Here is a 60948-nt window from a genome sequence, read left to right as displayed (position 1 = left end):
TTGTGGAGTTTGCAGGCTCTGCCATTGACTCTTTGGCACGATGGTGTATTGAAGGCAAGGTGAGAGAGCAAGACAGGGAATGAGTGGAGACAGGCAAGGAGGAAAGGTGGCAGGAAAAGACTCAGGATGAAAGGATGACCATCGATCGCTGTGAGCTCTCCCAGAGCCTCCCTGGCTTTGAAACTTGGTTCAGTCACTTACTACCTAGGTGGCCTTGAGCAAGGTCCTCCTCCCTCCCCCCGTCTCTATTTCCTCTTCCAGGAAATGTGAATAAGAAGATATTAAGAGTACCTACCCCAAAGGGGTTATTTTGAGGATTCAGTGAATTCACCCACAGGAAAACACTTCAAATTGTGTTGGCGCATAGTACACTCTCAATACATGTTGGTTACAATCATTATTTTTTATTATTTATCTTTATATCCTCAGTGTTGGCAGAGTTTCTGGTGCTTAACAACCATTTGATCAGATCAGATAGGTGGAAAAAATTATCATTTGCTTATTCAGGCCGTGCTTTTCTGTGATATTCTGATCCTAGTTGAACATACAGAAATACATGTCTAAAACAGCACCCCGATTCTGGTCTACAACTGGACAAAGTTCACTGTGATCTCAGATAAGCTTGCTAAAATAGGACTTGAGTGGAGATAGTCTCACCAGGAGATTCAACCTTAATATTCTGCATGGAAGGGATAGTCCTCCAAATGAGAGAATCTACAGAGAGAGAGAGAAAAAAAAGAAACTGTGTTCCATGAAAGCAACAACTCTGGTTGAGAAGGTATTCTTCTCTGGTGGACTCTGCGGTATTTGTGGTCTCTCAGCCTCCTCCCTGCAAAAACACAATAAGGGTGCTCACACCTTGACCTTCCCTCAAATCGATATGAGGGCTTTGCTAGGAAGGAGGGCAGACAGTGACCAGGGCACTGGAATAAACTCGGAATGACAACTCATGGTAAGCCTGGTGTCAGGCGAGGCGACTGACGAGTCTTGTCCCAATCCACTCTCACGACATCATGAGGTATGAAACAACAGCAGAATTGACAGCTTGGGGATTGTCATGAGTATTAAATGAGATAATACCACCGGAAAAGGGCTCAGGACCCTGGCACATTCTAAGGTAAGGTTCAATGGATGTTAGCTGCGATTAGTATTATCATCCTACTTTATAGGTAAAGAAACCAGCTTAGAAAAACTAGGAAATTTGCCCAATGTCACACTGTGAAGAAACCAGTGGTAGAGTTGGATTTGAGGCCACGTGGATTTACTCCTGAGCCCATCAACCCATTGCCTACACCGGAAATGATGCTCATAGGAAGGTAAGCGTTTTAGTTTCGGGGAGAGTCCCATTTTATGTTCACCCTTCCTTTTTACCCTAAGTAGCTGCTACTTTGTTAAGCACGGATAAAACTAAGCCATTGGAAGATGAGGAAAGGCTGCTATGATACTAAAGGTGGGCAGGATAGATATGGAATATCATGACATGCAAGCAACGCTTGAGATACTGAAACCATTTTTAAAAGATGAAAAATCATTTTTGGGTATACAAATATTGGAAGAAATTCAAATTGCCATAGAATTGCAGACCTCGCAGTAATAAATGCCAGACAACTCTCTTTGATATATGTAATTAGACACATTAATCAGAAAGTATTGATTGTAAAGAGATAATTTAGAATTCCCACCTAGCCAGAGTGAAAGATTTTTTTCAACCACTTATCTGAGATTTAAAGTAAAGTTAGCACCACCTCCTTTAAGAGGCATTTGGAGATTATTTAATCCAGCCTCCCTGGCCTTCTTGCTTGAATGCTCTAAACACAATCCCACCTCAGGGACTTTGCACCTGCTGTTATCACTGCCAAGAATGCTCTTCCCCCAAATATACATATGGCATATCCCTCACAGCAAGGCTTCCCTTGACACAACCCTTATAAAGGATCAGTCCCACTACCACCCACCACTTCCTATCCACTTTGCCCTACTTTATTTTTCTGTCTAGCATTTGTTGCTGTCTGACATCTATATTTTGAGTTGATTTATTTCTGTTGTCTCTTCTTCCCTCCCTCCCTAAGCCTGTGGAGGCAGCAACTTTGTACAGTATGATAATCTAAGCACCTAGAAAATGCCTGGCACATAGATGACCACTAGATACTGATTGAGTGAATGAATCAATGAATGTTCTGCCTCCTGCCTATTGATAACACACCTTCTCTTACAATTCTAGCTCTACATCCAGAAGTTCAGACAATGGGCAGCAATTAGAGATGTGTCTCCCACAGTGATTCCAAGGTACCCAAATTTTAACTTTCAAAACTGCCCCAAAATAGTATTTGAAGACACAAGTAGTCCCAGCAGCCTTCTAATCCTTCCAACTAACCCTCTACCAGTTTAGAAAAACTCCTGGCAATGCTTCTAGTTAACTCCATGCCACTTACTCCTCGAGGGCCAAGGCCCTCCAGTTTCTGTTGAAGCTGAGTATGGTTGTCATCTCTTCATCACTCAATTTAAAGTCAAAGACCTAGAAAGGAAAGAGTTCCAATACATTATCGGTAAGGTTGTTACTGCTGTGGCTGGAGACTGCCGGCCATTCTAGCAGGGCAGGAGCTCACAGTCACAGCACAAACTGGCCACAGGAGTTTTTCCCATTCTGTCCAAGGGATACAAATTTTTCTCCAAATTAGGTCTCACACAAAGACCACAGTATTTGTAGTGTTCAATGATCTGGGGAGAGGGAGACCAGGTTCAAAGGCACTAAACCCCAGGTGTGCACAGGCCCTGTGCTCCATGACAGGCCCTTCTAGAGGACACTTCTCCAAGGACAGTTGACACCTCCTCTGCTGCCGGGAAGTGAGCAGGGAGGCCAGGACAGTCTGCTCTTGTGCGTGGCCCAGGACCTAGCTGCTCAGGGGGAACTGAGGGTCTTCTCAGTGGTGTGAGGCACAGCTGTGCTCAGACCTGACAGGGCTTCACCAGGCACTGCCCCCAGGATGTCCTTAGCCCATGGGTCATTCATCTCAGCTCTACGGAGCCTAGCTCTCTGGGCTGGAAAATGATAGGGTGGTGGGAAGGGAGGGGGCAAAAGGCAGTGCAGGGATGAGGTGAGAAGCCTAGTGAGAGGGTCTGCCTGTCCCCCACTCTACTGAGGAATACCAAGGCAGACCAGCTGGAATCTTACTTGAATGTTCTCAACAATGCGTGCTGGTGTCTCAGACTTGGGGATAACAATCACATTCCTCTGGATATGGAAACGGATCAGAACCTGTGCGGAAAGGGGACATCATGTTTCCACTCAGCTACAAGGACCCCTTCTTTTATGGAAAGGAAGAATAAAACATCTCCGCAGCTTGCTGTGGCTTCAGGTACAATCACTAATAATTACTGAGCCCTTCACAGCTATTAGACTTGTGCCAGCCCCCCACCTCATCCTCTCCCTTCGTCTTAGAGACAACCCTGTGATCTTCATTTTTTAGGAATAAAGAAAATAGCTTGGGGGTCATAAGGCTGATCAGAGGTAGAGTTGGCATCTGCATCCATATCCCTAGACTCCAAAGGCATGCTTTGCGACTGGGCTGTAGGGCTTGACAGGAAGCTGTGAGACAGAAGCTATCTTTGCTTCAGTGACAGCTCTTGTGTTTCCTAGAGGTTCCAACAGACTTCGAAGGAAACACTTTAGAGGGCTTCAGCTCCTGTGTTCTTCCCCTTTAAGGAGTCAGTTGAGGATAACACAAGAAATGAAACATGAGACTGGAAGAATGAGTGGTTGGATAACAAGAAAAATAAAAATGTGGTACCTGGGCTGCGTTTTTTTTGTGCTTTGCAGCAATCTCCTTAATCCTGGGATCCTCCAGCAGGGAAGGATCCCCTGGCTTGGCCCTAGGGGCAGAAAGATGCTGATGTGAATAATCACCATGGCTACCATGTACAGATGGACACCACTCCAATGAGGGTCTCAAGACTGATCATTAGAGCCTCTCCGTCTGGGAGACAGGCAGGAGGACCTGGAAACTTGGGTCCTTCCCCCGGGCTCTGAAGCCTTAGCATTTTGCAAAGCCTGGTTCACCCTTGGGTGGCTGAACTGGAAATATTCCCAGAGGGTCAAGCATGTTGCCCTTGTTGTTGTTGTTGTTGTTGTTATTGTTATTGTTGTTTTTTGATTACTATTTTTTCCCACTGTCATCCCATTTGGGTATACCAAATGCGTTACCTTACCCACATTTTTCTTTCCAGTAACTTATGGACTCACACCAACATTTGCCAATTATAAAATGATGTTTTTAAGATTTGCAAGAGAAAGATCCACCACTTGGAAGCCTCACCAAGGTCTATCCGGAGAGCCCAGGGGGCTGTAGGCCGTAACGGTGATGCCCTTGGAGTGGCAGTACTGGATCAGTTTCTCCTGCGTGAGGTATGGGTGACACTCAACCTGCAACAGCAAACAATCCTCATCACGGGAAAGCTGGCTCTGTTTTGCATTCTTCATAGGGAGTTATACACACAAAAAGAGACCCCCAAGCAAAGGCCAAACAAGTGCACACTAAGATTCTTACTAAATCACCCATGAGATCAGCCTCACACCTCCCCAGAGTGTCCTGATCACTGACCCCTGAGATGACACTCAGGGCATAGCATTGAACGTTCCCCTCCAATGTTTAAGAAGTAATAGGGCAAGACCCTTACCCTTATACTGAACAGAATTTACCTGGTTAGTCACTGGCTTATATTTCAGTCCAGGTTTGTTTAAGAGCTTCTCGATCTGGAAGTGGCTGAAATTGGAGACCCCAAGGGCTTTCACCAGCCCCTCGTCCACCAGCTCCTCCATGGCCTGTCATAGAAAGGAATACCTTATGGGCAGCTCCAGAGGGACTACAGGGACCCTGGCTTGCTTTAGTCCTCCCTGGGGAAGAAATTGCTAAAGGATCCACCGCAACAGGGTTAGCAGAAGCATTCACAGGAAATTTCAGTCCAGGGCCTGGGTGCCCATCAGTAATTGGTTCCAGCCCTACTGCCTCTCCCCAGCCCAAAAAAATCTAAGAGTAACAGGTAAAGATTTTATGTTCTTGCCACTCTCACCTTACATGTAAAGAAACACAGAAACACATAAAATATTATACTTCTGTACACCATGGAAATATGAAAGTTTTATAATGAAAACATAAAAAATAAAAAAAACATCACTTGCAAGCTTATGAGATGATTTTATTTTTAATGAATCCAAATGATAGCACGGAGCTACTGTTGTGTGTGTGCATTGCACATCCAAACCTGGGCAAGCTGTGTTAGTCAGGAAGAGGCTGCAGCATATGAAGAAGCCTCACTTGTGGGTCCTGAGTCAGTCTCCCACACCAACCATGGCTTGGTTTTCAAAAAAGTCCTGCATATAAACAACGCCCTAGCAGGGGCACCCAGCCAAGGAGTTGTGTGGGGCTGAAACCTGACCCACTGTTTGTATATCCAGCTGTGCTTCCTGGTACGGAAACTACATAGACCCCCAAGGAAGGGAATCTTTGTATAATTTTTAGCCTATGTTGGGCATTTTCCAAACTTGCCCAAAGATACCATATATGTTAGCAGCAGCCCCCAATGCAACATGTATTTAGCAGCCATCTATTACATGTTCCAGACCCTGCTCAGAAGTTGTCAGGATGTAAAAGTATACAATGTCCTTCCTTCTTCTGGGATTCTTCATAATCCAATTAAAGTGCTAGGTTTCCCTTCTATGGAGCCATCGACCATGACACTGAGGCTGCCTCAGATAATGTGACAGTGGCATAGACAGAGTCAGAAAGGGCAGAGAAGGAAGAGATTCACACAGCCTGCAGTTGTCAGGTGAGTCCTTCAGGTAGAGTACAAGCTGGGCCTCAAAAAAAAAAAAAAAAAAAACTGAGAGAGTGAGAGAGAAAAGATGGGAAAAACATGAGAATATGAGACAGGAAGGCAGGAAGGCAGGAGCAAAGCTCAGAGGCAGGGATGAGCCTGACATGTTCAGGGAACACTTTATCCAGCCCTTCTCAACTTTGGCTGCAATTTGGAATCACTAGCGAGCTTTAAAACATACTGGCTGGATGCAGTGGCTCATGACTAATCTCAGCACTTTGGGAGGCTGAGACAGGAGGATTGCTTAAGGCCAGATGTTCGAGTCTATCCTGAGCAACATAGCAAGACTCTGTCTCTACCAAAATAAATTTGTTTTAATTAGCTGGATGTGGTGACGTGTGCCTCTGATCCCAGCTACTTGGGAGGATTACTTGAGCCCAGGAGTCCAAGGCTGCACTGAGCTATGATCATGCTGTTGTACTCTACCCTGGGCAACAGAGCAAGACTCTCTCTAAATTAAAAAAAAAAAAGATTGATTCCTGGATTTCATCCCCCCAGAGTTTCTTACTGATTTTGTCTGAGTTGTAGCCTAGACATTGGGATTTTTAAACTCCTCAGGTGATTCTAATGCCCAGCCAATGTTGAGAACCACTAGCATAGATGAAGTTATTCAAATTGGGAAGTAGAGTTTAGAAGCTATGAAATCATAAGGTTCCCGAAAACTTCTGATTGAGCAATTAGATAATTTAAAAGCTTTTGTGCATCATAGGTCAGGTTAGTTTTCCTGTATTAGAACTTGACTTCTTCATAATTTTTTCCTCCCCTCTGCTTCAGGGTGGTCAGTGAGGTTTCTACTGAACTGGTTGTGGGTCTACATAAACATCCAATGCTTATGTATTCAAGCATGCTCATTTCAAATCAGAGCCTCTGACCTTGATCAATGATATCTTTTCATGCCTTTCAAATGTTTTCTTTAGCAGTCATCCTCATATTCATTAAGAAAACATAGCACTGTGAGAAGCAGGCTACATTGACATACTTGCCATACTTAATATCATCATAGGAGCTAAGGCAAAAACACAGATCAAATGTAATGCAAACAGCCTGGTGCTATAGCTCACGCCTGTAATCTGAACACTTTCGGAGGCTGACACAGGTGGATCCCTTGAGGTCAGGAGTTTGAGACCAGCCTGGCCAACATGGTGAAACCTCATCTCTACTAAAAATATAAAAATTATCCATGTGTGGTGGCATGCACATGTAGTCCCAGCTACTTGGGAGGCCAAGGCAGGAGAATGGCTTTTACTTGGTAGAGGGAAGTTGTAGTGAGCCAAGATCGTGCCACTGCACTCTAGCTTGTGTGACAGAGTGAGAATCTGTATCAAAGAAAGAATACTGTGCTTGTGGATTAATGCTTTTGAACAAATAATACACAGAAAAATCTACATTTAATTGAATCATGTCAATTCTAAGCATTTCAGAAAGGTGAGGCTTAATATATTTTCCCGTGTAAAACACAATACAAACTCACAACTACATGCACCGCTACACAGACAGCTGCCAAGATAACATGATTAACTCTTGGAGTCATATGCCACTGTTCATTTACATCTTATTCCTCCAATTCACTCTCTATTAGCATTTGCAAAAGGACATAATGGTATAATAAAAAATGACCAGAGAAAACGTTCATCCCTTAATTCATTTTCAATACGAATGATGTGAAACAGGTCATGGTTTGATCTGAGAAGCAGGGCACTCAGGCTCCCTGATTCCTTTTTTCTTTTTTTTTTTTTCTTCAAGATAGTGTCTTGCACTGATGCCTGGGCTGGAGTGCAATGGTGCAATCTTGGCTCAATGCAACCTCTGCCTCCCAAGTTCACACAATTCTCCTGCCTCAGCCTCCATAGTAGCTGACATTCCAGGCAGACACCACCACACCCGTCTAATTTTTTGTATTTTTAGTAGAGACAGGGTTTTACTCTGCTAGCCAGACTGGTCTCGAACATCTGACCTCGTGATCCTCCCACCTCGGCTTCCCAAATTGCTGGGATTACAAGTTTCCCTGATTTCCAGATGTGTGTTCACTGCCTGCCAAGCACCATGCTGATGGTTTTGGTGGCTGGACTTGTGATTCAGATGAGTCTGGGTGCAATCCCAGCTCTGCCACACACATTGTGACGTGACCTGGGCAAGTCACCAACCAATCTAGGTTTCAAATGTCATTATTTATAAATGGGGATATTAACCCTCTCTCATAGGGTTAGATGATTAAATGGGCTTTATGACTGATGTTCCTGGCATGTAAACCATCTTAAGCTTTATCACACCCTGAAAGATATATATTAGTAATATGTATTATAAGACTTTTTTTTTTTTTTAAAGAGAAAACTGAGCTCTACAAGAGTTACAAAACTGACTCTAGGTTACTCAGCTGCTATGAGCAAACCCAGGCCCAAACCCTTTGTTCCAAATGCCTCACCCTGGTTTGAGAACAGCATGTGTATTCCCCAAAGTGGGGTACATTGTATTTCCAGTCTTATTTGAAGACTCAGTACTAGCCTTGAAATATAAATAGTATGAGATGCACCCAAAAGCCAAAGGTGATGAGGAATATATTAGAAGAGCTAGAGAATCACAATGATGAAATTAGAAAGCATCAGGCACATGGCCTTTTTCATATCAATGGGAATCTCATGGATAACTGAGGATTTCTCTCCCAGCACACTTAAAGGAAGCTGGAACCTACCTCCCAGGCATCCAAGAATGTTGCTTTTCCACCGATCACAATACCTTTATCATCTTTGGGGAAAAAGTCATCCCCAGTCTGTAAATACAGAATGAAAAGTTTACTGGAATCTGCATCAGGACACTTGGTTCTGTTCAACAAGGTTTCGGGATCCTGACTCTTGCGAAATTCCACATCTGCATACCACTTTTTCAAGCTCTGGAGTACATACTACAAGAATGTGAATTTAAATAAAATCTTTATATCTACTGTAGCATATTAATCCTTATATTTTTAGAAACTACTGGATTGACTTTAAGATCCTCTGTTAGTACATTCCAGAAGCCACCATTATCACCACGGACATTAACCTCATACACCTAGATCCTATATACACCCAAGGGCAAACTTTCATTTCAATATCACTGGATAAAGATTAGATCTCCAGGGTGTGGTTTTCTGGGGAAGATACTGGCCAACTTCTATCCTTGCAGCCTCTAGAAGAGGCGTGGAATTAGGGATGGCAGGCCATCATCACTCCAGTTGGTCAGGAGGGGAGAGAGCTGGAAATTTGTCTCTCCCACCCCTCAAGAGCAGGTAAGAGCAGAGCCCCAGGACATGGCTGCTAGGATCACTACTGGCTTCCTTCCAGCATCATCGTACTTGGGCTTTTCTCCAAGATGCCGCTCCTGAGTGTGCTTTGCTTAATAAAATAATTAAGCCCTGGAATATAGTTAAGGAAGAATAACCCAAGAGGTTTCCTGGGAGGGCAACCCCAGGGGGTGGAATCAAGACAAAGGTGATATGGCAGTTACAACTTGTCTGGGCTGCCAGAAATCATGGCTTCTCTCAGACATAACTGCAAGAAACCCAGGCATCTGAGCACCTCAGCAGCGCACATGGCCTTAGCCTCCCTTCCATGCCAGCATCTTTCTGCTCCAAGGTCTCTTCCTGACCACCTGCCACTCCCAATTATGAAGTACAAGGTCTCCTGCGCCAGTCCACACCACTCTGCAGCCCTGGTGCAGCTACTATTTTCTGGCACCTGCTCAGTATCGGGTGAATCCGCCCCTGATAATTCATCGTTATTTCATGTAGGTTCTTTTCTATTTCCCTAAGTGTTGGCCGGTCTGAGAAATAAAGGGAAAGATTACAAAGAGAGAAATTTTTAAAGCTGGGTGTCCAGGGGAGACATCACATGTCGGCAGGTTCCATGATTCCCTCAAGCTGCAAAACCAGCAAGTTTTTATTAGTGATTTTCAAAAGGGGAGGGAGTATACAAATAGGGTGTGGGTCACAGAGATGACATGCTTCACAAGGTAATAAAATATCACAAGGCAAATGGAGGCAGGGCAAGATCACAGGACTGGGGCAAAATTAAAATTGCTAATGAAGTTTCGGGCATACATTGTCATTGATAACATCTTATCGGGAGACAGGGTTTGAAAGCAGACAACCGGTCTGACCAAAATTTATTAGGCAGGAATTTCATCGTCCTAATAAGCCTGGGAGTGCAACGGGAGACTGGGGCTTATTTCATCCCTTATCTACAACTGTAAAAGACAGACATCCCCAGAGCAGCCATTTTAGAGGCCTACCCCTAGGAACACATTCTTTTTCTCAGGGTTGTTCCTTGCTGAGAAAAAGAATTCAGCGATATTTCTCCTATTTGCTTTTGAAAGAAGAGAAACATGGCTTTGTTCTGCCTGGCCCACAGGCAGCCAGACTTTAAGATTATCTCCCTTGTTCCCTGAACATCACTGTTATCCTGTTCTTAAGGTGCCCAGATTTGATATTGTTCAAACACACATGCTCTACAAAAAATTTGTGCAGTTAACGCAATCATCACAGGGTCCTGAGGCGACATTCATCCTCAGCTTACGAAGATGACGGGATTAAGAGATTTAAGTAAAGACAGGCATAGGAAATCACAAGAGTATTGATTGGGGAAGTGATAAATGTCCATGAAATCTTCACAATTTATGTTCAGTGACTGCAGTAAAGACAGGTGAAAGAAATTATAAAAATATTAATGTGGGGAATTAATAAATGTCCACAAAATCTTCACAATTTATGTTCTTCTGCCATGGCTTCAGCCGGTCCCTCCGTTCGGGGTCCCTGACTTACTGCAACAGCTCAGAAACTAGAGGCTGAGAAAGGGAGTCACTCAAACCTTCAATCCCTGTGGCCAGTGAATAAGATAGACGTCCAGATAGCTCAGCTTCAGGTCCTTGAGGGTCTTCTCAAAGGCTTTCCTCACAAGGGGTCTCTCAAAGAAAGTGGGCCACAACTGCAAAGAGTGTAGCAATGAGCTATTAATACTGGGAAAAGGAAGGGCCACATCATACTCATTGTCCCTGCTTTTTGATTTGCATCCTGATCTAACCCGGCTCAGGCCATCTATAACAAAGCTGATTAAGATCCATGATGCAGTGTGGAAGATCGCCAGGCTCAGCACCTCAATGACATGTCTCAAGTGTTAAAAGCAATTGACTTTTTCAACTCTCCTAGTACTCTATATGTGTCTCAGATCATTGAAGTAAATGTGGCCACAGATTTGAAATTTGTTTACCTGTCTCAGTCTCTTCCTCAGCTGTGGGCTCTCTGAGAGCAGGAATTGTGTGTAGCTTTTAAATGTCAAGCATTCTTAGGCCTTTGTTGAAAAAGATGGTCCTTTATCTGACCTATCTGATAGGTCCCTTATCAAGCCTATCAGGACCCAAGTGATAACTTTACAAGGGCTTTATCCAGATTTGGCTGCTACACAGTGGGGTCTATTTCTCCCACCAGATGTATGCATTTTCCAAGTATGTAGAACTAGTGTTGTTTTTTTTTTTTTTTCAGTAAGTTGCATATAATGTAGATCCAGTGATTCTCAACCCCCTCACACCCAACATCCTCTTCTTTTTTTATAACATTGTATACCTCAACTTTTACTAGACTGAATAAAGAAAATCACATGTGATAATAGAAAAATGCCCCTACTGTTTTCCAAAATGCCCCCTGGCTGAGAACCTCAGGGGCACAGTCACTGAGACGACAGTGCTGAGAGGGAGGCTGCATATCAAGCCCTGCCTGCACCCTTGGCCTGTGACTGCCTCAGGGCAGATGGTAGATCCCTCTGATGGGGAACAGGGAGGTCCAGGGAGAACCAAGCCCACTATGGGAAATCCAACCTACAGGCAGGTGGGGCAGCAACAACGTGTTCAAATATCAATAACAGCTTGGAGTATGGATAGTATTGTATCCACGGATGTTATCAAGGCAGAGATGAAAAGGGGTACATGTAGAAAATGCTGACAGAGTTCTTGCTGCCAACCCGACCCAGATACTTCTGCCTGCCTTGAAGTGAAGGCCTCCCACCAAATGCACCATTGCACCTTGCTGACGATGAACAGGTCCTCCCGCTTCACAGCCTTCTCTTGGATCTTCTCTTGGATGGCTTCCCCCACCTCATGTTGATTCTGATAGAAATAGGCACAGTCAATGTGGCGATATCCTGCATCAATGGCCGCCTTCACCGCTTCTTTCACTTTGCCGAGAGGAGACTGAAAGGCAAAAGAAAAGCCCATCACATACGTATTTTTTTTTTTAAGAGATGAGACCTTGCCATGTTGCCCAGGCTGGCCTCACACTCCCAGGTTCAAACAATCCTCCCACCTCCCGAGTAGCTGGAATTACACCACACTCAGCAACCTTCATATTCTCTCATCCCCAGACCACATTCACCTGCCCCACACGGCCCAGTTTCTCCAAACCAAGGCTTCACTGGGGTCTTCTTTGCCAGGGGATATTTGGGAGGATACACAGTTTAGAAAAGTTGTCAAAAGAAAAGAAGGAAAGTCAATGAATTTTATGATTATGCCCTTTTGTCCTATCCTAGCTAAAAGTCAGTTCCCTTTTCATCCAGGTTAGTTCTGAAATGTCCTCAGGTGTGTGGTGGTGCAGATGGCTCCACTACAACTTTCTGAAGACCCAGATGAAAGCTTGACTCTAAATAACCCAGAGAGATTTTCAGACAATTTCCCCAAATGGTGATAAGGATCTGGATAATGGTCATTACAGCATCAATCCGGATTCCAGCACTTACTGGGTGTGTGGGTCTAAGCAGGTGATTCAATCTCTCTAAACCTTGTCTGCAAAATGGAAAAAAAAATAGCACCAGCTGCATGAGGCCTTTGTGGTGATGACATGCTATAAGTTAACCACATTACCTGACACACAGGCTCAGTAGAGGCCATCCATTATACAATTATCATTTCAGAAAAAAAGGAGAAATAGAGAAGCTTATAGGAATAGAGTTTGTTTTCCATTCCTATAAAAAGAAAGAGAGAGGGAGGGAGAACAACAGAGAGGGAGAGAAAGAAGGGAAGGAAAGAAAAGAAAAAAAGGAAATACAATTATAACATTTTGTTCTAACCAAGCCAAGCCAATGATGGGGGCAAAAAGCACTTAAAACTTGATCTCTCACAAAATAGTCTTTTAAACCTCTTCTGTTGAGAGATAACAAACATGGAAAAGTACACAAAACAGAGATGCACAGCTACCCTACCACCTGGACAAGAAACGGGCTGCCACCTGGCATCTAGAAGCACCCCTGTGACCCCAAACGCTATGCTACACCCCTCTTCACCTCTACTGCTAAGTTCATAATCCTTTAATCTATCATCCTCTCATGTTGAAGGCAGCTCCCTTCATAATTCTTACATTCAATTCCAAAATTCTGAAACTGTCTAGTAAACTTATGAAGGGTGAGCAGATTCCCTGGAGATCTGGAAGTGATTATTTGTTCCATTTATATAGGATTGAAACTCTGATTTGGGGCAAATGTTGCTATTCAAGGAAGAGTCGCTATGAATGAATCGAGCTGGAAGTGATCTGTTCACCCAGATAGACCAAGACTTTATCCTGAGAATGACCCAGTGCTGCAGCAGAGGGTCCTACCCTCCAGCTCAGCACAGGAGAGGGGAAAAATCAGGGTGCACAGAAGGAAAGAGAGCCAGAGGCAGAAGTCTCAGCAGGGAAATTAGCCATGAGGGACAGGAGAGAAGAGGAACTCCAAAGACTGCTTCTGATCCCTAGTTAGGGTGGTGCTATCGTGAATGGAAATGGCAAAGAAGGCAGAAGGAGGCGGTGATGGAACAACTTCAAACTTAGCCTAAGAGAGGCCCAGGAACCTGCCTCACTGAGTCCTGGATGTGCCTTAGTGTGTTTTGCCAGCTGTCATTAACACAGCCGGGTGGAGCTCATGACTCCCAGCCCAGGCTCTCTGCAGTCCCAGCATGTTGCAGATTTCAATGTGTACAGGAACCACCTAGGGAACTTGTTAAAGTGCAGATGCCTGTTAGGTAGCCTGGGGTGAAGCCTGAGACTCTGCATTTTTTCTCTTTCTTTCTTTTACACAGGATGTCACTCTGTTGCCCAGACTGGAGTGCAGTGGCACAATTACCGCTCACTGCAGCCTTGACCTCTCAGGCTCAACACTCAATCTCCATCTCAGCCTCCCAAGTGGCTGAGACTACAGCTGCATGCCACCATGCACAGCTAATTTATTGATTCTTTGTAGAAATTGGGTCTTGCTATGTTGCCCAGTCTGGTCTCCAACTCCTGGGCTTAAGCAATCCTCCCGTCTAGATCTCCCAAAGTGCTGGGATTACAGGCATGAGCCACCACACCTGGCCAGTTCTGCATGTCTAACAAGCTCCCAGGTCATACGGATGCTGCTAGCCCAAGTCCCACACCGTGATCTGTAAAGGGGTGCCAGGGACACCTGGCTCTGCATCCTCTCCAAAACCACCAAGCCCACAACAAACCCACAGCCAAGACTCTGGGGAAACCTTTTGCCCAATTAAGTGTCCTAGAGCCAGAGAGAGAAATTGCCCTGGAAAACAATTTTAAGTCCAACTTTGCTTGATATTTGATACTTGCTGGAGGAGTTCTCATCACTGCTGGGAAAAGCCAGCCTTGCAGAATTGCAGCTTGAATCAGCTTTGAGAAAAGAAAGCAACCTGAGTCCCGGCTCCAGGTCTGAAATTCACCTCTCCAAACCCCTACCTGACCTCCAGGCTTTTCTGGCTGAATGTAGAAAGAGAAAACACCCAAACAGCCCTCCAGAGAAGAAGGGTGTGCAAAGATTTGCATATTTACCTGCCAAGTGCCCAGGCCCACAATGGGCATCTTGGCTTTGGTACTGAGCTCCACAAAGGTGGCCATGGTTGGTGCAGAAATGATTCTGAGTGAGCAGGTAGAAGTCTCACGTCCTGCTATGTCCAGAGTTGGTTCCTTCCAGAGGGTTCGTGGTCTCACTGCCTTCAAGAATGAAGTCACGGACCTTCACAGTGTGTGTTACAGCTCTTAAAGATGGTGTGTCTGGAGTTTGTTCCTTCAGATGTGTCTGGAGTTTCTCCCTTCTGGTGGGTTTGTGGTGTCGCTGACTTCAAGAATGAAGCCGCAGACCGTCGTGGTGAGTGTTATAGCTCTTAAAGGTGGTGTGGACCCAAAGAGTGAGCAGCAGCAAGATTTTTCATCAAGAGGGAAAGAACAAAGTTTCCACGGTGTGGAAGGGTACCTGAGCGGTTCCCTGCCGCTGCTGACTGGGGTGGCCCGCTTTTATTCCATTATTTGTCCCAGCCCACATCCTGCAGATTGTTCCATTTTACAGAGTGCTGATTGGTCCATTTTACAGAGTGCTGATTGCTGCATTTGCAACCCATTTGCTAGTTACAGAGTGCTGATTGGTGCATTTTTACAGAGTGCTGATTGGTGCATTTACAATCCTTTAGCTAGACACAGAGTGCTGATTGGTGCATTTACAATCCTCTAGCTAGATAGAAAAGTTCTCCAAGTCCCCACTTGAGCCAGGAAGTCCAGCTGGCTTCACCTCTCAATCCCCCATCTAAACAGGACACCACAACTGCTGTTGGGAATTGGGTGATGACTTCTCTAACCACTTCCTGCTGTATAGGGGTGAAGAAGGGGCCCTGCAGTTGTAGTGTCCTTCAGAAGGGAACTCTTTAGGCCAGTCAAAGGGCCAATGGGTTGGTCCAGGGGTCCTTGGTGGAAGTTGTTAGTTGAGCTCACTTGGGGCTCCATTTGTAAAACCATCTGTAGCTTGATGGCCTCGATCCTAGAGGAAACAAATTTGACAAGGAGGTTAAAAATACAGGGCCCAAAGGTGAGGAATAGCAAGATGGCTTTCATGGGACCTAGAAAGGGGAGAAGCCATGTCGCCCAACTCTAGAGGTTGGTATAAGAATTAGAAAGGTGTTGCCTGATTTCAGAAGCCTTTTCCTGTATACGCTGGGCGGCATCTCGTATTATCCCTGACTGGTTAGTGTAAAAACAATACTCTTCCCCTAAAAAGATGCAGAGCCCTCCTTTCTCAGCAGTGAGGAGGTCTAGGCCTCAGTGGTTTTGGAGAGTCACTGCTGCCAAAGAGTCTATTTAGGATTGTAGAGTAAGGATAGATTTCGTTTTTTCTTGCAAACTGTCTGAGAAATCCTTTGAGTGTGTGGTAGTAGGATAATGAAGTAGATAAACTGGCTATTCCGGCTCCTGTGGCAGTAGCCATTCCTAACCCTATAAGCAGGGGTATTAGTTGTATGGCTCTGTGCTGACGGACTTGAGTTTTGAGGAGCACTGATAGGGTCTGATTTCCTGGGGCAATGTTGCTGTTGGGACATAGGAAGACTAAGGTGCAGGTGCCTGTCCAGTTAATTGGGAGGCAGATATAGGTTGACATTCCACAGAAGAAGAATCTGCCTCAGCTAGGTAGTCAGAACTGGTTGTGTATGTTAAAAAGGTGTGTGAGTTTGTTGTTTTCATTTTCCCATACTCCTAGAGTACTTGCCAAGGTAGCTCTGGTGAGCGGCTGGAAAGGGGTGTTGGGAGCAAACCGAGTGGCTCCCTGTTTTCTATTTTCCCATTGGAGAAAAAACTGTTGTGTATCTACTAGGAACCATTTGAGAAGTGACTGAAAGATGGGATGAGATGGGATGAAAGATTGGTACGTTTTTACAGAGTGCTGATTGGTGCATTTACAATCCTTTAGCCAGACACAGAGCACTGATTGGTGCCTTTACAATCTGCTAGCTAGAGAGAAAAGTTCTCCAAGTCCCCACTCGACCCAAGAAGTCCAGCTGGCTTCACCTCTCACTGCTTTTTGCTTGTTTTTGAGACGGAGTCTTGCTCTGATGCCCAGGCTGGAGTGCAGTGGTGTGATCTCAGCTCACTGCAACCTCCATTTCCCAGGTTCAAGCAATTCTCCTGCCTCAGCCTCCCAAGTAGCTGCGATTACAGGCACCCACTATCACTCCCATCTAACTTTTGTATTTTTAGTAGAGACAGACTGGTTTCAAACTCCTGACCTCGGAGTTTGGTATAAGAATTAGAAAGGTGTTGCCTGATTTCAGAAGCCTTTTCCTGTAAACGCTGGGCGGCATCTCGTATTATCCCTGACTGGTTAGTGTAAAAACAATACTCTTCCCCTAAAAAGATGCAGAGTCCTCCTTTCTCAGCAGTGAGGAGGTCTAGGCCTCAGTGGTTTTGGAGAGTCACTGCTGCCAAAGAGTCTATTCAGGATTGTAGAGTAAGGATAGATTTCGTTTTTTCTTGCAAACTGTCTGAGAAATCCTTTGAGAGTGTGTGGTAGTAGATCACCAAACAGGTGATCCGCCCACCTTGGCCTGCCAAAGTGCTGGGATTACAGGCATGAGCTTCTGCGCCCCGCCACATCCTGCTTTAGAAGGCTTGTGCTAGCTGCAGTGGGAAGAGCTGGAGCCTGGCCACAGTAGCTTCCCTGCCATATCCAAACAGGAAATCCATTCCAGGCTTTTGTGAGATTGAGGATTCTGTGAATGAATTAGTAAACATGACAACCTTTTGCCAAGTTCTCTTGGGTAACAGTATCATTGGAGTTTCTGTTTGTTCACGATGAGTCAACAAATTCAACACAGCGCAAAGTTGGAAAGTAAGGAGGGAGAGAGAAAGGAAGATAAGAAGAGTGGGGGGAGGGAGGGAAGGAATGAGGGAAGAGTAAGGAATAGAGAAAAGAGACAGAAAGAGAGTAAAGGAAGGAAGGGAGCAGGAAGGAAGGAAAGAAGGAAGGAAGAAAGAAGGTAGGAAGGAAGGAAAGAAGGTAGGAAGGAAGGAAGGAAAGAAAGAAGAAAGAAAGGAAAGGAAAGGTAGAAAGAAAGAAAGAAAAGGAAAGAAAAGAGAAGAGTAAGAAAGAGAAAGAAGCCTGGCCGACATAGTGATACTCCGTCTCTACTAAAAATACAGAAATTAGCTGGGTGTGATGGTGAGAGGTGTAGCAAGCTGGACTTCTGGGTTGGGTGGGGACTCCGAGAACTTTTCTATCTTACGAGAGGATTGTGAGATACACCAATCAGCACTCTGTAGCTAGGATTGTAAAATGCACCAATCAGTGCTCTGTGTCTAGCTAGAGGTTTGTAAAATGGACTAATCAGCACTCTGTAAAATGGACCAATCAGCGCTCCATATAATGGACTAATCAGCACTCTGTAAAATGGACCAATCAGCGCTCCATATAATGGACCAATCAGCACTCTGTAAAATGGACCAATCAGCACTCCATATAATGGACCAATCAGCACTCTGTAAAATGGACCAATCGGCGCTCTGTAAAATGGACCAATCAGCACTCTGTAAAATGGACCAATCAACAGGAAGTAGGTAGGGACAAATAAGGGAATTAAAGCTGGTCACCCCAGCCCCCAGCAGCAATCCTTAGGCAACCCGCTGAGGTACCCTTACACGCTGTGGAAGCATTGTTCTTCCGCTCTTCAAAATAAATCTTGCTGCTGCTCACTCTTTGGGTCTGTGCCATCTTTAAGAACTGTAACACTCACTGCGAAGGTCCGTGGCTCCATTCTTGAAGTCAGCGAGACCACAAACCCAATGGAAGGAATCAACTCCAGACACAGTGGCACATGTCTGTAATCCCAGCTACTTGGGAGACTGAGACAGGAGAACTGCTCGAACTTAGGAGGTGGAGGTTGCAGTGAGCCGAGATTGTGCCACTGCACTCCAGCCTGGGCAACACAGTGAGACCCTGTGTAAAAAGAAAGAGAGAAAGCAAAGCAAAGAAGGAAGAAAAAACAAGCGATTTCTTTCCCTGTGATGGTTTCCCCTGTGAAATGGGGAGTCTAGGGAGGAGAGGTGAGAAGCACTGTTTCAATTTTAAAAGTTGCAATTGCAGGTTCAGTGCAGAGATGGTCAAATCCTGACCTGATTATAGTCAGCTGTAGCTAGTTGGTAGTCAGCAATCTAGGGAACATGATACAGGCCTGTGCCATGCTGTGACACGCCATGACAGGCCAGGGCCACGTTGCAGCATCAGCTTCAGCCTGCGGGTAGTGGGTTTTTCTGTCTTTCACGTGTTCTTGTTGATGAGTTGGCTTTGGTTGAATCTTGGAATTGAATCTCTAGGCTGTGGCTTATGACAGCTCATAGAGGGCAATTGGCATGATATTTTGCACTTATGAGTGAAAAATCTTACACTTCATTGATGTTTGTTAAATTATCTACTTCAACATTAATAATACATGCATGGGCCGGGCATGGTGCCTCACACCTGTGATCCCAGCACTTTGGGAGGCCGAGGCAGGTGGATCACTTGAGCTCGGGTGTTTGAAACCAGCCTGGCCAACATGGCAAACCCTGTGTCTGCTAAAAATCCTAAAATTAGCCACATAGGTGGCACGTACCTATAGTCCCAGCTGCTTGGTAGGCCTGAGAACCACTTGAACCTGGGAGGTAGAGATTGCAGTGAGCCAAGATTATGCCACTGGAATCCAGCCTGGGCGACAGATAGAGAATCCGTCTCAAAAATAAATAAATACATGCAAGCCTCATAATCTGGTGGCCACAAAGTCTCCTGGATCTGCCCATGGGGCACCTTATTTTCCCAGTGTATACTGGATGACATGCAGTGCTAGTATTGTTGAAATAGGAAATCCTTTGTGACTATAAACCTAATAACAGAGAAAGGGTCCCTAAAAGAAAAATAATTTATCTGGGAATAGACCACTGCAATGGGAATACGCATGCCACAGTAAACTATATGTATATTTGAGGAAATAAAGGAAAACAAAAATTTTTTAAGGAAAAAATGAGGATTATCTAATTTCTTTGAATTAATTAGCCTTGGCTACAAAGATCAATCACGAAAGTGGTGTTAGTCTGAGATTGGACACGCAGTTGTTCAGAGGTCCTTGCAGAGTATGTTTTGTGTTCAGTTGCAATGGCCTTTGCTCAAGGTTGTGGTTTTCGCCGTCTTTCATGGTACTTTTGGTTTTCAGGTGTACAACGATTAGAACCCTCTTTTCATGGTCTTCCCAGCTGTATTTGTCAGAGTCTTTTGTTTGTTTTTTAACATTAGTGACTCCATTTTGATTCTGACCATTTTCATGTGATGCACAGAATAAAGAAATGTGTATTATTTGTAATATTCCTTCTAGAAACAATTAACTTGAATTGGTGAGGGATATCTTTTTTAGATAATTGAGATTAAGAAAGTGTATCGATTAGCTGTTTTCGTGTAACAAACCAGCTGGTTATAACAGCAACCATTTATTTGTTCATGATTTTGTGGGTTGGCAATTTGGGCAGGAAACAGCTAATAAGCCAGTCTCAGAACCACATGGTGTCAGCTGGGTTTCCGGATCACCTCTGTGGTCTTCACTGGGGTGGACTGGCATGTCAGGGAAGGCAGGGATCCTCTTTATGCGTTTTTCGTTTTCCATGAGGCTAACTTGGGCTTGTTTATAGGTAGCAGCATTGTAGGAGGCCTACCCTTGGAATGTGTGCAATGTGACTTCTGCCACCTTCTGTTGATCAAAGCAAGTCTCAAGGCCAGAATGGGCCAAGGAGTAGGGAAACAGATTCCACCTCTTGAGGGGATTTGTTACAAGGAATTTTGGCTAATTTTTTTTTTTTTTTTAGGCGGAATCTGGCTCTGTCACCCAGGCTGGAGTGCAGTTGCATAATCTCGGCTCACTACAACCTCTGCCTCCTGGGTTCAAGCGATTCTCCCGCCTCAGTATAACAACAAATTGAAGGCATTTCAGTATAATCAATCTGAACACTTTGAAATAGTCTCAGCCCTGGATTTCTTCCTCTAAGGGGCAATTTCCTTAGAACCTGCTTATTAGTTTTTTTACATATTAAGCAACTATCTATAACTTGTTTGGCCAGGGTGTAAATTCCTCTATACCCATAAACCCGGAGAACTGCGTCGCACATTGCTTGGGGTCCCCAGTGGGTCCTTTGACATAATTGAGACAAGACTTCCCTCATGAGAGGTTTTGACAACATTTCCCTTTGATCTGGTGATATTCATTTCCTTTCCACATTTTCTTTAGCTCCGATTTTTATCAACTTCTTTTTTTTCAATGGAAGAGAAAATGGGGGTTGCAGTAGGAGAAGGAAGGCATGGAGTTAAATGGAAGAAAGGGCAACTTGTTTTGCTATTTGATCTTTAAGATTATTTCCTTGACTTGTGAAAGGCGAGTACTTTTGGTGCCCTGGGACATGTACAATCGCTATCTATTCTAGCAATTGGAGACTGCTGACACGAGCATCAGTTCTCTATTAACTAAATCTTGGCCTCTGCTATTGATAACACTACTCTCCATCCAAATTTTTCCAAATGTCTGTGCCACCCCAAAGGCATACTTAACGTCAGTATAGATAGATTTTCTTGGTTTTGTAAATGTACTAAAGCTTGGATGAGTGCAAACAGTTCACACCCTTGGGCAGACCAATTATTAGGCCACCTTCCTGATTTTACTTTTTTAAGCGTCTTTCCATTAATCACTGAATACCTATTATGTCTTTTTCTTTTAATCAGCTGGGAGGATCCATCTATGAATAAGTGCCCCCCTGTCTTGAAGGGAGTTTTTCCTAAGTCTGCTTTAACTTTTGTATGGTAATTAATTAGATTTAAACATGTGTGCACTCGTTTTAAGTTTGGATGCCCCGTTAAAAACTTGCTGGATGAAGTGAATTATTAGTAGTTAATATTAAATCATCTTTTTTCCAGTAAGATACCCTCCTATTTTAAAATTTTTGAGTTAGTGATCTACCTCCTTGCTTTTTGATTTAATATAGTTTTAACTTGGTGGGAGGTGGCCTGAAGCTGCTGGGGAGTAACCTGAAACCTCAGCTAGAGGGACAGCACAGGCTGGGGCGTGGCCTGAAATGGCTGGAGAGTAACCTGAAACCGCAGCCAGAGGAACCTGAGACAGGAACAGGAGGGGCGGGACTGGGGGCGCTGAAGGAAGGAAGATGATTTAGAGGATCCCAGGGGGTTACTAGGTGTGGGTTTTCTAGGCATGGGAACTTTTTCCCTTTTAGAAAGGTTGGTTTCTGACTTTCTCCCTCCGGAGTCTAAAAGGTAAAGGAGAACTGGTTCCTGTCGCCAGCAGAGGGCGTAATCGATTTTTCCCGGGAGACGGGGCTCTTATCATTAACATGTTCGAATTCGCTCTTCATTGGACTTCAATTGTGGCCAAAGTGAGGGCTTAAGGATGGGTTCTCGAACTTAAATAAAACAACAATATTTTATCATCTGCTGTTTTTGTTTATACTTGGTTCTCTTATTATCTTTTCAATACTGTAGCAAGGGGCTATCAGAAGGAATTTCATCACTCTCTAGACTCTAGTTTCCCTGTCTTACTTGAAACGTTCCCCATCTTAGGGATTATGGGGAGGGGGCCCAACCCCTCCTGTGAGATTTTTACCCTCCCCCTTCCTGGAGGGTTACTGAGGCTTTGGGGAAAGGCTCCAACCCCACCTGTTTGGGTTTTCTACCTTCCCTCTTCCTGTTTGTCTACTCTGTCTATTCCTGACTCTAGTTGACAGATGGCAGCATGAGGACATAGAGAAGACTCACTCACTCCACACAACCACCATACTTAGTCCCATTCATACACTCTCAGCCTCCAACTTATCCCGACCACCTAGGAAATACTTTGTCACCTTTGCGAAGTCTCCTACCTTATTCCATGCACAAGAATTACCTGGTTCTCTTATTGCCACGGTCCTGCAAGGCTCTCCTCCCTGCTTTGCTGAGAATCCAGATTTATCGCTTACAACAGGTGGGCCCTGATCTCCCTCACCCTAGGGGCACGGTAACTAGACAGTAGGATGCATCCCCTCTGGGTGAGGAGACCGAAGGCCCCCTTCCCAAAGGAGAATATTCGAGCCTCAAGTTGGACTCCAGAGCTGTTAGGAATAACGCTCAAAATCTTAAGGAAAATGAACACTTGAACAAAGGATTCTTAGCAAAGCAATTTTACTTCTGCACAGAGGGGTGCCTCCTTGGCCAGTCGCCATGGGAGCACACCTGAAAAAGGGGCACGAGAGCCTTTACTTCTGACACAAGTACTGCCCCTGTAGCCTTTCTCCATTGGCCAGGGTCGGGTCGTACAATCTAAACTAATCCTGGTTGGCTAAACATTTGATTTTTTTAGATAAGGTGGGCATGTAAAAAAAGCAGAGAATAAAGGAGAAGGGGTGTCTGTAATGTGCTAAAAAGTTAGTCCTCTTTCCAAATAAAGAATAGAATGTGAGCTGGTACTCATAACGCCTGGTACTGTGGCATGCCTGGGCATCTAACAAAGGCAAAAAGGGAAAAAAGGAGAAAAAGGAAAAAAGGTGGAGGGGTTACGGTGATTAGAGAATAAAAGATTGATCAGGTTATTTGAAGAGAAACCTCATCATATCCCACACATCCATCCATCCATCCTTCATCCATCCATCTATCCATCCTTTATCCACCCCCAATCCATGTATCCTTCCACCCATCCTTCCTTCCATTCATCCTTCCATCCATCCATCCTTCCTTCCATACATCCTTCCATCCATCCATCCATGCCTCCCTCCATCCATCCATCTGTTCATCCATCCATTGTTGCATACATTCCATCTATCCATTTATTCACGAGATACTATTGAGGCAGAGGAATACAATAATTAACAAAACACAAAAATCCCTTCTCTCATAGAGCTTACATTCTAGTGGGTAGAAACAGGGTAAGCAAGCAAACAGCAAATATATAAAATATCTAACATATTGATAAACAAATGCTACAGAGAAGAAGAAAACACAGAAGGGCAAGAGGAAATATTAGAAGAGATGGGTTAATTTTAAATAGGGTGATGAAGAAGGGCCTCTCTGAGAAGATGATAAATCAGCAAGGAAATTAAAAATACAAGTCAGAGAATTATTCTAATATCTGAGGGCAGAGCATCCCAGACAATGAGAACAACAAGGGCAAAACCCTGAGGCACAAGTACCTCTCTTGTGTAATTTTTTAGTAATGGTCAAGGTCCTCTTGGTCCCCACCAACTCTCCCTAACTTATCTGGGGGCTGACATTTTTGAACCAACAAAAGTGCTGCAAGGCAACACTATAAGATTTTAAGGGTGCAAAGCTTTCATGAAATTTCTGGGAAAACGCTGACAACAAATCAGGAAAAACAAATGAATTAGGTAGAATTTAAAATTAAATGTAATCAAATTCCACTGCATGGTACAGTCAGAATACATATTTTCTGAAATTGAAAGGCTTGTTAAATGAGAATAATTTCAAGTAAAAGTATCTCTTTCATTTGGTTTTCCCGGTGGATGTATAAAATAACTAATTGAATTAAATCTGTTATTTTTTAAATCCTTAATGCCTCTTTGGAATGTAAAAGTTCATTTCCCATTGTGGAAATTTTGAAAATTATGTAAAAGTATAACAAAAATAAACTTGTTGCCAAAAAACATAGAAAAGAAACCCTGTTAATATTCATATCTCTCTAGATAGATTTTTTTTTTTTTTTGAGACGGAGTCTCGCTCTGTCCCCCAGGCTGGAGGTGCAGTGGCGCGATCTCGGCTCACTGCAAGCTCCGCCTCCCAGGCTCATGCCATTCTCCTGCCTCAGCCTCCCGAGTGGCTGGGACTACAAGCGCCCACCACCACGCCTGGCTATTTTTTTTGTATTTTTAGTAGAGACGGGATTTCACCGTGTTAGCCAGGATGGTCTCCATCTCCTGACCTGGTGATCTGCCCGCCTCGGCCTCCCAAAGTGCTGGGATTGCAGGCATGAGCCACCGTGCCCAGCCTAGATTTTCCCTTTATTTCTAAGTTTTATTGGTTTGATAGTGAAAAAAGTTTATTTTAATTTGCATTTTTATTACTAGTCTGTACAATTTTTCATGTCATTTAATGGTCAATTTTTATGTACCAACTTTCTTTTTGGCATCTTAAATTTTTCTTATTGATATGAATAAGCTCTTTTGATTATAAGAAAATTGCCTAATATTTTTGTGCAAGTCTGTTTATTTCCTATTTTTTGTTTGTTTGTTTGTTTTTGTTTTGAGATGGAGTTTCACTCTGTCACCCAGGCAGGAGTGCATTGGCGCAGTCTTGGCTCACTGCAACCTCTGCCTCCCAGGTTCAAGCAATTCTCATGCCTCTGCCTCCTGAATGGGATTAGAGGCGTGTGCCACCATGCCTAGATAAGTTTTGTAGTTTTCTTAGAGACCGGGTATCACCATGTTGGCCAGGGTGGTCTCAAACTCCTGACCTCAAATGATCTTCCCTCCTCACCCTTCCAAAGCGCTGGGATTACAGGCGTGAGCCACTGCCACTGGCCTATTTTTGCATAATTGTATGTTCAGAGTTTACATTTCTATTGTCGTGCATGCTCATTAAAGCAAAAAAAAAAAAACCTTATTTCCAACAACCTTCGCTCTTCAGGGTTCTTTCAAATTTTACTGAGAACTATTTTCTACAGAAGTCTCTCCCATCTGTACATTGTTAAATATAATGTACAGTTAAATCTCACAATAATGCAATAAGTAGGGTCCAAATTTTCTTAAATTTAATATTTCATATAGCAACAGTCTCGCTGTGTTGCCAGGCTTGTCTCGAATTCCTGGCCTCAAGCGATCCCCCTGCCTCGGCCTCCCAAGGTGCTGTGTTTACAGGTGTGAACCACCAGGCCCGGATGGGTCCACATTTTTAATCATGTAAAAATGCAGAGTTGTTGCAAGGCTGTTGAAATGACTGGAGCAGCCCTGGACAGTCAGGCATTAGGGGATCTGGCTGGGAGATCCAAGTCCCTTTAGGTCCCAGTTATAGTTTGGCATCATCTGGCCAGCATTTGCCAGATCTCGCTTAAATACAGCAGGGTAAGTCTAGCCCTGTGGACTACCTGGGCCGGGCAGGACAGTCATATTGATTCCAGAATCTCCATGGTAGTTGCTACCCATTTTTCCAGCCCTCTCTTAGACAAAGAGTGGAGAGAATACTTGAAACAAAAGAGCCTCACTCCTTGCCTCCCTTCCCACGAATAGCTCCCTTCCTTTCCCACACTGACCTTACTTACCATCTTCCTCTCTGTGGTTACTCCCATTCGTTTCTCTGCATAAGGCAAGTTCCCTACATTATCATGAGTTATTTAACACACACCTGTAGTGTATACCTTAGATTCTCTCTCCATAATGGCAGCTTTGGTTTAGCTGATGATGATAGTGGCCTTGTTTCTGAACAATTGGGACAAAATAGCGAACAAATTTTAGGATGGATGCATTGTATTTGTTACAGTTGTGACATTGAGGACCCTGAGACCTGCAAGGTTCTCATTACTCGAGATATAAATGCTGAAAATATAATCAGATAACTGGCTGGTGAGGTGGCGCATGCCTGTGATCCCATCACTTTGGAAGGCAGAGGCGGGAGGATCACTTGAGGCCAGGAGTTCGAGACCAGCCTGGGCAACATAGCAACATTGCAAGATCATGTCACTACAAAAAATAATTAGCAGGACGTCATGGCCTGTGCCTGTAGTCCCAGCTACTCAGGAAGCTGAGGCAGGAGAATCACTTGAGCCCAGGAATTCAAGGTTGCAATGAGCTATACTCATGCCACAGCACTCCACTCCACCTGGGCAACAGAGGGCTCCTTCTCTACAAAGACAAAAAACAGAATAAGTAAGAAGTTGCTTTTTAAAACACAGCATTTCTCCACATTAGCTTTTTAAATTTACCTCTGTTTGGTTAAATTCAAATGAAACCACAAAAAAGCTATATAATAGAAACCCAATCATTTTATCCTATAACCAAAGCTTTTTATCAAGAAAATCATAATCACAGTCACATGAAGAAGAAAACTTGCACAAAATGCTCACTAAGGAGATATCACTGGGCTCTGGGTTGAAATTGCTTCCTGTGCATCAATTGTATACATTTTACATACATTTTAAATCACCCAGTCTGTGAGATTGTGTATGGATGTGTACATATATGCTAAAAATACAAAAATGTGGATGGGAAGTACACCAGGCAAAGGTCCAGCCAGGAGAAAAGAAACTATGCTAAGAGTTTTAAATATTGGATGTTTGACTCAAATAATTGGTTATGATAGGTGATCAGATACACGTGATGGAAGAGTTAGCGGGGCTATCTAAAGGGGAAGATGAGGCAATTAAGTTTAGCAGCAGCAGGAAAAGATCCTTATTCCTAAGGAAGAAGGACAAAGAAAGAGTGCTGCTTCTTCATCCTAGGAGCTTTGTCCGGTAGGAGATAGAATCAAGGTGGAGGCTGCCTGAGAACGCTAGGCCCACAGAGGAATGTGCCTTCTACTGGAGATGCCACTCAAGGTCAAGAGACAAGGAGAGAGGGAGAGAGAAATGCCTGACTCTTCCCTTCTCCAGCCCTTCAAGCTCCTAACTGTACCTCTCACTGAGCAAACCCAGGGGAAGTCATAACATGGCAAGGAAGCTTGGGAATTAGATGTACCCCCCAGCCCCAACCAGAGGATGGGGGGACTCACCAATTTAGGATAAGCATTTGCCTCTGGAGAGGGAGTCAGGGGAATGGGGATGGGGAGAGGCACAAAGTGGTCCTCGACCACATTGGTAACCCCAATTTCTTTAATTCTTTTTAAAGATTTGGAGCCAATATGGCAAAAGGTTAGCATTTGTTCTTTGTTTTGAGACAGAGTCTCTGTCTGTCATCCAGGCTGGTGTGCAGTGGTGCAATCTTGGCTCACTGCAACCTCCACCTCCCAGGTTCAAGCAACCCTCCCACCTCAGCCTCCTGAGTAGCTGGGACTACAGGTGCACACCACTACACCCAGCTAGCACTTGTTAACATTACAAGGTGGGTGACCAGATGTTCTTTAGTTTATTCTCTGTACTTTTCTATGTAGTTGGAATATTTCATAAGAAGCAATTTTTATAGGAGAAACAGAAATGTTCCAGATTAATGGCAATAGTGAGCATCTTTATTGTTATTCCACCCTACTTCCCGAGGAAATGCCACACCTCTCTCAATGAACACTAGCATCTTTGTGGCATTTGCAGGCTCTGCCATTGACTCTTTGACGTGATGGTGTATTGAAGGCAAGGTGAGAGAGCAAGACAGGGAATGAGTGGAGACAGGCAAGGAGGAAAGGTGGCAGGAAAAGACTCAGGAGAAAGAGGATGACCATCGATTGCTGTGAGCTGGATCCCAGAGCCTGCCTGCCTTTGAAACTTGGCTCAGTCACTGACTACCTGGGTGGCCTTGAGCAAGTTCCTCCTCCCTCCCCCCACCTCCATTTCCTCTTTCAGCAAATGTGAATAATAAGATGTTCTACATCCTTGAGGAATCGCTAGAACTAGAAATACCATTTGACCCAGCCATCCCATTACTGGGTATATACCCAAAGGATTATAAATCATGCTGCTATAAAGACACATGCACACGTATGTTTATTGTGGCACTATTCACAATAGCAAAGACTTGGGACCAACCCAAATATCCTTCAATGATAGACTGGATTAAGAAAATGTGGCACATATACACCATGGAATACTATGCAGCTATAAAAAAAGATGAGTTCATGTCCTTTGTAGGGACATGGATGAAGCTGGAGACCATCATTCTGAGCAAACTATCACAAGGACAGAAAACCAAACACTGCATGTTCTCACTCTATGTGGGAACTGAACAATGAGAACATTTGGACACAGGGTGGGGAACACCACACACTGAGGCCTGTCCTGGGGTGGGGGGAGGGTGGAGGGATAGCATTAGGAGATATACCTAATATAAATGACGAGTTAATGGGTGCAGCACACCAACATGGCTCATGTACACATATATAACAAACTGCACGTTATGCACATGTACCATAGAACTTAAAGTATAATAAAAAAATAAATAAAATTGCTCATAATAAAAAAAATAAGATCTTAAGAGTACCTACCCCAAAGGGGTTGTTTTGAAGATTCAGTGAATTCACTTACAGGAAAACACTTTAAATTGTATTGGCACATAGTACACACTCAATACATGTTGGTTACGATCATTATTTTTTATTATTTATCTTTACAACTTCAGTGTTGGCAGAGTTTCTGGTGCTTAGCACACATTTGATCAGATCAGATAAGTGGAGAAAATTCTCTTTTGCTTATTCAAGCCATGCTCTTCTGTGACATTCTGATGCTAGTTGAACATACAGAAATACATGTCTAAAACAGCACCTCGATTCTGGCCTACAACAGGACGAAGTTCACTGTGATCTCAGATAAGCTTGGCTAAAATAGGACTTGAGTGGAGATCGTCACACTTCAGTGAAGAAAGAGAATCCCCTGTGTAATCTCACCAGGAGATTCAACCTCAATATTCTGCATTGAAGGGATGGTCCTCTAAATGAAAGGATCTGCAGAAAAAAACCCAGAGAAACTGAGTTCCATGAAAGCAACAACTCTGGTTGAGAAGGTATTCTTCTCTGGTGGACTCTACGGTATTGTGCTCCCTCAGCCTCCTCCCTGCAAGGACACAAGAAGGGTGCTCACACTTTGACCTTCCCTCAAATTGATATGAGGGCTTTGCTAGGAAGGAGGGCAGACAGTGAGCAGGGCACCGGAATAAACTCGGAATGACAACTCATGATAAGCCTGGTGTCAGGAGAGGCGACTGACAAGTCTTGTCCCAGTCCACTCTCACAACATCATGAGGTAGGAAACAACAGCAGAATTGACAGCTTGGGGATTGTTATGAGTATTAAATGAGATAATAGCACCAGCAAAGGGCTCAGGACCCTGGCACATTCTAAGCTAAGGTTCAATGGATATTAGCTGCGATTAGTATTATCATCCTACTTTATATAGGTAAAGATACCAACTTCGAAAAACTAGGAAATTTACTCAATGTCACACAGCTAAGAAAACAGTGTTAGAGTTGGATTTGAGGCCAGGTGGATTGACTCCTGAGCCCACCAAATGGAAATGATGTTCATAGGAAGGTAAGCGGTTTAGTTTGGGGAAGAGTCCCATTTTATGTTCACTCTTTTTTTTACTCTAAGTAGCTGCTACTTTGTTAAGCACTGATAAAAGTAAGCCATTGTAAGATGGGGAAAGGCTGCTATGATACTAAGGGTGGGCAGGATAGATATGGAATATCATGACATGCAAGCAACGCTTGAGATACTGAAACCATTTTTAAAAGCTGAAAAATCATTTTTGGATATAGAAACATTGGAAGACATTCAAATTGTCACTGAATTGCAGACCTGGCAGTAATAAATGCTAGACAACTCTCTTTGATATATTTAATTAGCTACATTAATCAGAAAGTATTGGTTGTAAACAGATGATTTAGAATTCCCACCTAGTCAACGTGAAAACTTTTTTCAACCACTTATCTAAGATTTTAAGTAAAGTTAGCACCACCTCCTTTAAAAGGCATTTGGAGATTATTTAATCCAGCCTTCCTGGCCTTCTTGCTTGAATGCTCTAAACACAATCCCACCTCAGGGACTTTGCACCTGCTGTTATCACTGCCAAGAATGCTCTTTCCCAAAATATCCATATGACATATTCCTCAGAGCAAAGCCTCCCTTGACCCACTCCGTATAAATGATCGGTCCCACTACCACCCACCACTTCCTATCCACTTTGCCCTACTTTATTTTTCTGACTAGCATTTGTTACTGTCTGACATCTATATTTTGAGTTGATTTATTTCTGTTCTCTCTTCTTCTCTCCTTCTCTAAGTCTGCGCAGGCATCAGCTTTGTACAGTATGATAACCCAAGCACCTAGAAAATGCCTGGCACATAGATGACCACTAGATATTTATTGAATGAATGAACAAGTGAATGCTCTGCCTCCTGCCTATTGATAACACACCTTCTTTTACAATTCTACATCCAGAAGTTCAGACAATGACCAACCATTAGAGATCTGTCCCTCGCAATGATTCCCAAGTACTCCAATTTTAACTTTCAAAACTGCCCCAAAATAGTATTTGAAGATACAAGTAGTCCCAGCAGCCTCCAATCCTTCCAACTAACCCTCAACCAGTTTACAAAAAAATCCTGGCAATGCTCCTAGTTAATTCCATGTCACTTACGGCTTCACATTACAGGCCCTCCAGTTTCTGTTGAAGCTGAGTATGGTTGCCATCTCCTCATCACTCAGTTTAAAGTCAAAGACCTGGAAAGGTAGGAGTTCCAACACATTATCGGTAAGGCCGTTACTGCTGTGGCTGGAGACTGCCGGCCATTCTAGCAGGGAGGGAGCTGACATTCACAGCACAAACTGGCCACAGGAGTTTTTCCCATTCTGTCCACGGGATACAAATTTTTCTCTAAATTACGACCTACAGAAAGACCACAGTATTTGTAGTGCTCAGTGTTCCGGAGGGAGGGAGACCAGGCTCACAGGCACTAAAACCCAGGTGTGCACAGGCCGTGTGCTCCATGATGGGCCCTTCCGGAGGCCAGTTCTCCAAGGACAGCTCATACCTCCTCTGCTGCTGGGAGGTGAGCAGGGAGGCCAGGACACTCTGCTCTTGTGTGTGGCCCAGGGCCTAGCTGCTCAGGGGCAACCGAGGGTCTTCTCAGTGGTGTGAGGCACAGCTGTGCTCAGACCTGATAGGACTTCACCAGGCACTGCCCCCAGGATATCCTTAGCCCATGGGTCATTCATGAGCCTAGCTCTCTGGGCTGGAAAATGATAGGGTGGTGGGAAGGGAGGGAGCCAAAGACAGTGCAGGGATGAGGTGAGAAGCCTAGTGAGAGGGTCTGCCTGTCCCCCACTCCACTGAGGAATACCAGGGCCGACCAGCCGGAATCTTACCTGAATGTTCTCAACAATGCGTGCTGGTGTCACAGACTTGGGGATCACAATCACATTCCTCTGGATATGGAAACGGATCAGAACCTGTGCGGAAAGGGGACATCATGTTTCCACTCAGCTCCAAAACCCCCTCCTTTTATGAAAAGGAAGAATAAAACATCTCCGCAGCTCACTGTGGCTTCTGGTAAAATCACTAATCCTGACTGAGCTCTTCACAGCTATTAGACTTGTGCCAGCCCCCCACCTCATTCTCTCCCTTCATCACAACCCTGTGATCTTCATTTTTTAGGAAGAAAGAAAGTAGCTTGGGGGTCATAAGGCTGATCAGAGGTAGAGTTGGCATCTGCATCCATATCCCTAGACTCCAAAGGCATGCTTTGCGACTGGACTGTAGGACTTAACAGGAAGCTGTGAGACAGAAGCTATCTTTGTTTCAGTGACATCTCTTGTGTTTCCTAAAGGTTCCAACAGCCTTCAAAGGAAACAACTTAGAGGGCTTCAGCTCCTGTGTTCTTCCCCTTTAAGGAGTCAGTTGAGGACAACACGAGAAATGAAACATGACACTGGAAGCATGAGTTGTTGGATAAGAAGAAAAATAAAAATATGGTACCTGGGCTGTGGTTTTTTTGTGCTTTGCAGCAATCTCCTTAATCTTGGGATCCTCCAGCAGGGAAGGGTCCTCTGGCTTGGCCCTAGGGGCAGAAAGATGCTGATGTGAATAATCACCATGGCTACCATGTGCAGATGGACAGCACTCCAATGTGGGTCTCAAGACTGATCATTAGAGCCTCTCCATCTGGGAGACAGTCAGGAGGACCTGGAAGCTTGGGTCCTTCCCCCAGGCTCTGAAGCCTCAGCATTTTGCAAGCCTGGTTCGCCCTTGGGTGGCTGAACTGGAAATATTCCCAGAGGGTCAAGCATGTCGCCCTTGTTATTGCTGTTGTTGTTGTTATTGTTGTTGTTGTATTCCCATTTTTTCCCACTGTCATCCCATTTGGGTATACCAAACACATTACCTTACACACATTTTTCTTTCCAGTGACTTATGGACTCATACCAACATTTACCAATTACAAAATAATGTTTTTAAGATTTGCAAGAGAAAGATTCACCAGTTGGAAGCCTCACCAAGGTCTATCCGGAGAGCCCAGGGGGCTGTAGGCTGTAACGGTGATGCCCTTGGAGTGGCAGTACTGGATCAGTTTCTCCTGCGTGAGGTATGGGTGACACTCAACCTGCAACAGCAAACAATCCTCGTCACGGGAAAGCTGGCTCTGTTGTGACTTGTTCACAGGGAGTTCTACACGCAAAAAAAGTCCACCAAGCAAAGGCCAAACACCTGCCCACTGCGATACTTGCTAAATCACCCATGAGATCAGCCTCACACCTCCCCACAGTGTCCTGATCACTGACCCCTGAGATGAGACTCAGGGCACAGCATAGAACCTTCCTTCCAATGCTTAAGAAGTAATAGGGCAAGACCCTTACCCTTATACTGAACAGCATTTACCTGGTTAGTCACTGGTTTATATTTCAGTCCAGGTTTGTTCAAGAGCTTCTCGATCTGGAAGTGGTTGAAATTGGAGACCCCAAGGGCTTTCACCAGCCCCTCGTCCACCAGCTCCTCCATGGCCTGTCATAGAAAGGAATACCTTATGGGCAGCTCCAGAGGGACTACAGGAACCCTGGCTTGCCTTAGTCCTCCCTGAGGCAGAAATTGCTAAAGCATCCACCACAACGGGGTTAGCCGAAGCATTCACAGGAAATTTCAGTCCGGGGCCTGGGTGCCCATCAGTGATTGATTCCAGCCCTACTGCCCCTCCCCAGCCCAAGAAAAACTAGGAGTAACAGGTAAAGATATTATGTTCTTGCCACTCTCACCTTACACGTAAAGAAACATATAAAAAATTAAACTTCTGTACACAGGGGAAATATGAACCTTTTTTAATTCAAAAGATAAAAATAAAAAATCAACATTTGCAAGCTTATGAGATGATTTAATTTTTAATGAATCCAAATGATATCAGGGAGCTACTGTTGTGTATGTGCATTATACACCAAAACCTGGGCTAGCTGTGTTAGTCAGGAAGAGGCTGTAGCATGTGGAGAAGCCTCACTTGTGGGTCCTGAGTGCCTCTCTCCCACACCAAGCATGCTTTGGTTTGCAGGAAGGTCATGCATATAGATTACGCCCTGGCAGGGGCACTCGGCCAAGGAGTTGTGTGGGGCTGAAGCCTGACCCACTGTCTGCATATCCAGCCATGCTTCCTGGTACAGAAACTACATGGATCCCCAAGGAAGGGAATCTTTGTATAATTTTTATTTGTATAATTTTTAGCCTATATTGGGCATTTTCCAAACTTGCCCAAGATATCATATATGTTAGTAGCAGCCTCCAATGCAACATGTATTTAGTAGTCATCTATTACACGTTTCAGATCCTGCCCAGAAGTTGTCAGGATGTCAAAGTATACAATGTGCTTCCTTCTTCTGGGATTCTTCATAATCCAATTAAAGTGCTAGGTTTCCCTTCTATGGAGCCATCGACCATGACACTGAGGCTGCCTCAGATAACATGACAGTGGCATAGACAGAGTCAGAAAGGGCAGAGAAGGAAGAGATTCACACAGCCCGCAGTTGTCAGGGGAGTCCTTCAGGTAGCGTAAAAGCTGGGCCTCAAAAAAAAAAAAAAAAAAGAGAGAGAGAGAAAAGTGGGAAAAACATGAGCATATGAGACAGGAAGATAGGTGCAAAGCTCAGAGGCAGGGATAAGCATGACATGTGCAGGGAACACTTTATCCAGCCCTTCTCAACTTTGGCTGCAATTTGGAATCACCAGGGAGCTTTAAAAAATACTAGTTGGATGCAGTGGCTCATGACTGTAATCTCAGCACTTTGGGAGGTGACAGGAGGATCGGAACAGGGGTTTTGGGCCTAGGTTTGAGTAACCTAGGGTAAGTTTTTTAACTCTTGTAGGCCTTAGTTTTCTCTTCTTAAAAAAAGTCTTTTAATGCCTACTAATAATATATATGTTTCTGATATATATTATCAGAGGCTGACAGGAGGATTGCTTGAGGCCAGGTGTTGGAGACCATCCTGGGCAACACAGCAAGACCCTGTCTCTACAAAAAGAAATTGTTTTAATTAGCTGGATGTGGTGGCATGTGTCTCTGATCCCAGCTACTCGGGAGGATTGCTTGAGCCCAGGAGTCCGAGGCTGCACTAAACTATGATCCTGCCATTGTACTCCAGCCTGGGCAACAGAGACAGACTCCCTCTAAATTAAAAAAAAAAAATGACCGGTGCCTGGATTTCACCCCCCAGAGTTTCTTACAGATTTTGTCTGAGTTGTAGCCTACACATTGGGATTTTAAAACTCCTCAGGTGAATCTAATGCATAGCCACGTTGAGAACCACTAACATAGATGAAGTTATCCAAATTGGGCAGTAGAGTTTAGAAGCTATGAAATCATTAGGTTTCCCAAAATTTAAGACGGGGCAATTAGATAATTTAAAAGTTTTTGTGCATCATAAGTCAGGTTAGTTTTCCTGTATTAGAACTTGACTTCTTTACACTTTTTTCCTCCTCTCTGCTTCAAGGTGGTCAATGAGGTTTCTACTGAACTGGTCGTGGGTCTACATAAACATCCAACACTTACATATTCAAGTCTGCTCATTTCAAATCAGAGCCTCTGACCTTGATTACTGATATCCTTTCATGCCTTTCAAATGTTTTATTTAGCAGTCATTCTTGTATTCATTCAGAAAACATAGCACTGCGAGAAGCAGCCTACATTGACATACTTGCCATACTCCAAATCATCATAGGAGTTAAGGCAAAAAAATCTTATCATATGTAATGCAAATAGCCAGGTGCGGTGGCTCACACCTGTAATCTGAGCACTTTGGGAGGCCAAGACAGGTGGATCCCTTGAGGTCAGGAGTTCGAGACCAGACTGGCCAACATGGTGAAACCGCATGACTACTGAAAATACAAAAATTAGTCGGGCGTGGTGGCATGCACCTCTAGTCCCAGCTACTCAGGAGGCTGAGGCAGAAGAATGGCTTTTAATTGGTAGAGGGACGTTGCAGTGAGTCGAGATCGTGCCACTGCACTCCAGCCTGGGTGACAGAGTGAGACTGTCTAAAACAAAAACAACAACAACAACAACAAGCTGTGCTTGTGGATTAATGCTTTTGAACAAACAATACACAGAAAAAGCTACATTTAATTGAATCATGTCAATTGTAAGCATTTCAGAAAGTTGAAACATAATATATTTTTGCTTGTAAAACACAATACAAACTCGCAACTACATGCACCCCTACATAGACAGCTACCAAAATAACACGATTAACTCTTGGAGTCATATGCCACTGTTCATTTATAAATTATTCCTCCACTTCATTCTCTATTAGCATTTGCAAAAGGGTAAAATAATAAAAAATGACCAGAGAAAATGTTCATCCCTTCATTCAGTTTGAATGTGAATGATATGAAACAGGTCATGGTTAGATCTGAGAAGTAGGGCACTCAGGCTCCCTGATTTCTGGATGTGTCTTCGCTGCCTGCCAAGCACCATGCTGATGGCTTTGGTGGTTGGACTTGTGATTCACATGAGTCTGGGTCCAATCCCAGCTCTTGCCCATGACCTGGGCAAGTCATCAAACAGTCTAGGTTTCAAATGTCATTATTTATATATGGGGATGTTAACCCTGTCTCCTACGGTTAGATGATTAAATGGGCTTTATGACTAAAGTTCCTGGCATGTAAACCATCTTAATCTTTACCACACACTGAAAGATATATATTAGTAGTATGTATTATAAGGCTTCTTTTTTAAGAAGAGAAAACTGAGCCCCATATGAGTTACAAAACTGACCCCAGGTTACTCAGCTGCTATGAGCAAACCCAGGCCCAAACTCCCTGTTCCAAATGCTTCACCCTGGTTTGAGAACAGCATGTGTAATCCCCGAAGTGGGGTACATTGTATTTCCAGTCTTATTTGAAGACTCAGTATTAGCCTTGAAATATAAATAGTATCAGATGCACCCAAAAGCCAAAGGTGATGAGGAAGATATTAGAAGAGCTAGAGAATCACAATGATGAAATTATAAAGCATCAGGCACATAGCCTCTTTCATATCAATGGGAATCTCATGGATAACTGAGGATTTCTCTCCGAGCACATTTAGAGGAAGCTGGAACCTACCTCCCAGGCATCCAAGAACGTTGCTTTTCCACCGATCATATTACCTTTATCATCTTTGGGGAAAATGTCATCCCCAGACTGTAAACACAGAATGAAAAGTTTACTGGAATCTGCATCAGGACACTTGGTTCTGTTCAACAAGTTTTCAGGATCCTGACTCTTGCTAAATACCACATCTGCATACCACTTTTTCAAGCTCTGGATTACATACTACAAGAATGTGAATTTAAATAAAATCTCTATATCTACTGTAGCATATTAATATTTTAGAAATGACTGGATTAAGATTTGCTGCTAGAACATTCCAGAAGTCCATTAGCACCATGGACATTAACCTCATACACCTAGATCCCATATACACCCAAGGGCAAACTTTCAATATCACTGGATAAGGATTAGATATCCAAGCTGTGGTTTTCTGGAGAAGATATTGGCCAACTTCTATCCTTGCAGCCTCCAGAAGAGGCATGGAATTAGGGATGGCAGGCCATCATCACTCCAGCTAGTCAGGAGGGGAGAGAGCTGGAAATTTGTCTCTCCCACCCCTCAGGAGCAGGTAAGAGCAGAGCCCCAGGCAATGGGTGCCGGGATCACTACTGGCTTCCTTCCAGCATCACCGTACTTGGGCTTTTCTCCAAGATGCCACTCCTGGGTGTGCTTTGCTGAATAAAATAATTAAGCTCTGGAATATAGTTATGCAAGAGTAACCCAAGAGATTGGGAGGACAACCCTGGGGCGTGGAATCAAGACAAAGGTGATATGGCAGTTGCAACTTGTCTGGGCTGCCAGAAGTCATGGCTTCTCTCAGACATAACTGCAAGAAAACCCAGGCATGTGGCCACCTCAGCAGCACACATGGCCTCAGCCTCCCTTCCAGGCCAGTGTGTTTCTGCTCCAAGGTCTCTTCCTGACTACCTGCCATCCCCAATTATGAAGTGCAAGGCATCCTGCTCCAGTCCACACCACCCCGCTGCCCTGGTGAAGCTACTATTTTCTGGCACCTGCTCAGAAACCAGAGGCTGAGAAAGAGAGTGTCTTAAACCTTGAATCCCTGTGGCCAGTGAATAAGATAGACGTCCAGATAGCTCAGCTTCAGGTCCTTGAGGGTCTTCTCAAAGGCTTTCCTCACAAGGGGTCTCTCAAAGAAAGTGGGCCACAGCTGCAAAGAGTGTAGCAATGAGCTATTAACACTGGGAAAAGGAAGGGCCCCATCATACTCATTGTCCCTGCTTTTTGATTTGCGTCCTGATCTAACCCAGCACATTTATAACAAAGCTGATTAAGATCCACGACACAGTGTAGAACATCACCAGGGCTCAGCATGTCAATGACATGTCTTAAGTGTTAAAAGCAATTAACTTTTTCAACTCTCCTAGTACTCTATATGTGTCTCAGATCATTGAAGTAACTGTGGCCACAGATTTGAAATTTGTTTACCTGTCTCAGTCTCTTCCTCAGCTGTGGGCTCTCTGAGAGCAGGAACTGTGTGTAGCTTTTAAATGTCAAGCATTCTCAGGCCTTTGGGAGCAGATGGTCCTTTATCTGACCTATATGATAGGTGTCTTATCAAGCCCATAAGGCCCCAAGTGATAATTTTACAAAGGCTTTATCCAGACTGGGCTGCTACACAGTGAGGTCTATTTGTCCTACCAGAGGTATGCTTTTACCAAGTACCTAGAACTAGTGTTATCTTTTTTCAGCAAGTTGTGTATAATATAGATCCAGTGATTCTCAGCCCTCTCACACCCAACATCCTCTTCTTTTTTATAACATTGTATGCCTCACCTTTTACTAGACTGAATAAAGAAATTCATATGTGACAATAGAAAAATGCCCCTACCATTTTCCAAAATGCCCCCTGGCTGAGAGCCTCAGGGGCACAGTCGCTGAGATCACAGTGCTGAAAGGGAGCCTGCAGATCAAGACCCGCCTGCACCCTTGGCCTCTGACTGCCTCTGGGCAGATGGTAGATCCCTCTGATGGGGAACAGGGAGGTCCAGGGCAGTGCAGGGCTCCATGGAACCAAGCCCACTATGGGAAAAACAACCTACAGGCAGGTGGGGCAGCCACGACATGTTCAAATATCAATAACGGCTTGGAGTATGGATAGTATTGTATCCACGGATGTTATCAAGGCAGAGATGAAAACGGGTACATGTAGAAAAGGCTGACAGAGTTCTTGCTGCCAACCCGACCCAGATACTTCTGCCTGCCTTGAAGTGAAGGCCTCCCACCAAATGCACCATGTGCACCTTGCTGACGATGAACAGGTCCTCCCGCTTCACAGCCTTCTCTTGGATCTTCTCTTGGATGGCTTCCCCCACCTCATGTTCATTCTGATAGACATAGGCACAGTCAATGTGGCGATATCCTGCATCAATGGCCGCCTTCACCGCTTCTTTCACTTTGCCGAGAGGAGACTGAAAGGCAAAAGAAAAGCCCATCACATATGTATTTTTTTTTTTTAAGAGATGGGGCCCTGCTGTGTTGCCCAGGCTGGCCTCACACTCCCAGGTTCAAGCAATCCTCCCACCTCCCGAGTAGCTGGAATTACACCACACTCAGTAACCTTTATATTCTCTCATCCGCAGACCACCTTCAACAGGCTGCCTCACATGGCCCAGTTTCTCCAAACCAAGGCCTCACGGGGGTCTCCTTTGCCAGGGGGTATCTGGGAGGATACACACTTTAGAAAACTTTTCAAAAGAAAAGAAGGAAAGTGAATTCATTTTATGATTATGTCCTTATGTCCTATCCTAGCTAAAAGTCAGTTCCCTTCTCATCCAGGTTAGTCCTGAAATGTCTTCACGTGTGTGGGGGTGCAGATGTCTCCATGGCAACTTTCTGAAGATCCAGATGAAAGCTTGACTCTAAATAACCCAGAGGGAACTTCAGATAGGATCCCCAAATGGTGATAACGATCTGAATAATGGTCATTACAGCATCAATCCGGATTCGAACACTTACTAGGTGTGTGGGTCTAAACAGGTGATTCAATCTCTCTAACCCTTGTCTGCAAAATGGAAAAAAATAACACAAGCCTCATGAGGCCTTTGTGGTGATGACATGCTGCAATGAATGTTAAGTTATTAGCACATTACCTGACACACAGTAAGGCCCAGTAGAGGCCGTCATTACACAATGATCGTTTCATAAAAAAAGGAGAAATAGAAAACCTTATAGGAATAGAGTTTGTTTTCCATTCGTATAAGGAGAAAGAGGGAGGGAGGCAGAATAAGAGAGAGGGAGAGATATAAGGGAAGGAAAGAAAAGAAAGTGAAAAAAAAAGAAAAGAAAGGAAATAGACTTACCACATTTTGTTCTAAGCTAGCCAAGCCAATGATGGGGGCAAAAAGCACTTAAAACTTGATCTCTCACAAAATAGTCTTTTAAACTTCTTCTATTGTGAGATAACAAACATTGAAAAGGACACAAAACAGAGATGCACAGCTACCCTACCACCTGGACAAGAAATGGGCTGCTGCCAGGCATCCAGAAGCATCCCTGTGCCCCCAGCTGCTATGCTACACCCTTCTTCACCTCCACTGCTAAGGTCATAATCCTTTAGTCTATCCTCCCCACGTGTTGAAGTCGGCTCCCTTCATAATTCTTACATTCAATCCCAAAATTCTGAAACTGTCTGGTAAACTTACCCAGGGTGAGCAGATTCCCTGGAGATCTGGAAGTGATTATTTGTTCCATTTATATAGGATTGAAGCTCTGATTTTGGGCAAATCTTGCTATTCAGGCAAAAGATGCTGTGCATGGATCAAGCTGGAAGTGATCTGTTCGTCCAGATACATCAAGAATTAATCTTGAGAATGACCCAGTGCTCCAACAGAGGATCCTACCCTCCAGCTCGGCACAGGAGAGGGGAAAATTCAGGGTGCATAGAACGAAAGAGCCAGAGGCAGAAGACTCGGCAAGGAGATTAGCCATGAGGGACAGGAGAGAAGAGGAACTCCAAAGACTGCTTCTCATCACTAGTTAGGGTAGTGTTATCATGGATGGAAATGGCAAAGAAGCCAGAGGAAGGTGGTGATGGAACAACTTCAAACTTAGCCTAAGAGAGGCCCAGGAACCTGCCTCACTGAGTCCTCGATGTGCCTTACCACGTTTTGCCAGCTGTCATTAACACAGCCGGGTGGAGCTCACGACTCCCAGCCCAGGCTCTCTGCAGCCCCAGCATGTTGCAGATTTCAATGTGTACAGGAACCACCTAGGGAACTTGTTAAAGTGCAGATGCCCATTAGGTAGCCTGGAGGAGAGCCTGAGACTCTGCATTTTCCCTTTCTTCCTTTCTTCTTTTCTTTCTTTCTTTCTTTCTCTCTTTCTTCTCTGTTGCCCAGACTGGAGTGCAGTGGCACAATCACTGCTCACTGCAGCCTTGACCTCTCAGGCTCAACACTCAATCTCCACCTCAGCCTCCCAAGTGGCTCAGACTACAGCTGCATGCCACCATGCCCAGCTAATTTATTTATTTATTGTAGAAATGGGGTCGTGCCATGTTGCTCAGGCTGGTCTCCAACTCCTGGGCTCAAGCAATTCTCCTGTCTGGGTCTCCTAAAGTGCTGGGATTACAGGCATGAGCCACCACACCTGGCCAGTTCTTCGTGTCTAAAAAGCTCCCAGGTCACAGGGATGCTGCTAGCCCAAGTCCCACACGGTGATCTGCAAAGGGGTGCCAAGGACTTCGGGCTCTGCATCCTCTCCTCAACCACCTAGCCCACCACAAACCCACAGCCAAGACTCTGGGGAAATGCTGAGCTCAATTAAGTGTCCTAGAACCAGAGAGAGAAACTGCCCTGGAAAACAGTTTTAAGTCCAACAGCTGCTTGAAATTTGATACTTGCTAGAGAAGCTCTCATCACTGCTGGGAAAGCCAGCCTTGGAGCTTTGCAGTTGAATCAGCTCTGAGAAAAGAAAGCAACCTGAGTCCCAGCTCCAGGGCTGAATCTCACCTCTCCAAACCCCTGCCTGACCTCCAGGCTTTCCTGGCTGAATGCAGAAAGAGAAAACACCCAAACACGCCTCCAGAGAAGAAGGGTGTGCAAAGATTTGCATATTTACCTTCCAAGTGCCCAGGCCCACAATGGGCATCTTGGCTTTGGTACTGAGCTCCACAAACGTGGCCATGATTGGTGCAGAAATGATTCTGAGTGAGCAGGTAGAAGTCTCACGTCCTGCTTTTTGTTGCTGTTTTTGAGACAGTCTTGCTCTGTCACCAAGGCTAGAGTGCAGTGGTGCGATCTCAGCTCACTGCAGCCTCTTTCTCCTGGGTTCAAGCAATTCTCCTGCCTCAGCCTCCCGTGTAGCTGGGATTACAGGCGCCCACCGTGACTCCCCACTAATTTTTATATTGTTAGTAGAGACAGGCTGGTCTCAAACTACTGACGTCAGGTGATCCGCCCACCTCGGCCTTCCAAAGTGCTGGGATTACAGGTGTGAGCTACTGTGCCTGGCCACATGCTGCTTAAGAAGGCTGGTGCTATCTACAGTGGGAGGAGTTGGAGCCTGGCCACAGTAGCTTCCCTCCCATAACCAAACAGGAAATCCATTCCAGGCTTTTGTGAGATTGAGGATTCTGTGAATGAATTATTAAACATAACAACCTTTTGCAAAGTTCTCTTGGGTAACAGTATCATTGGAGTTTCTGCTTGTTCAGGATGAGTCAACAAATTCAACCCAGCCAAAAGTTGGAAAGTAGGGAGGGAGAGAGAAAGGAAGGAAAGGAGAGTTGGGGGAGGAAGGGAAAGAAGCCTGGCCAACATAGTGAAACCCTGTCTCTACTAAAAATACAAAAATTAGCCGGGTGTGTGGGCACATGTCTGCAATCCCAGCTACTTGGGAGGCTGAGACAGGAGAATCACTTGAACCTGGGAGGCAGAGGTTGCAGTGAGCCAAGATCGCGCCACTGCACTCCAGCCTGGGCGACAGACAGTGAGACCCTGTCTCAAAAAAAGAAAGAAAGAAAGAAGGGAAGGCAGGAAGGCAGGAAGGAGGGAGGGAGGAAGGAAGGAAGGAAGGAGAGAAAGAAAGCAAAGCAAAGCAAAACAAAGAAGGAAGAAAAAACAAGAGCTTTCTTTCCCTGTGATGGTTTCCTCTGTGAAATGGAGTCTAGGGAGGAGACGTGAGAAGCAGTGTTTCAATTTTAAAAGTTGCAGTTGCAGGTTCAGTGCAGAGATGGTCAAATCCCGACCTGATTGGAGTCAGTTGTAACTAGTTGGTAGTCAGCAATCTAGGGAACATGATATAGGCCCGTGCCATGCTGTGACACGCCATGACAGGCCAGGACCACGTCACAGCATCTGTTTCAGCCTGCAGGTAGTGGGTTTTTCTGTCTTTTACGTGTTCTTGTTTATGAGTTGGCTTTGGTTGAATCTTGAAATGGAATTGAATCTCTAGGCTGTGGCTTATGACAGCTCATAGAAGGCAATTGGCATGATATTTTGCACCTATGAGTGAAAAATCTTATACTTCATTGATGTTTGTTAAATTATCTACTTCAACATTAATAATACATGCATGGGCCGGGCATGGTGGCTCACGCCTGTAATCCCAGCACTTTGGGAGGCCGAGGCAGGTAGATCACTTGAGCTCAGGGGTTTGAGACAAGCCTGGCCAACATGGTGAAACCCTGTCTCTGCTAAAAATCCAACAGTTAGCCAGGCATGGTGGCACATACCTATAGTCCCAGCTGCTTGGGAGGCCTGAGAATCACTTGAACCTGGGAGGTGGAGAGTGCAGTGAGCCAAGATCGTACCACTGAACTCCAGCCTGGGTGAGAGAAACAGACTCTGTCCCAAAAATAAATAAATAAATACATGCATGCCTCATAATCTGGTGGCCACAAAGTCTCCTGGATGACTGTCAACCTAAATAACAGAGAGAGGGTCCCTATAAGAAAAATATTTCTCTGGGAATAGACCACTGCAATGGGAATATGCATGCCACAGTAAACTATGTGTATATTTGGGGAAATAAAGGAAGACAAAATTTTTCAAGGAAAAAACGAGGATTATCTAATTGCTTTGAAATAATTAGCCTTGGCTCCAAAGATCAATCATGAAAGTGTTAGTCTGAGGTTGGACACGCTGTTGTTCAGAGGTCCTTGTAGAGTATGTTTTGTGTTCAGCTGCAATGGTCTTTGATCAAGGTTGTGGTTTTTGCAGCCTTTCGTGGTAATTTTGGTTTTCAGGTGTACAACCATTAGAACCCTCTTTTCGTGGCCTTCCCAGCTGTATTTGTCAGAGTCTTTTGTTTGTTTTTTAACATTAGTGATTACATTTTGATTCTGACCATTTTCACGTGATGCACAGAACGAAGAAATGTGTATTATTCATAATAATATTCCTTCTAGAACCACTTAGCCATGAACTGGTGAGGAGGGAGACCTTTTTTAGATAATGGAGATTAAGAACGTGTATCGATTAGCTGTTTTCATGTAACAAACTAACTGGTTATAACAGCAACCATTTATTTGCTTGTGATTTTGTCGGTTGGCAGTTTGGGCAGGAATCAGCTGATAAGCCAATCTCAGAACCACGTGGTGTCAGCTGGGTTTCCTCACCTCTGTGGGCTTCACTGAGGTGGACTGGGATGTCAGGGAAGGCAGGGACCCCTCTTCACATGTTTTTCATTTTCCATGAGGCTAACTTGGACTTGTTCATAGGTAGCAGCATTGTAGGTAAAGGAAGGAGTAGGGAAATAGATTCCACCTCTTGAAGGGATTTGTTACAAGGAATTTTGGCAATTTTTTTTCTTTTTTTTAAGGCAGAGTCTCACTCTGTCACCCAGGCTGGAGTGCAGTTGTGCAATCTCGGCTCACTACAACCTCTGCCTTCCGGGTTCATGTGATTCTCCTGCCTCAGCCTCCTGAGTAGCTAGACTACAGGTGTGTACCACCACACACAGCTAATTACTGTGTTTTTACTAGAGATGAGATTTCACCATGTTGGCCAGGATGGTCTCAGTCTCCTGACCTTGTGATCTGCCTGCCTTGGCCTCCCAAAGTGCTGGGATTACAGGTGTGAGAAGCCCACCTGGCCGAATTTTGGCTATTCTTAATCAACCCCAGAAGGTTTAATAAGAACTTTCATTAGCTACTTTCTAGCTTCATGAATTTACCAATCTATTCCTAGTTTTGCATCTTTAAGAAACTCTCATTTTTTAAATCTGATGTATATGTCTGTAAGAGGTTTTACTTTGTTAAAAATAAATACATACAAAATTGAGAGAAAACTATTTTGTAGAAGAAAAATGAAGAAGGAGTAGTGTCATTTTTCATTCTCACATCCATTTCTTAAAGAAATGGATCTGTCCTTCGACATCTCCTCCTAACCCATACTGTTTGAATACAGAGGGCTCTTGGGCCATGATCCAGGGATTATTTATAATCAGCAACAAGGGGTTACAGTGTCATGGCTTATAATTTGGTGGGGTGGGACCAGGGACTAGTTGGAGTTTTTTGTTTCAGTCTTCGTAATTTATTTGAAGCAGGGGGCTTGGCTGTCCACCCTTTGTACTTAGTAGTCCACCAAACATCTGCCCAGTCACCACTGGGACTTTTAACGCTCCATACTTATACTTGCTTGATTTTTTGTGCTATGGACATAGACACTTATCAACATGGGCTAGCTTCCTTTGACCTTGCTCGTCTCCACACGGATGACTGAATAGGCGTCGAACAGAAGGGTTAAAAAATGACTAGCCTGAGTTATATTGATGACAAGAAGACCTTCTGTTGAAAAGAAAAAAGAGAATAAACAAGTGATTATTAAGCTCTTTTTAGAGTTAATTTGGTGGGGGTGGGCCGTGGAGTGACAGTTCATGATTCTGGAGGTGGCAGCACCTTCTTGACTCTGGTGTGATGAGTCCATCCTCTTTCTGTTGTCCAGACTGCAGTCTCAGTACTTAGGAGCACTAGGTAGGGTCCTTCCCAGGCTAGTTTGAGCTTCCTTTCCTTCTACCCTTGGATGAGAACATGGTCTTAAGGCCAATGCTGATGTTCTGGAAACTCCAGGGGTGACGCCTGTGCTAGGAGACCTTTAGTCTTAAGGGAAAAGAAGGTAGAGCCTAGACCAAGTATATGATTTTTGAGGAATTGATCCTTTGTTTCAAATGTAGGGATGTCAGCAGTGGAGTGTAAGTAGGGCATTCCATAGAGCATTTCATCAGGTGACAGGCCAATATCTCTCCGAGGGGCAGTCCGGATTCTTAACAAAGCAATAGGAATACATTTAGTCCATGGCAATCGAGTTTCTAAAACTAAGTTAAGTGGCTTATTAGAGTCTGATTCATCCGCTCTACTCTTCCTGAGGAGGATGGATGCCAAGGGGTATGGTATTCCCAATGTATATCTAGTACCTGGGCTAACTTCTTAATGACATGAGCAGTGAAATGGGTTGCATTATCTGAATCAGTATTTTCTATTAGTTCAAATCTGGGTACGATGTTTTCAATTAGTGCTTTAACTACATTAGTGGAGGTTGCACATGAGAATGGGATTGCCTCTACCCAGTGGGTAAAGTGGTCTATTATTACTAATAAGTATAACGACCAACTGGAGGCATTTCAGTGTAATCGATCTGAAACACTTTGAAAGGGTCTCAGTGCTGGATTTCTTCCACCAAGGGGCAATTTCCTTAGAACCTGCTAATTAGTTTTTTTACATATTAAGCAACTATCTATAACTTGTTTGGCCAGGGTGTAAATTCCTACACACCCATAAACCCGGAGAACTGCATCGCACATTGCTTGGGGTCCCCAATGGGTCCCTTGACGTAATTGAGACAAGACTTCCCTCATGAGAGGTTTTGCCAACATTTCCCTTTGATCTGATAATATCCATTTCCTATCCGCATTTTCTTTAGCTCCTATTTTTATCAACTTCTTTTTTTCAATGGAAGAGAAAACGGGGGTTACAGTAGGAGAAGGAAGGCATGGAGTTAAATGGAAGAAACGGCAACTTGTTTTGCTATTTTATTGTAACCGAGTGAGTTATAGAGAGAATGCCACACTCTGTGACTAATTCAGCGGTCCTTTATTGCCAGCAACCGAGAGACGGCTAGAGTTCAAAATTCTCTCGGCCCTGAAGAAGGGGCTAGATTTCCTTTTACACCTTGTCTAAAGAGGGGAGGGGGAGTGTAGCTGAAGCAATTTTTTACAGAAGCAGAACAGGAAAAAAGTTGAAAGATAAATGGTTACAGAAACAGTAATAAGAAAATAAACAGTTCCAGGTGCAGGGGCTTAACTTATCACAAAGTGATAAACGCAGAGGCTTTGGGTACCATCAACCGAGTGTGTTCCCAGGAGCCGCTGGTACGGCTTGCCTCAGTATCTTATCAGTAAGCACATTCTTGGATGTGTTTGGAGTCAGCTTGCACCAGTTATGTCCTTAAGGGAGGGGGACAAGGGGCGGCAAGTGAAGAAACCAAAATGGAGTCTGTCCGGCTCTCTTAGCTAAGAGAGAGTCAATCAGGTTAAAGTAAGTTAGGGTATCACATTTCCCACTCGTGTTTGGGGGAAGAAGATCATTGATTCCTCGGTTATAACAAGGGTGTTATATTGGGTTCTAAGATACATAAGTTAAACAGAAGCTATGCGTTGCTTTACAAAATTAAGAAACAAATTTAATATACAAGGCCTGAAAACTAACCCTAACAAGAGGAGGAGAAGGGGGTCCCGCCAACCCAGTAATTAGAGTAGTTAGCCAGGGATTCCAGTTAAACATGCTTTGGTACCAGGCAGTGTTACTTTCTCGTTCCTGCTGGCATCTATCTAGATTTTCTCGAACTCTTTGAAGAGTATTTTTTATGACTCCAGACTGATTGGCATAGAAACAACAACTTTCTTCTAGAGCTTCGCATAAACCTCCTTGGGAGAGAAATAGCAGATCTAAGCCTCGGCGGTTTTGAAGAACTACTTCAGCTAGAGACTCTACCTGGGCATGTAGTATATTTATGACTGATTGGAGATTGCTTAAATCAGCATCTACTTGTTGAGATAGTGATATTAGTCCAGTTTCTCCTTGAATCAGGGCAGTCGTGCCAATAGCTGCTGACGTAGCTATGCTAAGGCCGGCCAGAAGGGGTACAAGGAGTGGGGCAGCTTGGTGAAACCTGGAATGCAATTCAGGGGGAGCGATGAGAAGTTGTCCTTCTGGCCTACTGTACATGTAGATCTGGGGGAGTACATGAACCAACACACATAGGAGAGGTCCAGGTTCAGTCCCATTGACGCAGTGAGTGAGGCCTGAAGTGCAGGCCAACCAGGTATTTTTGGGTGCCTGGTAGGAGACTGAGGGGTTTAAGGAAGTAAGTAGAGACTCATTACAAGTAGCCTGAAAGGGAGAAGCAGATAAGTTACACCTTGCACTAATTAGACAGAAGGCCTTCCCTGACACATTTCCTAGTGTAAGGGCATGAGGGCATGTATGACAAGAAAGAGAGTCCATTTTGAGCATGGCTTCTACCCCAATCCAACATAATATGGGGGTTTGGCCTTTACGCACAACCAGCAATCTCAGGCTAGTTTAGGCTGGGTGAGATTAAGGAGGTGCTGTACCCCGTCCAAAATGGACAACAGGCTGGGTTGGAGGTATTGCCATTGCAGCTGGGGTCTAGGAACCAGAAATGGGGGTGGGACAGTTAAATCGACTCTCTCTGGGTGTTTTTGGAACTTAGGGTCACCTAAATCAGTTAAAGTTCTGATTGGCTTCATGGGACCAGGATTTTTTTCTGGTTTTCACTGGTTTCTAGGATTAACTTTGCAAGAGTACTTTTTAGGGTGCGGTTCATGCATTCTACTTGTCCAGAGCTCTGGGGTCGACAGGCACAATGGAGTTTCCATTGAATGTTTAATGCCTTGCTGACCGACTGAGCTATGGACGAGGTGAAGGCTGGTCCATTATCAGACCTTATTACAATAGGCAGTCCATGTTGAGGGATGATTTCATTGAGTAAAAGCTTAACTACCATGGTAGCAGTTTCGTTTTTGGTGGCAAATGCCTCAGTCCATCCAGAAAAGGTGTCTACTAGCACCAGGAGGTATTTATAACCTGCCAAGTGTGGTTTTACCTCTGTAAAGTCAATTTCCCACCTTTCTCCTGGCAAGCCTCCCCAGAGGCAGTGGCCTGGGCTGGGCTTAGGACCTCGCTTGGTGTTTACTTGGGCACAAGCCATGCACTGGAGAGCTGCTTGGTTAGTTAAGTCCTGAAGGTGGGGGGTCTTGAAATGGCTCCTTAGAAGCTGGGCCAATTTTACTCCTCCTAAATGGGTGGTAGAATGTAGACAATTGACAAATTTTCCCCGAGGGCTCGGGCATGAAGATTCTGGAATCAGGAAGAATTCACCAACCTTCCTAATTTTTACAGGCTTGAAGATCTGAAGCTTGTTTTTCTTTCTCTGGGGAGTATTCTGGGTGGTCTGCCAAGTCAGGTTGTGGAAAGGACACAGCGGGCAGCAGGGTTAAAGGCGTGGCTGGGAGCTGAGCTGCCTCTCCAGCTGCAGAGTCGGCTCTTTGGTTACCACGAGCAATGGCCGTGTCTTCTCTTTGATGTCCTTTGCAGTGAATTGCAGCCACCTGTTGAGGGAGCCAAACAGCTTCAAGCAGGGCTAAAATTTCTTCTTTGTTTTTGACACTCTTTCCTGCTGAGGTGAGTAGCCCTCGCTCTTGATAGATGGCTCCATGTACAGGTACAGTAGCAAAAGCATACCTGCTGTCAGTGTAGATGTTAATACATTTGTCTTTACCCTATCAGAGGGCCTGAGTCAGGGCAACCGGTTCAGCCTTCTGTGCCAAGGTACCTGCTGGCAGTGCCTGGGCCTACAGTACATCTGTCTCCATAGTAACAGCCACACCAGCCTTCCATACTCCCTGTTCAAGGAAGCTGCTACCATCTGTAAACACGGTGGCAACTGCCTCTTTTAGAGACACATCTTGGAGATCAGGTCAGCCAGTTTCCATAGTTTCTAAGGGTTCTTGGCAGTCAGGGACAGGTGTGGTAAGGTCTGGATCAGGGAGCAAGGTAGCTGGATTTAAACACCTTGTGGGAGAGAAAGTTAAATGCAGCTGATCTAACAGTAAACTCTGATACTGCAGGATGCGAGCATTTGACATCCATTTGCCAGAAGCACTTTGTAGCAAAGTCTCTACAGCATGAGGAGCCGTAAGGGTTAAATTCTGGTCCAGAGTCAGTTTATCAGCCTCCTGGACCTGGCTTGCTGTTGTCACTGTGGCTCGCAGACAACTTGGCCACCCGGAGGCCACAGGGTCCAGTCTGTTAGATAAATACGCCACTGGGCGTCACCATGGCCCTAAAGTCTGAGTGAGTACCCCTTTAGCGACTCCTTGGTTTTCACGAACAAAAAGATGAAATGGTTTTGAGATATTTGGGAGGGCAAGAGCAGGGGCCTCAGTTAGTACCTTCTTCAGATTTTGAAAAGCCTGTTCTTCTTTGTCAGTCCAAACTTGTGGGGTATTCCCTCCAGCAGCGGTGTACAGGGGTTTGGCGATTTCCACGAACCCCTATATCTATAGGTGACAGTATCCCACGACCCCCAGGAATTCATGTACCTGTCTCTTAGTGGTGGGAGTGGGGATTTGCAGGATGGCTGCCTTTCGGGCACTGGTGAGTGCCCTTTTTCCTTCATTTATCTCATACCCTAGGTAGGAAATGCTGGGAGGAAAAAGCTGGGCCTTCTTGGCCAAGACCTGATACCCAAATTCCTGGAGGAGGTAAAGTAGGTCCCTAGTATGTTGCAGGCAGCTGTCAGTAGTTTCAGTAGCCAATAACAGGTCGTCTACATACTGGAGAAGAGTGCAGTTAGGGTGACTGGCTCAGAATGGTATGAGATCCTGTTGAAGGGCTTCCCTAAAAAGGGTGGGGGAATTTTTAAAATCTTGGGGTAACCAAGTCCAGGTTAATTGGGTGGTGTCTCCCGAGCCAGGATCTGTCTGTTCAAAAGCAAAGATAGGTTGACTTTTGGGGCCAGAGGAATAGCAAAAAAAGCATCCTTGAAGTCAAGGACAGTGTACACCGTATGTTCTGGCGGGAGCAGGCTGAGTAAAGTATAAGGGTTAGGGACAGTTGGATGGACGGTGACTGTCCGCTTGTTACCTTCCCGCAAGTCCTGTACAGGCTGGTAATCATTTGTTCTGGGTTTCTGGACCGGCAAAAATGGAGTATTCCAGGCGGTCTCACATGGTGTGAGTATACCAGCTTGTAATAGTCGCTGAATATGGGGATTAATTCCCTCTCTAGCCCACTGAATCATAGGATATTGTTTGACCTGGACTGGCAGGGCGGTGGCCAGGAGTTCTACAACTGCTGGCAGATGGTGGTTTGCCAGTCCTGGGGGGTATGAGGAAACAGAATCTGTAAATCCAGCAGGAGAGGGTTACCTTTATTCCCCAGCAGTTGTGAGGGTGAAACTAAGAGATATTCCTCAGACAGAGGGGTGGTTAGCAGGAGCTGAGCAGTAGGGGGCATTGTGTCCCCTAATGTGAGGTGAGTTTGTTGGGCCGAGAAGGAGATGGACGCCTGTAGCTTATGAAGCAGGTCTCATCCGAAGAGGGAGAAGGGGCACTCTGGGACCACGAGGAATAAGTGGGTTGCTCTTTTCTGTCCTAAACTCACCTCTCGTGAGTGGGTGACAGCATATTCCTGAATAGCTCCAGTAGCCCTTTGCACAGCAACCCAACCTTTTTATTAGACACTGCCTAAAGGTGTCTGCAGTACTGAGTGTTCCACCCCGGTGTCAATTAGGAAGTGTACCGGCTGGCCCCCCACTGTGGTGGTCACCATAGGTTCCCGGGGCCAAGTGACAAAGAGCCCCGGCCCCGTCAATCATCAGATTCCTCTGCTGCGTGGACGGTGAGGACCTTTTTCTTTTCTGGTTTCTTCTCTGGCTTTAATGGGCATATTCCTTTTTCCAGTATAAGGGAGCCCGCTCACGTTTCTGGCCTTCCTGGTGGGGACTCGGAGTCCCCTGGTCAGTGCTCTGTGATGGGGGCCCTTCCTTTTTGGCTCCTTGGATGGCAGCCACTAAGATTTTTGCCTTTTTATGCTTTGTCTGGAGCCCTTGAAGCTGCCTGAGCTGCCTGTTTTTTTGCTTTTCAAATTCTCGATTGTCGAAAACTCTCTGGGCTATCTCTAAAAGCTGGCTGATGTAAGGAAATACTTTCTGGCTTCTCTTCGAATATGGTCCCTCTCTTCAGAGGTGAAAAGGGTAAAAGGAGTTGCTGACAGTCATCCCAGGTGGGCCGGTGAGTCTGGAGCACAGACTCCATCAGTGAGGTTAAGACTTGGGGCTTTTCAGAAAAGGGGGGATTATGAGCCTTCCAGTTGTACAGGTCAGAAGTGGAGAAGGGGACACAAACTAAACATGGAGCACAACGCTCACTGCCCAGAGGGATTTGGGTCTCTGTCAGTGGGAGGAGCGGGGCCACCTCCTCCGGCCGAGGCCGTAATCTGGAGGATATAGGCAGAGAGGCCACAGGGGATGTACTTGAGGCGACAGGGGAAGATTCTGGGGGAGCAGGAGGGTTATAGGGTGGCGGAAATGGATGAAGAAGAAAACTTGCCCCTTCTTCAGAAGGAGGCAGTACAGGAGGATTCGAGGGAGCTGAGGGTTGGGGCAAAAGTGAGGTCTGGTTTAAAAGGACCTTGGAGGTAGGATCATGAATGGCTACAGAGTTTGATCATGAGTAGAGCCATAGAGGAGAGCTCCAGACTAAATCTAGCCAGTGATCAATGTAGGGCAACTGATCGGGGTGACTGGGAGTTCCAGCAATGACCCACCACACAGCCTGAACAGCTGTGAGGTTTAGTGACTCTTCTGGGGGCCACCCGGTTCCAAACTTTGGCCATTCTACTTCACAGAGTGTCCAGAGTTTGCCTTTTTTAAGGGGGAACCCGTAATCATCTGAGAAGCCTAGAGAGAAATTCTGCAACATACATTGGAGAGGACTCCAATCTTTATGGGGCCAGGAAGAAGAGTTTCCTATTCTGGAGGCAATTAACAAGGTTTGAACAAAAATATTAAACCCAGCATGGACAGAGATATTCATGGCCTGGGGGGCTATAGTATCAGAAGAACAGAAGTATTATAGCTAGAAGAAGTAGGAAAACAACTATAGCCAATATTTCTTGCCACATAAGGTATGTCTCCTCAAGCTTCAAGATCTAGGGAGAGGTTAAGAGGTGGGTCCAAGGGATCCTTAGCCAGTGGGACCTAGGTGACGCCCCCCTCCTTCTTGACTTAGATCCCAAATAACTTTGGTGTCTCCATGACTCAAAGGCAAAAGTTCAAACTCGGTCCTTTCCTTCAAGGGTTTAAGGAGGGTGAACACAGCCAAGTCTTGGAGACGCTGGACTTCTGCGACACAGGAAAATGAGATGGCAGGGTAAGGGATGGGGATGAGGAGGAAAGGGGCCACTCAGATTTTCCTAAAGGTTGGAGAGTAGCCACGGAGGGGTAAAACAAGAGTCTAGACGGAGTAGAGCAGTATGGGTGTAGGTTTCTCTGCACAGTGCCTTATTTAAGGGCATGGGAAAAGTTACGGGATGACAGAAAAGGTGAACAAGGAGGTCAGCAGGGTGGCTATTTTGGATCCACCACTGGTCTAAGGAGAAGGTGGACCAGTCATTGGGGCGTGGGGTATGGCAATCCAAACGCCAGCAATCTTTATGGTGCCAGAAATCCTAAACAGGCGAATGTCTTCCACACCCTTCCCCATAACAACACCTAATTTGTTTCTGACAGAAAAGGCAGGACTGGGATGGCCAGCCCAACTGACTAATGAGGAATTTGACCTCCTGGGATAGAAAATCTGTACTAAGGACCTTGAAGAAGTCCTTGCCCAGTCGTCTTGGGCAGTATCGATGACCCAACATATGAAATTTAGACAGACACTAAACAAGACAACAGACACCGGTGTATATAAACAAGCATGGCAATTTTTATAGACAGACAAGGGGAGGGGGTCCCGTGATGGGATCAGTCAGATGCCCTCCTGGCCGCTCCCCTTGTGGGGACTTAGGCTTCTCTGGGCATTGGCAGGCCGGTATAAACCCCTAGCTTTGATCGAGCTATGCCTGAGGCTGCCCTAAGCCTTATGAGGTTGCCACGGAACCACAGGTGAGGGCCTTCTCGAACTCCCTAGTTTTCACCATGGAGCTACAAACTGGAAATTCAAGTGCAAGCTCTTGAGCTCCACATTCACTCACTCACTCACTCAGAGTTTATTACAGTTTTTATACCCATTCTAAAACAGAGGTCTCCTGGAGACCTGAATGAGAGAGGGAGAAGAGATAGAGAGAGAGACTAGACTTAACAGAATCCTGACAGAAACCAGGACTCTGTCCTCCAGCGTCCTGGAGTGTGGACAGAGTCTGAGGGAGGACCCTCGTCAGGGCCGTTTCCCTCCCAGAGAGACAGAGTCAGATCTGACTTACCTTCCCGAGACTAGAGACTGAGGACTCAGGAGTTGAATTTGGCTGGGCGCACTGGTAGTCGATCTGTTCCCCTCCAGAAGACGGTGGCCTGTGGAGCCCTGGAACGTCTTCAGGTGGCCCTATAAGCCCGCCGTCTGTCCGGGGGAGCCCGGAATTAGTCAGGTCTTCACCCGGTGGCGAATCTCGCTGGGGCCTCCAAATGTCATAACCGAGCAACTTATAGAGAGAATACCTTACTCTGAGACTAATTCAGGAGTCCTTTATTGCTGGCGACTGAGAGACGGCTAGAGCTTGAAATTCTCTCTGTCCCGAAGAAGAGGCTAGAGTTCTTTTTATACCTTGGCCTAAAGAGGGGAGGGGGAGTGTAGCTGAAGCAATTTTTAACAGAAGCAGAACAGGAAAAAATTAAAAGATAAATGGTTACAGAAACAGTTACAGGAAAATAAACAGTTCCAGGTGCAGGGGCTTAAAGTATCACAAAGTGATAAAAGCAGGGGCTTTGGGTACCACCAACCGAGTGTGTTCCCAGGAGCTGCTGGTACAGCTTGCCTCAGTATCTTATCAGTAAGTGCATTCTTAGATGTGCTTGGAGTCAGCTTGCACCAGTTATGTCCTTAAGGGAGCGGGACAAGGGGCTGCAAGCGAAGAAACCAAAATGGAGTCTGTCCGGCTCTCTCAGCTAAGAGAGAGTCAATCAGGATAAAACAAGATAGGGTATCACAATTTGATCTGCAAGATTATTTCCTCCACTTGTGAAAGGCGAGTCCTTTTGGTGCCCTGGGACATGTACAATAGCTATCTCTTCTGGCAATTGGAGATTGTTGAGGACACGAGCATCAGTTCTCTATGAACTAAATCTTGGCGTCTACTGTTGATAAGAGCCCTCTCCATCCAAATTTTCCCAAATGTGTGTGCCTCCCCAAAGGGATACTTAGAATCAGTATAGATAGATTTTCTTGGTTTTGTAAATGTCCTAAAGCTTGGCTGAGTGCAAACAGTTCACACCCTTGGGCAATTATTAGGCCACCTTCCTGATTTTACTTTTTTAAGAGTTTTTCCATTAATCACTGAATACCTATTATGTCTCTTTCTTTTAATCACTTGGGAGGATCCATCTATGAATAAGTGCCACCCTGTCTTGAAGGGAGTTTTTCCTAAGTCTGGTTGAACTTTTGTATGGTAATTAATTAGATTTAAACATGCGTGCCCTCCCGTTTTACCTTTGGATCCCCCTTAAAGAGCCTGCTGAATCAAGTGAATTTGTTAGTACTTAACATTAAATCATCTTTTTCCCAGAAAGCCTCATATTTTAAAATTTTTGAGTTAGTGATCTACCTCCTTGCTTTTTGATTTAATATAGTTTTAACTTGGTGGGGTGTGGCCTGAAGCGGCTGGGGAGTAACCTGAAACCTCAGCTGAAGGGACAGCACAGGCTGGGGCGTGGCCTGAAACAGCTGGGGAGTGACCTGAAACCGCAGCCAGAGGGATCTGAGAGGGGAACCGAAGGGGCAGGATTGGGGGCGCTGAACCGAGGAAGGTGATTTAGAGGATCCCATGTCTTAGTAGGTATGGGTTGTCTAGGCATGGGAACTCTTTCCTTTTTAGAAAGGTTGACTTCTGACTTTCTCCCTCCGGAGTCTAAAGGGTAAAGGAGAGCTGGTCCCTGACGCCAGCAGAGGGCGTAATCGATTTTTCCTGGGAGACAGGGCTCTTACCATTAACATGTTTGATTAACAGCTGAAAAATTCGCTCTTCATTAGACTTAAATTTTGGCCAGAAAAGTGAGGGCTTAAGGATGGGTTCTTGAACTTAAATAAAACAACAATATTCTATCATCTGCTGTTTTTGTGTATACTTGGTTCTCTTACTATTTTTTCAATACTTTAGCATAAGCCCCAAGAGGCTATCAGAAGGAATTTCATCACTCTCTAGACTCTAGTTTTCCTGTCTTACTTGAAACGTTCCCCATCTTAGGGATTATGGGGAGGGGGCCCAACCCCGCCTGTGAGATTTCTACCCTCCCCCTTCCTGGAGGGTTACTGAGGCTTTGGGGAAAGGCTCCAACCCCACCTGTTTGGGTTTTCTACCTTCCCCCTTCCTGTTTGTCTACTCTGTCTGTTCCTGACTCTAGTTGACAGATGGCGCATGAGGCCATAGAGAAGACTCACTCACTCCACACAACCACCATACTTAGTCCCATTTATACACTCTCAGCCTCCAGCTATCCCGACCACCTACGAAATACTTTGTCACCCTCGCGAAATCTCCTACCTTATTCCATGCACAAGAATTTCCTGGTCCTCTTATTGCCGCGGTCTTGCAAGCCTCTCCTTCCAGCTTTGCTGAGAATCCAGACTTATTTGTCACAAAGGGGGGGGGGGGCTGATCTCGCTCACCCTAGGGGCACGGTAACTAGACAGTAGGATGCGTCCCCTCTGGGTGAGGAGACCAAAGGCCCTCTTCCCAAAGGAGAACATTCGAGCCCCAAAGTTGGGCTCCAGAACTGTTAGGAATAACGCTCAAAATCTTAAGGAAATTGAACACTTGAACAAAGGATTCTTAGCAAAGCAATTTTACTTCTGCGCAGAGGGGTGCCTCCTTGGCCAGCCGCCAGGAGAGCACACCTGAAAAAGGGGCACGAGAGCCTTTACTCCTGATGCAGTACTGCCCCTGTACCCTTTCTCCATTGGCCAGGGTCGGGTCGTACAATCTAAACTAATCCTGGTTGGCTAAACATTGGATTTTTTTAGATAAGGTGGGCAGGTAAAAAAGGCAGAGAATAAAGGAGAAGGGGTGTCTGTAATGAGCTAAAAAGTTAGTCCTCTTTCCAAATAAGGAAAGGAATGTGAGCTGGTACTGATAACATCTGGTACTGTGGCATGCCTGGGCATGTAACAAAGGAAAAAAGGGAAAAAAGGAGAAAAAGGAAAAAAGGTGGAGGGGTTACTATGAATTAAAGAATAAAAGATTGATCAGGTTATTTGAAAAGAAACCTCATCATATCCCACGCATCCATCCATCCATCCATCCATCCATCCATCATTCATCCATCCCCAATCCATATATCCTTCCACCCATCCTTCCTTCCATTCGTCTTTCAATCCATCTTTCCTTTTTTCCGTGTTTCCAACCATCCATCCATGCCTCCCTCCCTCCACCCATCCATTCGTCCATCCATTGTTCCATCCATTCCATCTATCTATTTATTCACCAGATATTATTGAGGCAGGGGAATATAATAATTAACAAAACACAAAAATCCCTTCTCTCATAGAGCTTACATTCTAGTGGGTAGAAACAGGGTAAGCAAGCAAACAGCAAATATATAAAATATATAACATATTGATAAACAAATGCTATGGAGAAGAAGAAAACACTTAGAAGGGCAAGAAGAAATATCAGAGGAGGTAGGTTAATTTTAAATAGGATGATGAAGGCCAGGCGCGGTGGCTCACGCCTGTAATCCCAGCACTTTGGGAGGCCCAGGCGGGCGGATCACGAGGTCAGGAGATCGAGACCATGGTGAAACCCCGTCTCTACTAAAAATACAAAAAGAATTAGCTGTGTGCAGTGGCAGGCGCCTGTAGTCCCAGCTACTCGGGAGGCTGAGGCAAGAGAATGGCGTGAACCTGGGAGGCGGAGCTTGTAGTGAGCCGAGATCGTGCCACTGCACTCCAGCCTGGGCGACAGAGCGAGACTCCATCTCAAAAAAAAAAAAAATAGGGTGATGAAGAAAGTCCTCTCTGAAAAGACGATAAATCAGCAAGGAAATTAAAAATACAAGTCAGAGAATTATTCTAAAATCTGAGGGCAGAGCATCCCAGGCAGTGAGAACAGCAAGGGCAAAAGCCCTGAGGCACAAATACCTCTCTTGTGTAATTTTTTAGTAACGGTCAAGGTCCTCTTGGTCCCCACCAACTCTCCCTAACTTATCTGGGGACTGATATTTTTGAACCAACAAAAGTGCTGGAAGGCAACACTATAAGATTTTAAGGGTGCAAAACTTTCATGGAATTTCTGGGAAAACGCTGACAACAAATGAGGAAAAATAAATGAATTAGGTAGAATTTAAAATCAAATGTAATCAAATTCCACTGCATTGCACATTCAGAATACGTATTTTCTGAAATTGAAAGGCTTGTTAAATGAGAATAATTTCAAGTAAAAGTGTCTCTTTCATTTGGTTTTCCCAGTGGATGTATAAAATAACTAATTGAGCTAAATCTGTTATTTTTTAAATCCTTAATGCCTCTCTAGAATGTAAAAGTTCATTTCCTATTGTGGAAATTTTGAAAATTATGTAAAAGAATAACAAAAATAAACTTGTTGCCAAACAACATAGAAAAAAACCCTCTTAATATTCAAATCTTTCTAGATTTTCTTTTATTTCTAAGTTTTGCTGGTTTGATAGTGTATAAAGCTTATTTTAATTTGCATTCTTATTACTAGTCTGTACAATTTTTCGTGTCATTTAATGGTCAATTTTATGTACAAACTTTCTTTGTGGCATCTTAGATTTTTCTTATTTATATGAATAAACTCTTTTGATTATAAGAAAATTGCCAAATGGTTTTGTCCAAGTTTGTTTAACTCCTATTTTTGTGTGTTTGTTTTTGTTTTGAGATGGAGTCTCACTCTGTCACCCAGGCAGGAGTGCAATGGCGCAATCTCAGCTCACTGCAACCTCCGCCTCCCAGGTTCAAGCAATTCTCGTGCCTCAGCCTCCTGAGTGGGATTACAGGCGTGTGCCGCCACGCCTAGATAAGTTTTGTAGTTTTATTAGAGACTGGGTTTCACCATATTGGCTAGGCTGGTCTCAAATTCCTGACCTCAAGTGATCCGCCCTCCTCAGCCTCCCAAAGTGCTGGCATTACAGGCGTGAGCCACTGCCGCTGGCCTATTTTTGCATAATTGTATGTTCAGAGTTTACATTTCTATAGTCATGCACGGCCATTAAAGCAAAAAAAACAACAACAAACTTATTTCCAACAATATTCACTCTTCAGGGTTCTTTCAAATTTTACTGAAAACTATTTTCTACAGAAGTCTCTCTCATCTGTACATTGTTAAATATAATGTACAGTTAAATCTCACAATAATGCAATAAGTAGGGTCCAAATTTTTTTAAATTTAATAGTTCATATAGCAACAGTCTCACTATGTTGCCCAGGCTGGTCTCAAATTCCTGGCCTCAAGCGATCCTCCTATCTTGACCTCCCAAAGTCCTGGGATTAAAGGTGTCAACCACCAGGCCCGGCTGGGTCCAAATTTTTAATCATGTAAAACGCAGAGTTGTTGCAAGGTTGTTGAAATGACTGGAGCAGCCCTGGACAGTCAGGCATTAGGGTATTTGCCTGGGAGATCCAAATTCCTTTAGGTCCCAGTTATAGTTTGGCATCATCTGCCCAGCATTTGCCAGATCTCACTTAAATACAACAGGGTAAGTCTAGCCCTCTGGATTACCTGGGCCAGGCAGGACAGTCACAGTGATTCCAGAATCTCCATGGTAGTTGCTACCCATCTTTCCAGCCCTCTCTTAGACAATGAGTAGAGAGAATACTTGAAACATAAGAGCCTCACTCCTTGCCTCCCTACGTCCCATGACAAGCTCCTTTCCTTTTCCACACTGACCTTACCATCTTCCTCTCTGTGGTTACTCCCCTTCCTTTCTCTTCATAAGGCAAGTTCCCTACATTATCATAAGAGTTTTTTAACACACACCTGTAGTGTATACCTTAGATTGTCTCTCCATAATGGCAGCTTTGGTTTAGGTGATGATGATGGCGGCTTTATTTCCAACCAATTGGGACAAAATAGTGAACAAATGTTAGGATGGATGCATTGTATTTGTTACAGTTGTGATATTGAGGACCCTGAGACCTGTAAGGTTCTCATTACTCGAGATATAAATGCTGAAAATATAATCAGATAACTGGCTGGTGAGGTGGTGCATGCCTGTGATCCCATCACTTTGGAAGGCAGAGGCGGGAGGATCACTTGAGGCCAGGAGTTTCAGACCAGCCTGGGAAACATAGCAACATCGCGAGATCCTGTCTTTACAAAAAATAACTAGCAGGACGTCATGCCTGTGCCTGTAGTCCCAGCTACTCAGGAGGCTGAGGCAGGAGAATTACTTGAACCCAGGAATTCAAGGTTGCAGTGAGCTATGATCATGCCACTGCACTCCACTCCAGCCTGGGCAACAGAGTAAGACTGCTTCTCCAAAAACACAGAAAACAGAATAAGTAAGAAGTTGCTTTTTAAAACACAGCATTTCTCCACATTAGCTTTTTAAATTTACCTCTGTTTGGTTAAGTTCAAGTGAAACAAACAAACAAAAAACCTCATAATAGAAACCCAATCATTTTATCCTGTAAACTAAGCTTTTTACCAAGCAAATCATAATCACAGTGACATGAAGAAGAAAGTTTTCACAAAATGCTCACTAAAGAGATATCACTGGGCTCTGGGTTGAAATTGCTTCCTGTGTATCAATTGCATACATTTTATATACATTTTAAAAGCACCCAGTCTGTGAGATTGTGTATGGATGTGTACATGTATACTAAAAATACAAAAATGTGGATGGGAAGTAT

At 44.7% G+C, this 60948-nt stretch overlaps 2 protein-coding genes across 3 annotated transcripts; both read right to left on the bottom strand.

Moving 5' to 3' along the window:
• Window positions 1–511: 511 nt before the first annotated feature.
• LOC116814380 (aldo-keto reductase family 1 member B10-like) lies at window positions 512–15643 on the bottom strand. Of its 2 annotated transcripts, none has more exons than XM_032761799.2 (10): window positions 15495–15643; window positions 11920–12088; window positions 10713–10829; window positions 8561–8638; window positions 4697–4819; window positions 4314–4420; window positions 3789–3870; window positions 3173–3256; window positions 2433–2515; window positions 512–714 (listed from the first exon to the last, which is right to left on the bottom strand). In XM_032761799.2, exons 1-10 carry the CDS (start codon window positions 15641–15643, stop codon window positions 672–674), a joined length of 1035 nt encoding a protein of 344 aa, XP_032617690.1. In that variant the 3' UTR covers window positions 512–671. The 2 variants fall into 2 exon arrangements, with proteins under 2 accessions (XP_032617690.1, XP_032617691.1); XM_032761800.2 differs by lacking the exon at window positions 15495–15643 and adding an exon at window positions 14687–14752 and having other exon boundaries at window positions 11920–12087.
• A 13251-nt stretch (window positions 15644–28894) lies between these two features.
• LOC116814379 (aldo-keto reductase family 1 member B10-like) lies at window positions 28895–42087 on the bottom strand. Its single transcript, XM_032761798.2, has 10 exons — window positions 41965–42087; window positions 39147–39314; window positions 37937–38053; window positions 36895–36972; window positions 33193–33315; window positions 32811–32917; window positions 32293–32374; window positions 31683–31766; window positions 30955–31037; window positions 28895–29261 (listed from the first exon to the last, which is right to left on the bottom strand). Exons 1-10 carry the CDS (start codon window positions 42028–42030, stop codon window positions 29219–29221), a joined length of 951 nt encoding a protein of 316 aa, XP_032617689.1. The 5' UTR covers window positions 42031–42087; the 3' UTR covers window positions 28895–29218.
• Between the last annotated feature and the right edge of the window lie 18861 nt (window positions 42088–60948).

The sequence above is a fragment of the Hylobates moloch genome, unplaced genomic scaffold, assembly GCF_009828535.3.
Source record: "Hylobates moloch isolate HMO894 unplaced genomic scaffold, HMol_V3 SCAFFOLD_1, whole genome shotgun sequence".
Classification (NCBI taxonomy): Eukaryota; Metazoa; Chordata; class Mammalia; order Primates; family Hylobatidae; genus Hylobates; species Hylobates moloch.
The sequence above is the reverse complement of the archived record's forward strand: the minus strand, read 5'-3'. Positions and strand labels throughout refer to the sequence as shown.

Coding starts and splice junctions, on each gene's coding strand:
- LOC116814379 (XM_032761798.2), bottom strand. CDS start 42,030: ATGGCCACGTTTGTGGAGCTCAGTACCAAAGCCAAGATGCCCATTGTG. Junction 33,316..36,894: donor CGTTCTTGGATGCCTGGGAG/GTAGGTTCCAGC, acceptor TTTCTATGACAG/GCCATGGAGGAGCTGGTGGA. Junction 29,262..30,954: donor AGGGCCTGTAATGTGAAGCC/GTAAGTGACATG, acceptor TTTTTTCTGCAG/ATCCTTTCATTTAGAGGACC.
- LOC116814380 (XM_032761799.2), bottom strand. CDS start 15,643: ATGGTTTTACAAATGGAGCCCCAAGTGAGCTCAACTAACAACTTCCAC. Junction 3,871..4,313: donor GGCTCTCCGGATAGACCTTG/GTGAGGCTTCCA, acceptor TTCTGCCCCTAG/GGCCAAGCCAGGGGATCCTT. Junction 715..2,432: donor AGGGCCTTGGCCCTCGAGGA/GTAAGTGGCATG, acceptor CTCTCTCTGTAG/ATTCTCTCATTTGGAGGACT.